General features: G+C 39.9%; 3 protein-coding genes across 4 annotated transcripts in view; 1 reads left to right on the plus strand and 2 right to left on the minus strand.

Moving 5' to 3' along the window:
• LOC122661184 (protein DETOXIFICATION 48-like) overlaps positions 1-877 on the minus strand; it is a 1,938-nt gene extending 1,061 nt beyond the window's left edge. The window contains exons 1-2 of the mRNA XM_043856522.1: positions 713-877; positions 1-624 (exon numbers count right to left, since the gene is read on the minus strand). The exon at positions 1-624 is cut by the window's left edge and continues 1,061 nt beyond it. Coding sequence (XP_043712457.1) covers positions 1-624; positions 713-877 — 789 coding nt within the window. The remainder of the gene's footprint in view (positions 625-712) is intronic.
• An 8,452-nt stretch (positions 878-9,329) lies between these two features.
• Positions 9,330-51,737, minus strand: LOC122662467 (sucrose transport protein SUC4-like). The gene is made up of 5 exons (XM_043858098.1): positions 51,226-51,737; positions 14,700-15,442; positions 12,708-12,771; positions 12,573-12,616; positions 9,330-9,511 (listed from the first exon to the last, which is right to left on the minus strand). Exons 1-5 carry the CDS (start codon positions 51,713-51,715, stop codon positions 9,353-9,355), a joined length of 1,500 nt encoding a protein of 499 aa, XP_043714033.1. The 5' UTR covers positions 51,716-51,737; the 3' UTR covers positions 9,330-9,352.
• Positions 51,738-67,576: 15,839 nt separating this feature from the next.
• Positions 67,577-72,089, plus strand: part of LOC122662754 (COMPASS-like H3K4 histone methylase component WDR5A) — a 17,740-nt gene continuing 13,227 nt past the window's right edge. For both annotated transcript variants that reach the window (XR_006333091.1, XM_043858475.1), the window contains exon 1: positions 67,577-68,298. Coding sequence is in view for 1 of the 2 variants with exons in the window: in XM_043858475.1 (XP_043714410.1) it covers positions 67,654-68,298 (645 nt within the window). In the remaining variant the exon portion in view is untranslated. The remainder of the gene's footprint in view (positions 68,299-72,089) is intronic.

The following is a 72,089-nucleotide window of genomic DNA, read 5'->3' on the forward strand; positions in this document are numbered from 1 at the left end:
GGAGAAGTAAACAAAAGCAGATAAGAAGAGAAACAGATTTAGATTAGTCCAAACCATGGCTATAGCTACACCTGCTACACCCATCTTGAGATGAACCACAAGTAAGAAATTTAAAGGAATATGGAGAAGAACAGAGATTGCTGAGCAGTAAGTGAGAGGTAAAGTGATGTTTTGAGTTCTAAGATAGATTCGAAGAGGGTGGAGGAGAGAGAGAAAGAAAAGGTCAGGTATAGAGAAGATGATGAAAAGGTGGGCCACAGATGAGATGGTTTCATCTTGGCCACACCATAAGAGGATTCTTTTAATGTTAAGCCACATGAATGATATAGGAATTGAAGTTGTTAAGAGGAGAAGAACTGTTCTTTGAAGTGTTAAACCAAGAAGTTTCCATTGTTTAGCACCATATGCTTGACCACAAATGGGTTCCATTCCCATGGCTAAACCGGAAATGACGGAGTAGCCGGTGATGTTTGCGAAACCGATGGAGAGTGATCCACCTGCTAGTTCTAGTTCTCCGAGGTAACCTAAGAAAAGCATGGATATTACAGCTCTGGAGTATAAGAGTAAACCCGTGAGAACTGTTGGACCTGATATCTTTCCTATAGCTTTGATTTCTTCCATTGCCTGTAAAATATAAATAAAACAAATTAAAGATAGATTTCAAAAGAAGAATGAGTTTGTTGAAATAGTTGTTGTTTGTGAGTAGTTTCACCTCAGAAGTAGTTGGCCATCTATGGAGGTTTTCTTCTTCTTCTTCTACTTCTTCTCCATCTGTGATGGGATCTATGGTTTTGTTAGGATTTAAGAAATGGGTTTTGTTAGGATCAGAAACAAATGAAGAGGGAGATGATGATGATGATGGCTTTTGGTTACACATAGTTGTTGCTACTACTACAGTAGTAATCTCTCTATCTTCTTCTTAGGATCAAAGACTTTTTAATGAGATTGGATGAACTAGCTAGTGTTTATGCTCTAGGAGTGTTCTTGTTTTTATCTCTTGGATACAAGGGGGTATATATACATAAGAGGTTAGAACCTGTGAACCATTAAAGTGACAGGTGTTGCTATATCAAGAAAGCTTCAGTATTCTCAAAAAGAAAAAAGGAAAATTCCTCTTCTTTTTTTTTTTTTTTTTTTTTTTTGTTTCCTTTTTAGTTTTAAGTAAAAACCCTGTCTGTGAGGAGTTGCTTAGAGATTCTTTAGTTAAAAAAGAAGTATAAGTAATGGAGTTTAGAGGGTGTAACTGTGTAAGGTTCTAGAATGGAGTTGGAACTTGGAAGCTACTCTCTCTCTTTTTCTATTTTAATAGTATTATTAACCTTTCTAGCTAGCTAAGCTGTTTCGTCCTAACAAGTTTGGTATTGATAAAAACCTGCAAGTCTTAAAAGGATATTATTGTTTTTCCATTTTGGGTTTTCTTTGTACTGTAAGTTCACTATTTATGACAACAATGTCATTATCAGTTTTATTCTAAATCTAATTAATTCTCTTTATAATAATAAGCTTAATTAACCTTTTAATTAATTATATATGGTGTGAGAAGCGAAGAAGAGTCCTTTTAATTTAACCCTGATATCCCTTTATGCTCAACTCAAAAAAAATAAATAAATAAATAAAAAATATATATATTATTTTTTATTTATTTATTTATTTATTTTTTTTTTTTTTTTTTTTTTTTTTGATGTATCAGTTGGTCTCCCTACACATGTGCATGAGAATGTTGGTTAATTTGCAACCATGCATGTCCAATTGGAGTGGATTGGATCAGTTTATGAAAAGTGAGCTGCCCATACACTGATCACTCCTTGCAGGCCCGTCCACTCCAATTCACAAGATGAGATAAAACCCAATATCTATCTATAAACCCTTTTCCTCCTTTTTCAAACCCTCATCTCTCTCTCTCTCTCTTGTGGTGTTGTTTGTTTCCTCTGAATTCTTGCATTCTTTAGTTGCAAGTGGGTACGGTTAAATTCTTCTAATTGACTCATTTTATTGGATTCCAATTTTTTAACTGGTGAAAACAGTTTTGTGCTCCATTGAGAGATTTGCTAGAGATTCTCAAGTACGTAACATAATAACAAATTTTTTTTTTTTTTAACAAATGAATGATTATTCTCTCTCCCTTTACCTGTTTTGTCCTAACTCCTAACTAGTTTGGTATTTGATTTAAAACTGATGAAGGATATTATTCTTTTTTCTATCTTAAGGCTTTCTACGATGTAGTTTCACGGTATATGTCAGTTTTAATCTAAATATTGTTATCTTTTGGCTTATAAGTGAAACCAAAATAGAAATAAAACGAAAAGTTTTGTAATCATTACTTAACATGAATGTGTAATCAATGCTGACACATTTTAAATCTGATTGTTAAATGTACTATTTTTTTGTGATCACATTCATTGGTTTTGAGAATGAAAAATAAAGATCTCATTTGAAAAGTATGATTATCATGTTTAGTGAGAATTTAAAGTAGTCATACGAAAAAAATCAAATCAAAACCAAAACGGAAAATTTTGCAATCATTACCTAACATGATTGTATAATTAACTCCAAAGTACTCAAAGTCTGATTATTGAATTTTGGTAAACCTGTTTGCAACCAATCTCATTAATACTTCTTTGTTAATCTGTTTGCAACCAATCTAGTTAAACGACACGGAACCCATCCCATGTCGTTTTTTGCGATTTTGTAGGGATATAGCCAAATTCATTTCAATCTCGCTGTTGCCGATCTTGGCTCTCACTTAGACCTAGTTTTTTTTACTCCCTAGGAATGCCCTATAAGACTCTAGAACCGCAAGGATTGAATCAAAACTCTCCTTTGGCTGATGGAGGTGATTTCCTACCTTATTTGGCCAAGATTGACCCCATCCCTTTGAAGAATGAAATCCCACATGAATAGAACCTAAGAACCCTTGCCTCGACAAAATTGAGGATCCAAGGCTATAAATACAAGACCCCTCTCGCATTTTTGGGGGGATTACACACTATTGAGACTCATTATTGTATATTGGGAGGATGCTTGGAGCTTGATTTGGTGTTTTACTGCATCGGTTCTGACTTGAACCTTTTGAAACCTGAGCTTGCACCACTCTAACCTATATTCCTTCTTCACAAGAGTTGTAGCTAGGTAAGTCTACTTTCTTTCGATCAGTTTTTACTTCATTTGATTTTTATAGCTTGTAGAGTGTTTATTCTCTTTCTATTGGGCACATGTTAGTACTGCCCTCAGTAGGGCAGCGGTGATGTGCATAGTGATATCAACTTTCGATTGGGTTACTTCCAAAACCCTTCACATCACATTTTAGGTCAATGTGTTAGCCTTTTTAACATGGTTTTTTTCAGGATTTTTGCCGCATGTTTAGAATTTTCTTTGATTTTTCTCTCTTGTTAGGACATATTTCAGTCTAGACTTTCTTTTATTTCGAATCTTCGCTTTCATCATTAAAATCTGATATAGAGACGGTTTCTGAAGAATTCTTGGATCGGTTGGACCAGCAGAAGTCCACCTTATCAAATCAAATATACTAATTTTCTAGCACAACTTCCGAGAGCCATAACTTTTGACTCAGGTGGAATTACGAGAGGCATAATACCTTTTCAGAAACGCCAGTCAGTTCTCTATGGAGTCTTCTCGACCATCCTCATCACGACTCTGAAGGACGAATGACTGTCAACATGGCAACCAAGGCATTGTTTCCCTACAGAGTCCTTTCAACCATTGTCGAGTACTGAAAAGCAGATTTCTAGCTATAGAAGATTAGCTGACGTTTCCAAAAAGGTATTATGACTCCTGTAGTTCCACCCAAGTTGAAATTTACAACTCTCAACAGTTCCGCCTACAAATTAGTATCTTTGACTTGATCGGGTGGACTTTTGCAGGTCCAACTAATACAGGAATTCTTTGAAAATTGTCTCTACATCAAAATCCTAGGCTTTGAGTCTTCTCATATTTTTTTCAAGAGTCTTTTGATGTATTTAGAGGTATTTTTGTCCTTATTTTGTTCATAAATTTCCTGTATATTATAATGACTTCTTGATGCCATGCCTATGTATATCATGTTATTTAGTCCTCCCATGCATGTATGTTTTGTTCCCCATGTTCTTCCATGCTTTGGATGCTATATATCATGTTCTCCCATGTTCTTTACATGTTTAGCTTAGGAGTTAGGATACTCATCAGTTCTATCATGTATACTAACCATGCAACGCGTCTGGATTGCAGTACTCCATCTCTTTCCTTTTGTTATTGAGTACATTAGTTTTATATGTAGTTGGCTCTTTCATAATCAACATACCTAGGGTTGAAGTCTGGTTTTCACTGGGTGGATCGAGGTGCCTAACACCTTCTTGGAATCGCAATCTGACATGGACCCTAACCTTTGGTTAGACCAATTCCAAATGGAGTCATTTTTTATTTTATTTTATCTCAGGTCATAAACCCAATCTTGGTGGCGACTCTTTGTCAACTTGAGACCTTAAACCTCTTTTCCTTTTGAGAGGGAGGGTCTAAAGCCCTTTATCCTCACCCCAGGCTAATGAGGCCCTGGCAGCAACATCTAATTATAATAGCAGGAGTAGGGTGATGCGAGAGGGAGGCGGTGGCATTGGGGAGAGGGAGAGAGAGAGAGAGAGAGAGGGTGAAAGTGCAGTGGGGGATGAAGGAAGAAGGGCGTCGAGAGGGGTTGGAGGAGAAACAGGGGACAACAAGGTACATAGAGCACGCGAGAAATGGGGGCTATGGAGGGTTGTATTTTTTCGAGTTTACTGAAGGTTTTTTTAGCAGCCAAAGACCTCGAAAGTCTTCAAGAACCAGAAAAGTATGCATTTCCAGAGACGGTAGTGGAGTGGTTCAAGCAGGAGTTGTTGCGTAGTCTGTGCCTGCCATAGGTCATTGACGACATTCAACCCGCGGAAGCAATTGAGAGAGAAGAGAGATACAGAAAATGAGACATGGGTGGATCACATGTGATGTAGTGGTGATTGTTCGAAAGGTTGAAATATACTTTTCATTTCATCCGATGGTTAATAATGTGTCGACGTTCTCTACGAAGGAGTGTGACTCTGCATGTATAGGGGCCAATGAGAACATACGCGTTGGCATCATGGGGGTGGGACGATCATTTCCCCTATGTATCTAATAGTAGGCGGTACAACCCCACCCCCACAGAACTATTCTCCTTTCTTTTAAAACTGATTTCACTTTTCTTTTTACTTGCAACCAGAGGGAGCCTTACCTCTACCTTTATGCTGTGAATGATCCTTTCAACCATTCCTTTTGTACTATAGATTTAAACAAATCTATCTAATAACAGTTGAGGCAGAAAAAAAATTGAAAACAACTACACGTGTGCATGAAAATGTTGGTGTTCAACCATGCATGTCCCTATACCTTGTGGTAGATATCCATGTAACTAATCAAATCCTTTCCCCCACGAATGTCGATTTGTGGATTAAATCGTCTGTCAAGTGAGCGGCCCATACACTGACTCCCCTGGCCTGTCCAATCCGATAGAGATGAGATCACATAAACCTTTTTTTTTTTTTTAAACCCTTCATTTATTCTCTCCCTCGTGCTGTTGTATGCTTCCTCTTCTTAGTCCATTCTTTAGTTACTATTGGGTACGGTTTGATTCATCTTATTAAGTCGTTCCAATGGATTCTAATTTTTTTTAAACCAGTAAAAACAGTTTTATGCTCCATTAAAGAGATTTGCTAGAATTCTTAACTTAGTAAAATAATCACATCAATCTATTCCTTCTTCATTAGTGGGTTCTCCAAGGAGGTAGGGGGAGAGCCTCTCGTTTGCAATTGGGCTTTCTTTTAAAGTCTCATATCAGCCATAAAAACTCATTAAAAAGATAATCTCTCAAATCAAAAATTGCTATTCTTTTTGGATATTTATTAGATCTTTTCTTCAATTTCTAATGGCTCCCTATGATGGAGTTATGCCTGGTTCAAGGAATCAAACACTAAATTTTATGGTGCTTTGGGTTTTGGACATCTTCAATAAACCATCAACCATATGATTTGGACATCAAAAACCTTGTCTCCTTGTCCTCCTTCATCTTCTCCTGGTGGGTCTGGGCTTAAACTACTGAGAGAGAGAACCAAAAAAGTTAGTGTTTTTTTTTTTTTTTTTTTTTAAAAAAAATAATTGGAGAATTGTGTTGTGTCAAATCCAGCATTTATTTGATGGGCTATCTATGCATTATTTATTGTTGCCATCGTCATGCTTAAAATTTTTATCTTTGTAGGTACTTGTGGGGTAGGTGGTTCTGGTTGCTTGCTTTACATCAAATCTATGGGGACCATAACGATTGTAATGAATGGAGTTGTAAGGAGAACCGGCAGATGGAAGATAGGAGACACTGCAAGACAACTACGTGTTCTAATTTTAGCCATTTAACCTGTATCTCTTTCCTCACAACAGTAGGACTTTGGCTGTAACTATGGAGTAGCAGATAACAGAAGCCCCACTACCCTCTTATCAAGAAGAGATCCCTTTCTTTCTTCTTTTCTTCTTTTTTCTTGTTTTTTAAAACTTTCTCAGAGTCTGATCAACTCATAGAAGGTAAGAATCGGTTACAATTTGTTTCCTTGTAGCAGAAATTATTTCTCTGAAATTTATGAATTCATGTCAGAGTCAGACTCCATGTGTCTCCAGCTCATGGGTTGCTATAACTGATACGTGTTCTATACTAGTATGCAACCAAACAAATTAAAGAATACTACTATAAATATGAAAATTACAATACTACTCCTTTTGTTCTGTAAGTCTAAGTGTTGATTCAAGCAGAGGAAATGGAGGTGATGACATATAATACCATTTTGATATCAAATGAACATATCTTGATTGATAGTGGGCTGACCATTAGAAAGCCAATGAACACTAATCTTCTTTATGTTGTCGATAATCCAGTCACTAATATATATTAATGCTAACAAGGATTCATAAGGATATAGAAGGCATCTCCTTTTGATACCAAAAGAAAAATAATTGAGTGGGGGCTCACTATCTTTGCCAATTGGATATTGTACCCTAACTGTAGTGATCTTAAGAACTTCATAACAATTGATGGTTTTTAGGATTAGGACCTCTTTATATTGTACTGTAACAGCAGCGATCTTAAGAACTAATAAGATGGATTCTTCCAATTTCATGAGTATCAATTCTATGATTGGATTGACCTAGCTCATGTTATATTTCAGGTACTAATTCAATCAAATATCCTCCCACATAATGGCATGCATCTTTGCATTTCTCAACCGTCTATGTTTACCCATACACCCACTTATAGTCCCTAGATTTTCAGAGCTTTATTTCATCACTTGACAAACTTTGTTCACACTGAAACTTCTCACCAAAGCCTAGCACAACCCCCCCCCCTTTTCTTTGTCCACCAGGCACCTAGCTTGTTCTTCCATTATGTGATCTGGATAATCTCGCTCCAGGGTGACACATGAATTCTTTAGATCTAAAGAATCCACACAGCAAGCGAAAAACGCCTTAACATATATAAAAAGGCGCTCCTACACTCCAATAAAGAAAATTACAAGCCAACTATAAGAGGTGGGGGATCTTGAAGTCTACTTGTCCACAAATTTTAGACCCCATCTGATCTACATCAGATAGGCCTCGGCTTGGATGTAAGCCAAATAAATCATTTTCCAGAAATTTTATATTAGAATGTGTTAATACTCCATTCTATCACCACACACCAAATAATATTAAGATGAAGTTAGAGTCCTTCTAGACGTCACCATGCCTAGTGAAATATAACGCTTCACTATTTGCCACTTGGCAATACATGGGTTAGTCGATGTGATAGGAACCCTCGTATACATCTCAATGGCCAAATTTAATCAGCAAGGAAAGTTGCTCAAACTCTGATTCAAAGTTTTAGTAAAATTACCAAAATATCAAATAGAGATGAATATAAAATACAAAATGACATCTTTTGAAATTTTAACTACTTCCTCTACTCATTTTAAGCTGAAATTGTACCAATGAAATGCTTGTCTGGTCTTCTATCGCATGGACGAACCCATGTGGCAAACAGTGACACATTATACTTCACTAGGCTTAGTGATGGAGGAAGGAAAAAACCCTAATTGAAATTGCATCCAACATGAACCATTTAATTCTCTGGTAGGCTCCTGTAGTAACCATTCCATGGCAGGTATTGAAGGCACATCAGATACTTTAAAAACATTTAGTGTGATGAACATAAGAATTTATTCCAGTGACCTCATGCAAGCCAGAAAGAAAAAGTAAAGGGGGCCTTTCTTTTAACAAAATAAAATCAGTCAACCTTTCAGAAAACCCAAGCATACAGACATGTCCCTATCAGGTTTTCAACGAGCATAATTTACATACCCAATAAGTGCGCTTGGTTAAAACCCAAGAACACAGACAGGTCCCTATCAGGGTTTCAATCAGCATAATTTACATACCATCTGTTCTCCACCAAGCGCATCCACCATGTTTATACACCCATTGTGTGCTTATAAGATTCCACACATTACTATCAAACCATTGAAACCACTGATTGCCAATCAAACACAATGAGGAATTGCTGAGGATAACATCTCTCCATCACAGTTTCCCCTTGCCTGTTGCCCAATTTGGATCAAGGCAGCCCATACAAAGGCTTGCGCTGATTCCAAATACAAGGGCAGTCAAGTGGGGCTACAGGGAGGATGGTGGATGGTGACAAATGACAATGGCATTTTGCCAGCACTAATGTGTGTGTGTGTGTGCACGCGCGTGTGCGTTTATTATACCTGGGTGCTTCAAGTTCTCCCCATTTTTTATTCTCATAAGGTGGTGTAAAACTGTCACTGCTAATGTAAGGTACAGACCATAAGACTGAACCACCCCATGGTTCTCCACTGCATCCTTTCTTTGTAAGCATTTCCAAAAAGTTCATTGGACGTAAAAATTCCTGAAAGTGGGCATCCAGAATCCAAGCTCAGCACCCACTTTCTTATTGGATGGGTATGCTGATTCAGAACCTGACAACTCAAGTTGCAACAGATCACCTTCCAATTGAGTGATCAATCACTAAATTATTAAACACCAATACAAAAAACCTTTGCCAGATCTTTTTGTATTTTGACTGTACCAAAAGTGCAAAACTGCTTTCTTTTTATCTTCGTTCTTTTTTCTTTTAAAAGGGGCGGGGGGGATCCAGATAATGAATTACTTTATTCATTAGTAGATGAAATAATAACTATATTACAATTTTTTTCAGTATATGTACTGTTCTGCTAATCAGGTTGATTAGAATAGCAATTTTAAGAAAAGAAGACAAAATAATACCTTACAGAAAAGAATACAAAACAATACCTTATATTATGGCCCTAGGCTTCTGAGCATAAGATTGAGGAAGAGCCAATATGGCTACAAGTCCACTGGCAAAAGCTGCAACCGCAGCCACAGCAAAGGATGGTGAGTTCCCACCACCAAATAGCTGATCCAATGGCCCACTTCCCACGGATACTACTACCTGATTTCCAACACCAGACTCGCATCAATTCAACAGCTAAAACGTAAAGCAACACACTAAGCAATACAATGAGAACAAACAAAGAAGCCTTCAACACAAATACAAAGAATGCCAAAAGAAAGTCCTCTACAAGTTTTCTCCCTCACATAAGAGTTACTATGTGCCCAGAAGGTGAGAAAAGCATCCATAAGCCACAAAGAATGAGAACCAGCAAATTGTATACATATATAAACAGAACCACGCATCTAGAGGAAGCAGTAGAAAATTTTGCAATCTGATACTTTCGGCAACAAAATCACTTCCCTGTTGGGTTTGAGCAAAGAACCATTCATTGTTAGGAAGACATCCTTCCCATCACCTAAAGTGTTGATATTAATCATAGTTCTCATGAAAGATTTTATCCATTATGAAAATAAAGAAAATCAAGCACCAGCAGAATGGCTCCCATGCACTAGATGTTGTTCCATATGGAACCTTTTGGGATATGTTCCAAACTAGGGGTGTAAATGAATAGCCGAAATCCGTTTCCGTATCCGTGTCCGTATCCGTTTAGCATTATCCGAATCCGTCCGAAAGCTAAATGGATGCGGATGCGGATACGGATACGGATAGGCTATAGCTATCTGAAAAGCTATATTTACATGAAAACGGATAAAATATCCGATCCGTATCTGTTTAGCACTATCCGAATCCGTCCGATAGCTAATCCATGCCAGTATCAAAAAAGAATAGAAGGGCTTGGGATACGGACACTACAATAAGATGAGTATCAATAGTGGCACATACAAACTCAATCTTAAAAAGTCATTTTGCATCACAAGCAGCACTGCAGCCATTAGATCACACACTTCAATTATGTAAAACTTCATCACTTCTTATTTTGGGGGAAAATGTAAAGCACACTTGGATTAAGTAAATAACCATGGGGGAAGTGGTGAGGAAAGACATGCTTAGCTTAAGTCTCGTATCATGTACGACTTCGAATAGAGCTGATTGGAGAGCAAGGATCCATGCGGCCGACCCATGGATAAGGCTATGTTGTTGTCGTTGTTGTTGTTGTTAAGCACACTTGGATTAAGTAAATTTTAGCATATATGTATCTATGGACTAGTGTAGGTCAGTTGCCCAAGGCCAGGACTGAATATCCAGGGTAGGTTTGGGTTGAGCTTAACCAAGTAGTCCATGGGTTACATAATCTTATCAACCTGAGCTATCTAGTCAGTAACAACTTCTCAGGAGACCTCTAGTTCAAAAATAAACTGTCTTTTTTAACCTTCTAATAACTAAACCCATTTCTCTAGGTTGATGATGTTGCTTAGTAGCTGCCCGAAATTATCCTTCTGTACCTATTTCTGGCAGGTAAAATTAGGTGAGTGCTTTTATATTTTTTCCTCAGGGTAAGTATGATGAATACTCTATATTAGAAACATTGATTGCACTACATTTACACACCTTTGGATGGTAGGGACATTAATAGATTGAAAGTAAAAAATAATTTCCTTATATACGAAAAAAATGATTGTTTTTAACTGCACAAATGAGATAAAGAAAGAATGCTGAAGTCTGGAAAGTACAGGATGAACCACTCCAAGCTTATGCAGACATGAACCCCAAATCACGGTTTTGGGGCCCACCATCCTAGCAGTCTCTACATCAAAGGTTCAGTTCATGGAAATGAAACTGCCCTATCTGACTGTTAAAATGGTTAAGAAATTGCAAGTTCATAAACATTTATTAGATCTCTTCAGTGGAACAAATATCACAGCTCACACCAATCTTCCTGTATGTATGACAAAGGTGTGGAATGACAGTGAGTGTAGCTCCTTCCTGTCATTGAATTCGGATTTGGCCATGTTAAAGATTAGTACCCTCAGGGGGAGTATCCGTGCTGAGTAGTAATCGTTGGGTTATGTCGAGTGGTAGTTGAGTTGTAGTTGTAGTTTCCTTTTACTTGTTTACTTGCTTTTAGTTATTTACTTTCATTGTAATTAGACTTAGACTCTTAGTAGGTTTCCTACTAAGAGTCAATTACTTGAATATGGTACAAGTGATGGGACTAGACAACAATTGTAGGATTCTGAATTATGTAGTGGCCTAGGATTCTTTACCCTTCTCTCCATCGTGTTCTCTGGCCTTCTTCTTCTTCACAGGTCCTGGTTGTTAGGATCAAGTTGTGTCACATGGCATCAGAGAGATGAAGAAGAAAAAGAGGAAAAATATCTCCCGTGGATGCTATGTTTTTGAGTTAGGTTCCTGTAACCTGCAACTCCTCATTTTTTTCTTGATCCTGCTCTGTTTAGCCTTTAACTCTACCCATCATCTATGTACATCTGTCTCTCATAAACCCTCGTTTAACACTTTAACAGTTGCAGGTACTGGTTTGACAAACCAGCAAGCTCTGCTCTGTTCTGGACGACCAACAGTCTCCTCTTTTAAGATCTCATCTCTCTCATTCCTTCTCAATTTCCTTAATAACTTGAGTATGAGATCCCCTACCCTATACGACCCTAACCCTAGGCCCCTAGTCGCTGAAGCCTTCCCTACTGAGAGAATCAAACTCCAAACCATTGCTGAAACTGAAACTTTTGCCCTACCTATATGCTGCAGTCTTCCTCAGCTTGTCAAGAGCCAAGTTTATATAAATTAAAAGAAAATCAAAAGCCACTAAAAGAAAAACAATGGTAATTTATCAAGTTTCAGTAGCAGCTACTGAGAGAATCAAACTCCAAACCATTGCTGAAACTGAAACTTTTGCCCTACCTCTATGCTGCAGTCTTCCTCAACGTGTCAAAAGCCAAGTTTATATAAATTAAAAGAAAAACAATGGTAATTTATCAAGTTTCAGTAGCAGCTAGTCAATGTTACAACATAGAGAAGCATTAATGAGTTCTCACTAAAAGATTCCTACTAGAATGCTTGCAACCATATGAATACGCCAGATTATTTTAAGTAGGAAACTAAGTTGATGTCATGTTGTTTAGCCAAAAACTTCCCTGGATCAGTACGAACAAAGGCAAAATGCTTTGTGAACAAAAAGAAAATGTAACAGACCACAACTAACCTGTGGGATCACAATGGCTAAATTCAGAACACCCATTGATAAGCCTGCAATATACCAACTCCCAATAATGACAAAAACAGTCTTGCAACCTCATCTCATAAGAAATTAAAATTAAATGAGTGCAAGAATAAAGACCTTGGCCAAGTCCCAAAGACTCTATTCGTGTGGCAATCATAGCATAAGGAACACTGTATGTAACCTGCAATAACTCAATTAAAAGACCAAAAAAGAAGCAATAAAAGAAAGATATTAGACATGGCAAGTGAACAGAAGGATATTAAGCTCAATATGTCTGCATCCAACATCCACCTCATCTATCTCTTTTGCACATAGGGAAAAATCAGATCCCATCGTTTGGTATGGAAAGATGATTTTAAAAGACGTCTTAGAGAAGTATCAGAGACACTAAAAGGCATTTGCTACGCTTAAGATACACATTCATACATGCAAAGCTACTATTTTTAAGCATAATAGTATAATACACCATAAAATAAGCAAGAAACATTGATATATAATCACTAAAACAAGTTGCTACCAGTCAAGAGGATTCAAATTTCTTTCAGAATGGCATCACAAGCTTACTTGGCGCATGAACGATAAAACATGTTTATTTTTTTTCAATTTTAGATTATTTGATGATAAAACAAAACTCAAACAAAATCCATATTCATATGTATGTAAATTATTTATAGTGACTGTGTTAAGTGCATGGTCGTGCATAAAACCTTTTGCCTTTCATGAATTAGAAGGAAAAACAAATCAAATTCAAGAATTGTCATATATTTTTGGAATTCACCCAAGTCATAGATCCATGCAAGACTGACACATATAAAAATTTTAACCAATTATCTTATATCTAACCTATAAAAATCTAATATTGTTATTATTTTCTTTTATTTTTTTTCCAGAATTTAGAAACACAAGAGCCGTGGCAATCCTGTAATTACGTTGAAGTTCAGGATCCATAAGAAAGGTATGAACAGAATCTAGAATGATTAATTCTTGAGAGGAGGGGCTTTCTAAAATTAAACTTCAAAATTAGGGATGATTTATAAAAAAAATTTGAGTAGATGGGTTTTTAAACAAATAAATATATATGTTCTCTTTAATTGCAAATAAATACAATATTACATCCAAAACAATCAGTTGTAGACTTTAACACGAAATCCAATCCAACCTCCTTCGATTCAATCCAGCACACTCAATGCTGAACCAATCCCATGTTTGAAAAATAAGAAGAGAAATGAAATGGTTATCGAAATACAAGTCAATATTCCATCCTCGGCGTTCGCCAAAATATTTCAGTTTTGGCATGAACAAAATGGCCTTAAAAACCGATATTTCGAACCTTGAACCAATGAACTTCAAAATTTGGGATTAGCTTCTCTACTCTTAGTCCTCTTAGGATGAATAGATTGAAACCCAAAACAGAGACCAATAATTTTAATCATAAAATCACAACTTAAATGTAATAGCAACTACGGTCTGTAAATTAATCCAGTCTCCTCACTAAGTTAATTTTCCAGTTCAAATTATACACACTGGGTCTCACTACAGTAGAGATCCAACCCATAAAGTCTCAGGCCAATCCAAGGAGAATCGGCTGAACGCTGAGAAATCTTCTTAGCCCAAAACTTATGCTAGAAACAGAGCACGACAATATTTAAAGTGTGTCTCAATACAGTGGTTGTGTATCGACCCACTCCCATGTTTCAGTGGTGTGTTGTACCGAGAGGACAAAATTCGATGTGTACCATACCAATAAGGTCGATACGTATCAATACTTTATACCTTGCAAAAGCACATGATGGAATTTACATGTCCATAAAATGGATGGACTTATTTGAGACCACTGATATGTTTTCCTTGAGCATCCAATAAAATGCTATATACCAAGATCTGAGAGCATCAGAGCATCAGACCATCAGGTGGACTAAGTTTTTGGCCAAGAACATATCAAAGACCAAAATAAAACATTAAGTAATTAGGTAAGCTCCTCTGCATGCAGAAGTACACCAATAAGTGCAGCATAAATATGCCACAGTGGAGGTTAGATATGCAGATTTAATGGAAAATGAAGGCATAATTTTTTTCCTCAATGGAAAATGAGAATATGGGGTAACTTACTGCTAAGGGAGCACCAAGAACTGTAAAAACAAGAAGTGCGGCAATTATAATTCCATCAGGTGGATAATTATCTCTGGTGAACTCCATATTGGCCGCCAAACGAGAAATAATGAGCATTGTTACAAAGCACATGGACATGAGAATGTTTGAAATCCCCCAGACAAGGCCAGCACCCCACTTCTTGCAGAGTTTCTCCATGACAACAGAAGTCAATCCTAGAACAACAGAATTCAACATAAGGCCAAACGAACCCATTCTTACTCCAATATGATAATTATTCTCTTCATCTGGCTTCCCTCTGTAAATCTCTCTGCCCATCCAATCAGTATCAAAGAGAAGAAATGGAAACCATCCAATCCACGTGAGAGCAGTGACGATCAGGATTATCCGAATTGGCCCTGTAAGGTACCTAAAAGGACCAAACATTTCCCAAAGAAAAGCTTCTTGGTCGCGGTGGGACTCATTTGGCCTTTCATCAGCAGAGTGTGCAGAGTTGCTAGAACTTAGAGGCAGTTCCAGGGCTGCTGAGATGCTCACATATGTAGTGAAGGCAATAAAAGCAATGGCAATAAAAAAAGCAGATTTAAGATTGGCACAGTTAACACTGCAAGAAGAGGTGACTGTGAAGGGAAAAATGGTGAACCAGCCACTGTAGGACCCAGTTGCAAAGCCAAGGACGTTACCAACAGCCATGAACAGAGAGAAATATGCATTTGCTATGCGAGTCCTCCTCTGATCCATCCCTAAAATAACAAATTTACAGAAAAATAAAGGTAAAGTTTTGTTCAAGTTGATAATATTCATTTTTTGCTGTGTGGAACAAATGATGGTCCAGGTGTTGGGATATGACCTAAAAGATGTTTTTTTAAACAGAGAAATGGAAAGCATAAACAGATACTTGATTTGACTTTGTGCTTCCTAGAAATATTGTAAACATGTTGCTTTTACTCCACAACACAAAACCTTTTTTTTTTTTTCCCCGAAGCAACAAGTAATGCTGCTTCCATTTAATAGTTTATTTTTTTTTATTTATTTATTTTTTATAACAATTTAGCCACTTGGGTGTGATAGATGATACTTAGAATCTCAAAACAGGAACAGCATGACATAGGGCCATACAGGGATCAGCAATCACCATTTGAAGAGTCTGCAATAATCCCCCGGTTCAGAAACACCCCTTAGAGGATGATTCTAACTATATACAATTCATTAGCTTCTTTCAAAAAATAAAAGGAAAAAATATGTCTTAGGATGTTGGAATCATTTTACCAGGTTGTTTATTGACCTGGGAGATTTCCTAGATGAACCCCAACCACCATGTGCCCCGATATTCTGCTTACACATGTAACTACACTGATTCTTCTGAGACCGCATATGAAATTGTTTGGCTTTAGAATATAAAATATAGCTAATACATTTCTCCCTAAGCATGCTGAGGGATTCATACAGAATTGACCAGTAACAACAGAATGGACTCAATGGAGTAAAGACTTGTATAACTTATATTCGCAATTGTTAACAAAACAGGAATTTCGTGAATGGCTTGAATGATCAATGAGATCAGTCAAGCTCTCTATTTATAATAATAATAATAAAAGAGATTACAAAGGGGAACACTGTTCATGCAAACAGTGTCACAGCCCAAATTACAATTCTACCCTTGTTCAAAAGTACATAAATAAAGCATAAATAAAATACCAAAAATACCCTTATAATATCGGGTAACACATCTCAACACTCCCCCCTCAAATTGGGGCATAGATATCACACATGCCTAACTTGACTAGACTAGGATAAAACAACTTCCCACTCAACCCTTTGGTGAAGACATCAGCCAGTTGATCTCCAGACTTCACAAAAGGGATACAAATCTGCCCTCTCTAACTTCTCCTTGATGAAGTGTCTGTCAATCTCCACATGTTTGGTACGGTCATGCTGCACTGGATTGTGGGCAATGCTAATTGCTGCTTTGTTGTCATAGTACAACATCATTGGAAGATGAACAGAACCACAGATATCAAGGAGTAAACTCTGAAGCCACAATAACTCACATATGCCCTGGGCCATAGCATGGAATTCAGCTTTAGCACTAGATCTTGCCACAACATTTTTCTTTTTACTCCACCATGTGACCAGATTTCCTCCAACAAAAGTACAATAGCCGGAGGTAGATTTCCTGTCAGGTTACCGCCCCAGTCAGCATCTGTGTAAGCCTCAATGCGAAGATGGTCATGAAGAGAAAAGGATCCCCTTTCCTGGAGCTGCCTTCAAGTAATGGAGAATACGAAGAACAGCAGCCATATGAGTAGAATACGGATCATGCATGAACTGGCTCACAAGACTCACAGCAACGGCAATATCTGGTTTGGTGTGGGAGAGATAAATCAGCTTGCCCACCAATCGTTGATATCTGCCCTTATCAATAGGTTCGCCATCCTTCTCTTGCAGACGGGTAGTAGCTTCCAAGGGAGTGTCACAAGGATGACAACCAAGCAAACCAGTCTCTGATAGTAAATCTAGAACATACTTTCTCTGGGAGAGAAAGATGCCTTTTAGAGAACGGGCAACTTCAATCCCAAGAAAATATCTCAGTTGTCCTAGATCTTTTATGTCAAATTCCCGTCCCAAGAAAGCCTTCAGGTGAGAAACTTCATCTGTATCATTACCAGTCACAACTATGTCATCAACATAAACTATGAGAAGAGTGACCTTTTCTCCCTTTCGCTTGATGAACAGAGTGTGATCAGCATTACTCTGTTTGTATCCACAAGAGATCATGGCTTTATGAAACCTACCAAACCATGCCCGTGGAGATTGCTTCAACCCATAGAGTGCCCTTTTGAGCCTACAAACCTTCCCATGGGTCTTGTCAGAGGAAAAACCCGGAGGAACATCCATATAAACCTCCTCTTCCAACTCCCCATGAAGAAATGCATTTTTTTACATCCAACTGCTGTAGGTCCCAGCCAAAGTTGACAGCACAAGACAGTAAGACCCGGACAGTGTTCAACTTCGCAATAGGGGCAAATCTCCTGGTAGTCGATCCCATAAGTCTGAGTGAAGCCTCTGGCCACAAGCCTAGCTTTATATCTATCCACTATTCCATCTAGCTTCTGCTTGACAACAAATACCCATTTGCACCCGACTGGTTTCTTACCCGAAGGAAGAACAACTAGCTCCCATGTCTCATTTTTAAGTAAGGCCGTCATTTCTTCCATCATGGCTACTTTCCACTTTGGATCTGCAATCGCCTCCTGCCATTTCTGAGGAATAGAAACAGAGGAAAGAGAAGAAATAAATGCACGATAGGAAGGAGATAAAGCATCATAGGAAACAACATTGGAGATGGGGTGTTGGGTGCATGACCTAACGCCTTTACGAACAACGATAGGTAAGTCAAGGGAAGGATCCTTACCAGATGATGTAGTAGGGTCAGGATCTGGATCAAGTACGGACGATTGTGGAGGTGGTATGGTGGTGGTGGTAGTCTCAACTTGTCCTGTGCGCTCCCGGGTATATACCTTATCAACAGGGATTTGACTGACTGGTCTACGCTCCCCCTGAATAGGAGCCACTGTAGGAGCTGAAGTTACAGAGGACTCCCCCTAAAAAGAAGCCAGAAGAATAGCAAACACATCTTCAAAACCCTGATCCTGCTCCCCTTGAAGAGGTGTCTGGGAATAATATGACAAGGACTCATGGAAGACAATATCCATGGAGATAAACGTACGACGAGAAGGTGGATGGTAACACTTGTATCCTTTCTGGGTCACAGAATAGCCCAGAAAAATACACCGAATGCTCCGTGTATCAAATTTCCCATGAGGATGATGATTGCAGACATAGCAAACACAACCAAAAACTTTGGGGGGAACCACAAAGGAGGAGGAACCCTGGAGGAGATCAACGGGGGAACGACCATCAAGGACACGGGTAGGCACACAGTTGATGAGATAAGCAACGGTAAGAATGGCATCACCCCAGTAGTGAGAAGGAACCTGCCGTGCAAACATAATGGCCCGGTCTACCTCAAGGAGATGTCTATTTTTTCTTTCAGCAACCCCATTCTGAGCAGGTGTGTCAACACAATTGGTCTGATGGACAATATCATGTACAGCCAAATAAAGTTGGAACTGACCCTCCATGTACTCTCTGCCATTATCACTGCGTAAAATGCGCAAGGTGGCATTGAATTGGGTCTGAACCATACGATGAAATAACTGAAAACAGCGGAAGACCTCACTTTTATGGCTCATCATGTACACCCAAGTGGCACGAGTATAACAATCAATAAACGAGACAAACCATCGATGACCAAAAAGGGAAGTACAACGGGCAAGGCCCCACACATCAGAATGAACCAAAGCAAAAGGAGACTCACTTCTTTTATTTAATGAAGAATAACTGGAACGAGTCTGTTTGGCCAAAACACAAGCCTCGCATAAAAACTCATTCCTATTACAACGCTTAATCAAGCACGGAAACAAACAAAGCACTAAGGGATGGATGACCAAGTCAACAGTGCCAGAGATGAAGATCAGGGATGAGGTGGAATGTAAATGATGAGCTGTAGAGGAAGCCGAATGCAAAGTAGAAGGCTGACCCAGGTCAAGTAAGTAGAGCCCACCCTGCATCTTACCACCCCCAATCGTGCGCCCCGTCTCCAGATCCTGTATGACACAATGAGAAGGGAAAAAAGTCAGTTTATAGTTCAGATCTCTAGTTAGACTACTGATAGAGAGAAGGTTGGTAGAAAATGACAGAACATGCAAAACAGATTTTAATGAAAGGGTAGGTGAGCAGCGTATGGAACCCTCCCCATTAATAGGAGAAAGGGAACCATTAGCTACTCGAACACTGTCTTTGCCAGAAGATGGAGAATAAAGATGAAATACATGGGAGGAGCCAGTCATGTGGTCAACGGCACCGGAATCTATAATCCAAGGACTAGATACAGCCGATGCACACAGACTACTGAATGGAGTACCTGAGGCAAAATTAGTACCAGGAGGAGCAGCAGGTGCAGATGCCGTAGTGGAGGCAGCGGAAGAGGCCTGTAGCATGCGACGGAAAGCTAGGAGCTCATCCTAAGTAAGCCCAATGTCAGATGAAGGGGCAGCAGCAACAGTAGGAGAATCAGCCATATGAGCCTTGGGCTTAAACTTCCCACGGGCTTTCTTTTCCTCAAAATCAGCAGGCTTCCCATGGAGCTTCTAGCATTGAGCCTGTTGCAGTGTTCACACTTGACAGGACCTTTAGGGACAGCAGTACCACCATCAGTAGTGGTAAGAGAAGAAGTATTGGAAGCAACTTGCAAGGCGGATCGATCAACAGTAGAGGAATGCAGCATAGCAGCCTGACGAGATTCCTCATTATGAACCAAGGCAAAGGCCTGCTCTAGAGATGGAAAAAGGGACTGCCCAAGTACTTGCACCCGAATAGGATCGAACTCCATATTTAGTCCAGCCAAAAAATCATAGACACGTATTTTGTCAACATGTTTGCGATAGGCAGCCGGATCAGTAGCAGTAGAGGGCTGATAGTCAGAGTAATGATCCAATTGTTGCCACATGTTCTTGAGGGCAGCTTAGTATTTGGAGACAGAGAGCTCCTGTTGGGTAGTGACATTAGCCTTCTTTCTAATCTCATAGACCTGTGCATCATTCCCCGTGCGACCATAAGTCTCTTTGGCACCATTCCAGATAGTATGGGCTGTGTCCAGTAGAAGAAAATTGTCTGAGATATCCCCTTGCATAGAATGGATCAAGTAGGACATCACCATCGCATCATTAGATAACCACTTGTTGAGCTGAGAACCCTCTTCCACTGGTTTAGTTGTTGTCCCAAGAAGATGGCCAGTGAGGCCACAGCCAGCTACTGTCAAATAGGTAGACCGAGACCACTTCAGGTAGTTAGAGCCATTAAGTTTGATTGGGGCAGCAAGGGGAAGAAAATCAGTCCGGGGCTGGCCATCAATGCCAGAAGAGGCCGAAGAAGAATCTGAACCAATCATTGTAGCAGGTAACCAATCTTCAATGAAGCAGTAAACAGCCAAAAAATATCCAAAAAAAATTCTGAAATCGACCCCCAATAGAAGAGGGCTGTATTGGAGCAAAAAATCTCAAATATGTAGGCTGGGAATGATGTCAAATGAAGGCAGCAAGGGTGCCAATCAGATGCAGCAGAAACCAGCAACCCAACCCCAAGATCGATTAATGTCAGGGTTTTTAAAAAAAACCTGAGAAGAGAGATTGATAAGGGGCTAGGGTCTTCAACCAATCTGATGAAGTGAATAGGGACGGAGAACAATATCAAATAAAGATCCCACAATAGAAGATGCAGCCGAAACAGATGTAGAGGCCTGATCTCCAAAAAAAATAGGAATCTTCAAATCGCAGACAGTTCTTCAGCTCTACTCGATCCAAAAAAGAAGCATAAAAAAAGAGGTATGTTGGGGCAGCAGCTAGATCATTACGATCACCTCAGTAGTGCTACCCTGATGGGAGAAGAAGAACCAAAAGAAAGGAAAGAAGAAGGGAAGAAGCTCGATGGAGGGAAGGAGAAAAAAAATCGAAGGGAGGGAGGTGGGTTTTGAAAACCTAGATCAGAGTGTATTTGGCTCTGATGCCATGTTAACAAAACAGGAATTTCGTGAATGGCTTGAATGATCAATGAGATCAGTCAAGCTCTCTATTTATAATAATAATAATAAAAGAGATTACAAAGGGAAACACTGTTCACGACACTGTTCACGTGAACAGTGTCACGACCCAAATTACAATTCTACCCTTGTTCAAAAGTGCATAAATAAAGCATAAATAAAATACCAAAAATACCCTTATACTATCGGGTAACACATCTCAACAGCAATATTCTTCATTTATATTTCCACGCTATATTTCATTTTATTTAAAATACTAATTTCCTATTACATTAGAATTTTTTAACAAGAATCTATTGAAAGAGATCCTAATTGTTATAGCTCTTCTTTTTTTTTTGGGGGGGGGGGGTACTCTAAAGATATATTCTATTTAAACCTTATGGATCCATAAAAATTTGGACTAGGTAGTTAGATGATAATTGTTTGGACCATCAACCATTAAGTTGAAACAATAGATATCAATTGAAGGCTAGAGAACATCTTTTAAAACTATTAATTGGTCACCAATCCTCTACTTCAAACAATTTGGAATTTTTGAGCCAGATGGTTGGACCATTGGGCCATGGGGAGATTTTTCATGTCATTTTATTAGTTGTATTTATTTAGTTAGATATATACCTGTGAAGAGATTAAACTCAAGGCCTCGAAACTTGAATATCAAGGCCTTAACTAATCACAAGCCCAACACTCTCTTCCTTGTATTGAAAATGTGGAATTCTGTAAATACTGGCTTGATCAATGTGATCACAGCCCAGCCTTTATTTATAATATTGAAATCATAAGACAAAAATATAACTAAGCAATGTGGGACTAAAACCCACATACAAGAATACCCCTATAGACAGATTTACCCTTGGACCCATATTACAATACTCCCCCTCCAGTTGGTGCATACATATCAAACATGCCCAACTTACTAACAATAGGAAAAAACAATTTTGTACTGATTCCTTTGGTAAGGATATCAGCCAACTGTTAACTAGACTGAATAAATGGAATACAAATAATTCCTTGTTCCAGCTTCTCTTTGATGAAGTGCCGGTCAATCTCAACATGTTTGGTCCGATCATGTTGGACCGGGTTGTGAGCAATGCTGATTGCTGACTTGCTGTCACAGTAGAGTCGCATAGGAAGATCAGCACTCATCCCAAAGTCTTGAAGAAGCCCCTGGAGCCAAAGGAGCTCACAAATACCCTGTGCCATAACTCGGAATTCAGCTTCAGCACTAGATCGAGCCACAACAGCTTGTTTTTTGCTTCTCCAAGTGGTTAGATTACCTCCAACAAATGTGCAATACCCAGATGCGGACTTCCTATCATCAGGATTGCCAGCCCAATCTGCATCAGTGTACGCCTCTATCCAGAGATGGCCGTGTAGAGAGAACAATACTACTTTCCCCGGAGCTGACTAGAGGTAATGAAGAATTTTGTATGTTGCTTCCAAGTGAGAAGAGTGAGGATCATGCATGTATTGGCTGACAAGGCTTACAACAAATGTGATGTCTGGCCGGGTATGTGAGAGGTAAATCAATCGACCCACTAACCTCTGATAGCTTCCTTTGTCCACTGGCTCACCTTCCTTACTCTTCACATGCGTATTGGGCTCAAGAGGGGTATCTGTTGGTTTACACCCAAGCATCCCTGTTTCTTTCAATAAATCCAAGGTATATTTCCTTTGAGAGAGAGGTATGCCCTTAGCTGAATAGGCAACCTCAATCCCTAGGAAGTACCTCAATTTGCCCAAGTCCTTGACTTCAAACTCCGTGCCCAAATAAGCTTTCAGCTTCTGAATCTCATGTGCATCACTGCCTGTAATTACTATGTCATCAACATAGACAATCAAAAGGGTAACTTGCTGTCCCACTCTCTTAACAAACAATGTGTGGTCTGCATTACTTTGCTTATACCCATATGCGATCATAGCCTTGTGGAATCGGCCAAACCAAGCCCTTGGGGACTGCTTTAGACCATACAGGGCCTTCTTTAACTTGCACACTTTCCCTTGAGTCTCTAAAGAGGTAAAACCCGGGGGTACCTCCATGTAGACATCTTCTTCCAAGTCTCCATGTAGGAAGGCATTCTTCACATCGAGTTGTTGAAGTTCCCATCCTTGATTAACAACACAAGAAATGATGACCCGTACAGTATTCATCTTTGCTACAGGAGCAAAAATCTCTTGATAATCGATTCCTTGTGTTTGAGTGAACCCTTTGGCGACTAATCTCGCCTTGTATCTCTCCACAAAACCATCAGCCTTGTGCTTCAAAACAAAGACCCATTTATAACCAACAGGCCTCTTCCCATGTGGAGAACTTACCAAATCCCAGGTCTGATTTTTCACAAGAGTAAGCATTTCTTCATTCATTGCCTCCTTCCATTTCGGTTCGGCTATTGCTTCCTGCCAAGTGTTAAGTATAGAGACAAAGGACAAAGAGGATATGAACGCATGAAAGGCAAGAGTTAGAGAATTGTAGGACACAAAGTTTGAGATAGGATGTTGAGTGCAACTTCTTTTTTGTTTGCGAACAGCAATGGGTAAATCAAGACTAGGATCAAGAAGGGGCTTATCCGAAGTATGACTAGGAGCAAGATTTGGAGTAGGAACAGATGCCGATTGCGTAGGTGGTGCAGCAGTGGTGGTTTCTATCTCTTTGTACCGAGGACCATCTGTAGGAAAATCAGTTCCCCGAGTGTATTTCTGTTTCACAAGTCTCTCCCCCTGCACCTGTTGCTCAATCCATCCCACTTCTTGTTCTTGACTTGTAACTCCATCCTCAAGTTCAATAGAAACATCTTCAATGGTTGGTATCTCAACATCTAAAGGAGTAATCAGCGGGACCTCTTCATTACTTTGAGGCTCCCCCTGCAGAGGTACTGGCGGTGGAAAGTAAGCCTCCGACTCCCGAAAGACAACATCCATAGTAACCAACACCTTTCTGGTAGGAGGATGGTAGCATTTATAGCCCTTCTGAGTCGGTGAGAAACCAAGAAAAATGCACCGTAATCCTCTGGGATCAAGCTTACCATGGACGTGGTGATTTCGTGCAAACACAACACACCCAAACACCTTTGGGGGCACCACAAAGGTGGATTTGCCAACCAACATATCCAAGGGACAGCGGCCACCCAAGACATGAGATGGAAGGAGATTGATGAGGTAAGTAGCTGTAAGCACGGCATCACCTCAAAAACGAGGAGGGATAGACATTGTGAACATAAGGGAACGAGCTACCTCCAGTAGATGTCTATTCTTGCGTTCAGCCACTCCATTTTGAGCGGGAGTGTCAACACAAGAAGTCTGGTGTATGATCCCATGGCCGTCCAAATAGGAACGGAAAGCACCATCCATATATTCCTTGCCTTTATCTGAGCAAAGAATCTTCACCTTGGCATCAAACTGCGTCTGGACCATTTTGTGGAATAACATAAAACAATTGAACACATCACTCTTGCTATGCATTAAATATACCCAAGTCGTCCGGCTAAAACAATCGATAAATGTGACAAACCATCGAAACCCAGCGGTAGAAACACAACGGGCAGGGCCCCAAACATCAGAATGAATTAAACCAAAAGGAGTCAAAACTTCTGTTGTCTGAAATAGGAAAAATACTCCGAGTTTGCTTTGCCAAAGAGCAAGCATCACAAGAAAAGTTATGTTTATTACATTGTTTTACCAGACTAGGATATAAAGCATATAAAACCCCAATCGGGGGATGGCCCAAACAACGATGCCAATTATTTAACTCAAGCAATGCAGAATCAAAAGTAGAAGATGCCGGCTGTGATGTCAATGCTGTCCGGGAACTTTCAAGCACGTACAGACCACCAACCACCTTACCACATGCAATCGTACTGTCTGTTTCCAAATCCTGAAATAAACAATGAGTTGGAAAAAATATTACTTTGCAGCTTAAATCCTTAGTCAGGCTACTAATGGACAGCAAGTTAGTAGTAAACTTAGGAACATGTAAAACAGAGGAAAGAATGAGAGAGAAGGAGCACTGAACGGATCCCTTCCCAGAAATAGAAGAAAGAGACCCATCAGCAACCCGAACCTTTGACTGGCCTGAAAGAGGAGTATATGTGGTAAAAACAGAGGAAGAACCTGTCATATGGTCGGTTGCTCTTGAGTCAATAATCCAAGAGTCAGGCATGACCGAGGTGCAATTCCCACCAAAAGAAATACCTGTGGAAGAAGGTGCATTGGAAGGAGCAGGTATAGACAAAGCCGAAGCCGCCATGGAAGGAGATACAGATGCCGAAGAAGATGTATCCAAGCGATTCATCATATCCCGCAGATTGTGCAACTCAGCCATCACAGAGGAAAGAGACTATTCAGATGGATCTTCAGTAGCAGCCTGATTAGCACGAGAGGAACTGGGCCGATAGGAACCCCCTCGTCCACGCCCACGAGTATCTGCAGGACGACCATGAAGCTTCCAACATCGGTCCTTAGTGTGCCAGTCCTTCCCACAATGATCGCATTTAATAGGCGGGCGATCACTAGATGGCCGATCAGTAGGAGGAGGACGAGAAGAATTCCCACGGGAAGACTGAGAACCAGAAACAAGGGCTGACCGGTCCTGAGTGACAGGATGAACCATGGCAGTGCGCCTCATGTCCTCAGCCGAAAGTATGGCATAGGCCTGCTCCAAAGAGGGAAGAGGATCCCGATTCAAAATACTGGACCTGATATTATCAAATTCAATGTTGAGGCCAGCCAAAAAATCAAACAGCCGTAGACCATCCTCCCACTTCCTGAAGGCCGCCGCGTCAACATCTGTCGTAGCCTTAAATGTGCCCAAAAAATCCAATTCCTGCCACAGTGTGCACATGGTATTGTAATATTAGGACAGAGACAACTCCAGCTACTTGGTAGTATGGAGCTTCTGACGGAGTTCATAGCATTGGGCTGCATTCCCAACCTGAGAGTATGTGTCATGAGCCGTCTTCCAAATTTTTGCAGCGGTGTCAAGGAGCAGATAACGACCAGCAATGGTCTGGTCCATAGAATTAACCAAATAGGACATCACCAAAAAATTGAAATTCATCCATCGATCCTGAGCCGATCCAGCCTTTATAGGCCTGACCTTAGTGCCCGTGATATAACCAGAGAGCCCACGGGAACCAATAGCAAATAAATAGGAACGAGACTACAGAAGATAATTGCTGCCATTCAACTTTATGGGATTCACCAGAAAGGGAACAAAGTCCCGCTGGTTGGAATTGTCAGAACCAGTCGAAGTAGTCGTGAACTCGGACTTGTCAGGCATGGTGGCTGGAGAAAAATATGTAAAGACAAATCCCAAAAAAAAATCAGATCATGTATAGAATAAAAAACGAACCCCTTGTGGGAGTCAACTCACCACCAAGGGATGGAAAAAAAATCGAACAAGGTGGTAGCCCTCCCGAGGTGTGTAGAGGTGGCGGAAAAGGAGGGAGGGACCTGTGGAGGTGGCGGGAGAAAGGGAGAGGGCCGGCGGTGGCTGGCGGAGGCAGTGGCTGGCGGTGGGTGTTGGTGGCTGGCAGAAGTGGTGGAGGGGCTGGCGGTGGGTGGTTTTAGGGCAGAATGGCGGAAAAGAAAAAGAAGAAGAGAGGAAAAAATGAAAAAAATTTACTCCCATATCCCCGGAATATTTTTGGCTTTGATACCATGTAGAATTCCGTGAATACTGGCTTGATCAATGTGATCACAGGCCAGCCTTTATTTATAATATTGAAATCATATGACAAAAATATAACTAAGCAATGTGGGACTAAAACCCACATACAAGAATACCCCCATGGACAGATTTACCCTTGGACCCATATTACAACAGAAAACTAATCCTGGGTACATACATTATGTCAGCTTAATGAATTTTAGGGACTAGTAGATCGGCTCCCCCCCCCCCCCCCACCTTTTTGTACAAACATTAGATTGTCGATTGCCAAGGAATGGTCCATCATTTAGTCCAGTTTTTAAAGCATTACCTTCCTTATGCCAAAGATAACAGTGTCAGAATTAGTAGCAAGGGTGAAGCCAAGAGCTCTTATAGACTTTATCCTAAGGTTGGTGGAGCTTTGTCCCTCTTGAAAAGATACCCTGCCTCTGCCACTTTCTGGTAGCATCAGGACCCAAAGAACCATGCTCTCTGTGTAGGTGTTGTGGCTTTACATTTATAGTTTTATGGTTCCAAGAGATCAAATTTCTCAACAAGAGCAAAATGCCAGTAGAATAAATGAACTTCCACCCAGAAGCAAATAGCTACCATCCTATTTATTTTCTAGTAAAGAGACTCAAAAGAATGCTAATATAGGCAATTCCCAGTCACAATATGTTTCACATGCCAATGAACAAACCCCTTGCCCAAAAAATCCAGCCAATGAGACAACAAAATATGTAAAAAGGTGTTGACACCTTTGTTCCAAGGAATATAACCTTGGGCAGCATGAATGAGCACTTCTTGAGATTAATAAACAACTTCTCCTGCCTGAGCACTCTCAATACTTGTTTCAAGTGGTCAATGTGTTCATCTGGATGCTTATTGTACACCAAAATATCACCAAAATAAACAACCAGAAATTTACCAATGAAAGGATGGAGTACCTGTGTCATTACATCTCATGAAAGTGTTTGGTGCGTTAGCCAAACCAAATGGCATAACCTTCCATTCAAACAAGCCATCCTTGGTCTTGAATGCAGTCTTCCATTCGTCTCCAGGCTGGATGAAAATCTAAAGGTACCCACTCTGTAGATCGAAAAGATCTTAGAACCGGACAGCATGTCTAGCATATCATCAAGTCTTGGAATTGGGAACCTGTACTTGATGGTAATTTTGTTGATTGCTTTGCTGTCTACACACATACGCCAAGAACCATCTTTCTTGGGCGTCAATAAGGCTGGAACAGCGCACGGGCTAAGGCTCTCTTGAATGAACCCTTTCTTCAGTAACTCTTCTACCTCTACCTCTCTTTAGTTCTTCATGTTCTGTAGGGCTAAATCGATAGGCAGGCAGATGAGGCAGTACTGAACCATGGACCAGATCTATAGCATGCTGGATATCACATAGGGGAGGTAGTTCATCAGGCAGCTCTTCCGGAATTATATCTGAGAAGTCGGACAGCAGTTCCTTGATGATTGGGGAAAGTTGTACTGCTGGCTGTGGAGTTACTTCTTTGGTAACCAGTGCCAAAACCAGACCTGTATCCTTGCTGGTTTTCTCAAATTCTTATTGTGGAACAGCAAGTAGCTTCTTCCCATGATCAGCAACCTTTTGATTGGTGCACAAGGACTGCAGTTTGTGCAATTCAGCAGGCAAGTTCAAGGGGTGGAACACTGTTTGCTGCCCTTTGTGTTGGAATATACACTGGTTTTTCCTTCCACCGATGGTAACATCATTATCATATAACCAGGATCTTCCCAATAGCACATTTGTCATCTTCATGGGAATCACATCGATCTTCTGAATAGCGATGAAGATGCAAAGGTAGAGAACAGCGCTGGTTTACCTCCATCTTATTGCCATTCAGAAGAGATACTTTATAGGGCTGTGGATGCTTTTCAAACTTCAATCCAGCCTTGTTCACAAAATATTCAAAAACCACATTAACACAACTACCACTATCAACAATTACCTAGGCATTGTGATCTCCTGAACGCATGCGAGTATAAAAAATGCAAGCGTGTCGCCAATCTTCTCCTTTGGTTTCAGCCACCAAAACTCTTGTAACCACATGAATTTCATAGGTATCCTCCTCATCAAGCACATCATCAAAATAACCAGCTTCATAATCTCCTTCATCTATGGGGTAAGGATGCAAACCATCATCTTCCTCCGCTGTATCTTCTTTTTCAGCAACAGCAATAGGCTTTCTCTGATGAGGGCAGTCCTTGGCAGCCTTGGCATAATGTCCAATGTCTTGGCAGTGGAAACACCGGACTTTGTCTATACTAACCATAGGTGGCCTTTGTGTTCAACCCATGGGGGAGGTGAAGGACTTGAAAGTTCAGCAATAGAGCCAATAGTAAAAGGTTTGGATGCTGGAAATTTTTTCTTGCTGTCAACAGGAGTACCAAACCGTTTACCAAGTGATGCCAAAAGCTCCTCAGCCTTAAGAGCTTTCTCAAAATAGTCCCTAACATTGAACACATCTGCCACACCAATGGCCTTGTTGATATCATCCCTCAATCCCAAACGGAAACGTGACAATACCTGAATCTCGTTCTCCCTAATGCCAATACGAAAAGAGAGTGAGTCAAACTTTTGCATGCATTCAACCACACAGTCATGTTTCCTTGGCGTAGGGTGTTTAGTTGATCCTGCAATTGTGTCCTACAATGTCTGGGCAGATATTTCTTTCTTAACTCATGCTTCATCTCAGCCCATGTAGTGGGTGCATTACCATCATACTCCATATCACCCTCAATAGTTCTCCACCACTCACGGGCAGAACCCACTAGCTCAGTATGTGCCAGTTTTATCTTTCTATCCTCAGGTAAATCAAACCAATCAAAATAGTCATCCAATGCAGCTAACCAATCATAAAATACTTGGGGCTCATGGCTGCCATCGAACTCCTTTATTTCCAGCTTGACCTTCTGCACATCATTATATCGTCAACGAGGAGCACCATTATCAGCATTGAAGTATGACCTCATATGGTCTTCAAAACTCATTCGGTTCTCTGGAGTCCTCTAGCGTCTTTATACTTGTCTTCTCTATGCCTTCTTTGTCTTCTTTGTATTCCATGTGTCTATCCCTGTCTTCCCTATATCTTCGATGAGGTCGGTGGACTTGGGATTGCTCCTGATATCAGTCCTCTTCCATGGCAGATTGTTGTCTCTAACAGGAGTAACCTGTTGTTGCTCAATTAGTTGCAATCTTTCATTGATAGTCCTTTGTTCAGTACACATAGCTCTCTGTTCAGCTCTTATTTCTTCAGATATAGCCTTCTGTTCTCCAGTAAACTTCCAAAACATCTCAAACATAGCAGCCATAGGATCGGTTGATGCTGGTAATGATCTACCATGTTCATCCATGTCTCTGATACCACTTAATGTAGTCCTAAGTTGGTAGAAGATCAATAAGGAACCAGTACTATAGGATCTGCTATGAACAGGCAGCCCGATTGGGGCAGAATATGATTTTAGGTCAAAATTAGGGTTAGGGTTTAGTTAGGGTTAGGGTTTGTGGTGTTGGTTATGCAAGGCAGGTGTAGGGGAGTCTATCAGTGAAGGTCCTAAGGTGGTTTGATGAGCAAAAATTGTGTAAACTAGAATGGCAGCACATTAGGGTTTCGAGTTTTTGAAAAGTGGAAAATGAAGGATTTTAGGGTTTAATGGTGGAATTTGGAAGGAAGATTTGGATCAAGTTTTCCAAGGGAGGAGAGGAGCACTGGGCCAAGGTTTGAATGGGTTTTGATGGTTGGAAATATCTGGACAGGAAGTTAGGTTTTGGGTTTTAATGGGGAATGAGGGAATCTAGGGTTTAGATGAATGAAAGGGGGCAGAGATGTGGATCGAGTGTAAGGACTAGGCTGGGGGTGCTGTGGTTTAAATTTGGTGAATTTTTATGGAGGAATAGGTCTGGACAGAACTTAGAGTGAAGAAAAAAGTAAAAACTAAAAGGGGGAATGCTAAGGTTAGGTTGTGGAGGGTTAGAAGAAGAAGTATGGGGATGGGGATGCTGTCACACCTATTTGCAGTAGCAGAGAACAATCGGCAGCAGCAGTAACTTGAAATAATAACTGAAACTTGAACAGAAAACTTGAAAGAGAGCTTGAACGAACCACCCGGGCTTCACACCGCAAGGTGTCGATTGGATCACACACCAATCCCACCAGCTTTGATCAAACACAAAGCACACCTTCACAATGGAAGAGAAGCAGCAGTTTGCAAGAGCAGTTTTAATTTTCAAAAAGTGAGAATGAGGAGCTCCACGGTTCTATTGCTTTAAATAAAGGCCTTAGTGCCTTACACCTATTCAGCCTAGGAGTTTAAATTACCCCTAGCCGACTTAACTAGTCCACATCCCTCTCTAAATCGTGGGAGTGTGGAGTGGACCCCCCAAAAAAAATTACATAAAATAAAAAGGGGTGACTTAAGTCACTTAAATTGAACCACTGGTTCAACCAGGTTGGGCCGGTTCAATTTAAACACATAAAAACTCTTTAAAAAAAACTAAGTATAGAACTACTACTACTTCTACTTGGGCAGCAGCTTCTTGTTCTTCTTCTTCTTGCGGATGTAGTGCTTCAGCTCTGCATCATTCATTGATCTGTATTAAAGGGTCCTTCGACCTTACTTTCAGGTCAATCTGACCAAGTGTCTACAGTACTGTTTTCTGATTTCTGGATCTAGTAGTTGCTGCATCCTACTTCTTGACTGTATTGCTGATCAAGCCCTCTAATATTACCTGTAAAAATGATGGCTGATCCTAAGAATCCTTTGGATAATGTGCATATTCAGATTACTAACATTGAACTCAATGGAGTTCCTAACTACATGTTTTGGGCTCAAGCTGTCCAAGCTTATATTCATGCCAAGGGTAAAATGAACTACCTTACTGATGATCCCCCATCTGGTGGCTCTACAGAACATGCTGCCATCACTGCATATAAGGAGTGGATGCGAGAGAATTCCATACTCAAAATATGGTTGTGGAATAGTGTCGTTCCAGCCATTGCAGCCAACATCTTGTTCCATACTACTGCAAAAGGAGTCTCAGAGGATTTGCACTCAAGAGAAGAATATATCCCCAATTTATGGGTCATATGAGATGGTGTTCAACTTCAACAGAGGGACAAGACAATAAATGAGTACTTCAATGGCTATAAGAGCATCATTGAAGAACTCCAGATTCATCAACCTCTTACTACTAATCTAGAGCAGTTGAAGATTTAACAGGCTGAATTCTTTGTTGCTAAGTTTATGGCCGGTCTCCATCCAGACTTTTAATCTGTTAAAAGCCAACTTCTTGCTTGGGAAAAGGTGTCTCCCCTCAATGAGACATTTTCTTGCCTTCAGCATATGGGGGGCAAGAGTGATCCATCTCCTTCTCCTACGGAAGGTTCTGCCTTTGTTGCTGCCCAAGGATGAGGCTCTACCTTCTCTGGAAGAGGTTGTGGTCAATGGAGAGGTCGTGCCGTGGACCAGGTGGTCGTGGTACTGGGGGACAGCAATCTGACAGATTTCTCAACAGTGTACCTTCTGCGGCAAGCCCAATCACATTGTTGACACTGTTAGAGTTTATGTAATATGGGGTACTCATTTGGATTTCAGGCAGATCATGATTCCCTTGCTAGAGAAGATATTGCAACATTCCGCAGGATGCCCCAACTGGGCAGCTCTTCTACTATTCCTACAGTGTTAGACTCTTTGGCTTCAGCCTTTCAGGTCTCTACATCTGCACCTTCCATTGCTCCTTGGGTCATTGACTCTAGTGCCACCGATCACATGACTGGTATTTATCAGTGTTATGATTCCTACTCTATTTGATCTGGTAGGGATAAGGTTAGGGTTGTTGATGGTTCTCTTTCTTCTACTTCTGGTAAGGATAGTGTTTGCCATTAATCTATTATCTATGAGTCATCTAACCAAATCCTTGAATTGTTGCGTCACCTTCTTCCCTTCTTATTGTCTTTTTCAAGATTTGATGACGAAGAGGATTATTGGCAGTGGACGTGAGGAGAAAGGACTCCACCTTCCTAAGGGGCACACCTGTTTTGCCTACTGCTCAGTGATGCAGACCCTAGCCTCCTCGAATTGAAGAAGCCACCATAAGCCTAGGGTTTTAATAGTTTAGTTTATTTCAGCTCTATACTTAGTTTTTATTTTGTGTTTTTAATTGAACCGGTCTAAATTGGTTGCACCCAATTGGTTCAATTGGTCTAATTTAAGTGAAGTGATCCTATTGGCTAAGAGATTCTTATATCCTATTGGCTAGTAGGGAATCTTCTTTTATTTCAAGTAGTTTAAGTTGTTTTAAGTCATTAGGGTCAATTGAGTCTTTTTATGCTTTTTGAATTGTTTTAAATCACTTAATTGTACCTCTCCACGATTTTGGATGGGGATTAAGTTGTAATAGATTTAGGATTTGGGCCTTTGGCCCCCTATTTAATGACAGATCGTGGCAGAGGCTCCCCCACCTAATTATGTTTTAAAAAATCGTGCTTTTGCTGTTGGCCTTTGCTGCTGCTGCTTCTCTTTCTGAGAATTGCCTTGTGGCCCTTGTGAGTAATATCAAAGCGAGGGCTGGTGATTCCAGCGACTCCTTGCATCTTGTAGATCGGGAGGTCCTTTTTTCTGCTATCAAGCTACATCAAGCTGCTGTTGCCTTTGAAGGAGATCAAACCAGTGAATTATTTTTAATTCCCTGCAAGTTATCCTTCTCTTCTTCTTTCCCCCATCTAACCTAATCGATCCCCCAAAAACCCTAGCTTTTCTAGATACATTCCAGCATTCATCCTTCACCCATATTCATAAAAAATCAGACCATAACCTCTCGATACCAGTACCTCCACTCGATTTAACCTGCAGCCTCAATTGTCCATAAAAAACCCTAAATCCCTCCATCACCATTAAAACCCAAAACCCTAAAACTTACCTAGACCTATCCAACCATCCAAACCCTTCAATATTACAACCGAACCACCCCTACACTGCCCTTAACACTCGACCTTAAGCTCCAGCCCAAATTCCAGCCCTAAACCCTAAATCTCATCTCCCCCTTCATTCCCAAAACCCTAAACCCTAAACCTAGAATTTCTGAAATTTAAAAACTTATTCGAATCTAACCAAACCTAGTTCATTAAGACCTTTAAAACCTGCCTAGTTTAATCCTATAAACTATTTTCCCATTACCTTACCCTAACCTTAGAATTTGGACCTAAAACTACACTGCTGTCTTATTGTAACTGCTGAACCAGCAGCCCCCTTAGTTCCTTTTTTGCTATTGATCCTATTACCCCGGTTCCTAGTGGGATTACTCCTACTTAGGACTACATCACTCAGTCCTATGTGTGTGGCCGAAGTGACAGCAGTATTATGGATTCTGTGATGCTTTGGCATCAATGTTTAGGCCACCCTTCTTTTGTTCACATTTATTTACTTCTTTTTCTTCTTCCCATGTTTTTCAGTGTGAACCATGTATTTTTGCTAAACATTGTCGTTCTTCTTATCCCTATCATTGTAATAGATCCATTGTTCCTTCCAATATTGTGCATTCTGATGTTTGGGAACCTGTCCCCACTACTTCTTTGTCTGGTTATCATTATTTTGTTACCTTTGTTGATGACTATTCCCGGTCCACTTGGAAATTTTTTTATGAAACAAAAGAGTGATGTCTATGATGCCTTCAAGAATTTTTATCAGCTGATTTACACTCAATTTGGTACTCGCATTCAAATTGTTCGTTTTGATAAAGAGGGAGTATATGTATGGGGCTCTCCAACAGTTTTTTACTGACAATGGCATTATCCATCAGGTTCCTGCTATCTCTCTTAATCTTAAGGTGTTTGGGTGTGTCTGCTATGTCCATGTTAATAAACCAGCTCAGACTAAGCTTGACCCCAAAGCACTCAAATGCATTTTCCTTGAATATTCCTCCTCTACCAAGGGGTATAAGTGCTACCATCCTTCCTCCCAAAGGCGACTTCTCTCCAAAGATGTCACCTTCTTTGAATCTAGACCTTTCTTTACTCCTCATCAGCATCCTCTTCAGGGGGAGACTAATGGGATTGAAATGGTTGTTGATGTCATCCGACTCATCCCTTTTCTTCCACCTTTGTCGTCTCTCCATTCCCGCTTGATATTGGGAAACACAAAGAAGTGGATGTTGTTGACATTGGTAATCATTCCGATTGGATTTCAGATTTTGGTTACTCATTTCATGTGTTCAGTCATGGGTCAGTTTACTGCATATCATACATGTGTGAGTGGTACTGTCAAAATGAAAAATAATGCGGAAAGCAAGGTTGTCGGGATTGGGACTGTACGGATTCGAATGTTTGATGGGATTGTGTGAACTTCTCAGGGTTTCAAGAGGGGCCATGGTTGTGATGCAGGGACAAATGATTGGGAATTTGTACAAGCTCGCAGGAAGTGTTGAAATAGGTGGAGCTACTGTTGGAACTCAGGCAAGAGGTACAGGTGGAGGACAGAGACTACAGGTGGTTCAGGCGATGAACAAGTGCAAGTCTAGAGAGAAGCGGGTGTCTTTTGCTTCAGATTTGGTGAGAGTCGTAGTGATCTCTTGGTGGTAAGTTGTACGGGACACCCTGGGTGGGGGTGAAGGTATGGGCCATGACGATTTGGGTATGGCAGTTAGGCAAGAATATCCCAGGCAGGGATGTGGGCCATTCCGATTCGGGTATGGCGGATAGGCAGTGGTATAAATAAGTTACTTAGGGGGCTTATTTTATTGAAAATAAGCGTTGGGTTGGGTTATATATGTGTTGGGATTTAGATCCCATGGGTTTATTTTGTATTGGCCAATTTAATGGGCCTAAAATATGGATAGAAAATAGGAAAACGGGATTTACTTCCTTAGTTTAGTTAGAGTCCTATTTTGACTTTGTTTTCTTTATTATTTCACTTTCTTAATCAATTTACGTTACCTTATTAGTTAAGGATAGGGTTAGGCCTTTCCTTTTTAGTGTCTAAGTCTATTTTTGAGTCTTCTCCATAAGTTTGTAAAGGAGGCCAGCATTGTACACGAATTTGATTAATGAAATATTGGCTCTAGCCTTTGTTAAAATCCTGAGATAGGTTGGGTGAGATGCCCATTCCCTTCCCCATCCCCTTTCATCGGTTATTGAATCCTGTTAAATAAGGTGCACCAGAATACCGTGGGGGTATTCTGGTCTTTTTACAGCTTTATTTTTATTTCTTCATGCATTCCTAGCTATGTCGGTTATGTTAGGGCTATTTTTGTCTTTTGGTTGTACTTCCTCATATTATAAATATAAGGCTTGACTGATCTCATCGATCATTCAAGTATTCTCTCAAATTCTGTCTTTTATCATGGTATCAGAGCTACATTCTCTGATCTAGCCTGTTTCTTAGCCCCCCCCCCCCTTCCATTGTTCTCCCCTTTCTTCTCCTTCCACTCGATCCTCTTCCCCCCCCCCCCCCTTCCTACTCGATCTTCTCCACTTTTTTTCCTTGTTTCTCTTCCCAAATTAGGGCAGATCTAATGAGGTGATCTGTGATATAGATGCTGCCTTAATCAATCACCTCTTCAATTGATGGTTTAATAAGTTTTTTGGTTCGATAGCTGCTGCCCATGTTTCTGCGATTTTTTTTTGGAGTTCTCCCCTCTTGAAGATCAGTCTCTCCTTGCAAATTGAAGCTGGTTTTCTTATTTGGGATCCATCACTGTAGTTTTTTGGACAACTGCTATCACAGGTTCTCTTCCCAAGCATTGAAGCACCTCCCCATATCGATCTCCTTTCAGGGTTTTTTGAAAAACCCTGACACTTGTCGATTTGGGTATTTTTTTGTTCTCTGCGTGGGCTGTTTTTAGAGAGCATCTTCATCTACATTCAAGACAATATCGACAGTTTTTTCTCAGCTTTTGAAGACCCCTAATCCCAATCGATTTTCTCTTCCAGGGTTTTTCTCAAAACCCTGCTTATCGATTTTTTGGGATTTAGGGCTGCTTGTTGCTGCCATTATATTACCAGTTTTTGTGCTGCCCAAGGGATCAATCGACCTTCCATATCAGGCCTTTATTTTCTGTTTTGCTGCCAAGGTTTTATCTACACCATGGGAGACTCAGAAGTTACCACGGCCAACTCTGGAGGTGATTCTCAGCCCCGGACAGAATTCCTCCCTTATGCTCTCCATTAAACTCGATGGCACCAATTACCTCATGTGGGCCAGGTCTCTCTCCTTGACTATGGCTGGTAGAGGACTCCGTGGACATCTTAATGGCACCTCTAAACAGCCTACTGAAGATGGCCCCGCCAAGACTCGATGGGCTGCAAATGATGCTATGGTTATGTCTTTTGTCTTAAACTCCATGCCACAGGAACTTTCCAGCCAGTACCTTCTTCTTGACACAGCCGCACAGATATGGGCTGCTACTAAGGGCACTTATGGACAATTGGGGAATGATGCACAGGTGTATGACATCCGGAAGACACTCCATTCTACTACCCAAAAGGAGCTGTCAGTTACTAAGTACTATGTTGTCCTCAAAAGTCTGTGGCAACAATTAGATCACTATGCTCCCTTTCAGCCCACCACAGCTGCTGATGTTACTGCTTATTCAGCCTATGTGGATAAGTTTCATGTTTATGATTTCCTGGCTGGTCTTAATGCTGATTATGATCCCATCCGTGTGCAAGTCCTTGGTAGGGAGCCTTTCCCTACATTGGAGCAGGCCTTCTCTTATGTTCTTACTGAGGAAACACGTCGGGCTGCAATGATGTTGGGTCCTCCAGTTGAAAGATCAGCCCTACAGGCTGCTGGTTCTAAAGCTCCTCCATCTGACACTGGTGCTACTGCTGCTGCCCCTACCAGGGAGCTTGTCAAGTGTGAACATTGCAATAAACTCTACCACACTAAGGCCCAGTGCTGGAAATTACATGGGAAGCCTGCTGATTTTGAGGCTAAACGTGGTCGTGCTAAACCTAAAAACAAAGCCAATCACACTGAAAGTATAGCTCCAACACCCACTGCTGACAATAGTTTCTCCCAGGAGGAGTTCCATGCTCTCCGGTGTATGTTACAGTCTTCCACTGCATCTACTACATCTGTTCCTGCCGGTTATTCCACTCCATCAGGTTCCCACTTTGTCTGCTCAGGTATTTCCTTTGCTGGTCATTGTGCATCGGTTGTCTCCACTCCTTGGATTATAGACTCCGGTGCCACTGATCACATGACAGGTTCTTCTATCCTTTTTTATACATATTCCCCTTCTTCTGGCAAAGATAAAGTTCGGGTGGCTGATGGTTCCCTCTCTTCTGTTTCCGGAAAGGGGTCCATCAGTTGCTCCCCTTCACTTACCCTGTCCTCTGTTTTGCACATTCCAAAATTTACTACTAATCTTCTCTCTATTAGTAGTATTACCAAAAACTTGAATTGCAAAGTGACTTTTTTCCCTACTCATTGTGTCTTTCAGGAACTGGACTCGGGGAAGACAATTGGATCGGGTAGGCTGCATAGTGGATTGTATCTTCTTAATGATGGAGCGCAACAAGCTTTGCCTTCTCAGTTATGTCAACCATCTTCTTTTTCTTCTGAATTGCACCAGTGGCATGCTAGATTAGGACACCCCCCTTTGGGCACATTATCACTTTTATTTCCAGCTTTGTTTAAACATTGTAATAAGGAAGAATTTTTTTGTGAGCCTTCTGTCTTGGCCAAACAGACACGATCAAATTATCCTACATCTAATAAAAGAAGTTCTTCCCTATTTCACTTAATTCATACTGATGTGTGGGGACCTAGTCGTAAAGCCTCTCTTCATGGCCAACGATGGTTTGTTACATTCATTGACTGTCATTCCCATTTCACTTGGGTATACCTCATGCATAACAAGAGTGAAATTTTCTCTTGTTTTCAACATTTTCATAAGATGGTCCAGACCCAGTTTAATGCCACTCTCAAGATTTTAAGGAGTGACAATGGGATAGAGTATATGGAAGGTCAGTTCCAACAATACCTTGCTGCCCATGGCATTTTACATCAAACCAGTTGTGTTGATACTTCAACCCAAAATGGTGTGGCTGAGAGAAAAAATCGCCATCTCTTGGGGGTGGCTCGGGCCCTAATGTTTGCTCGTCATGTTCCCTCCTTTTATTGGGGGGACGCTGTCCTTACTGTGGCCTATTTGATTAATAGGCTGCCCACTCGGGTTCTTACTTCCAAGTCCCCTATTGAGCTTTTACATGGCTCTTCTTTTTATATTGTTCCCCCTAAGGTTTTTGGGTGGGTGTGTTATGCTAGGACTACTAGATCTCTTGGCAAACTTGAGCCCAGTGGTCTCCGCTGCATTTTCTTTGGTTACTCTGCCACTCAGAAAGGGTACAAATGTTATTATTCTCCTGCCCGCCGTACCATGGTCAATATGGATGTTATCTTCCACGAAGCTCTCTCCTATTATTCGTCCTCACCTCTTCAGGGGGAGAGTTCTAGTGAAGATGTGTTGACCATAGACCCCCCCTCTTAGGCATGTATATGACGAGTCTACCCCTGCTGTCCCTAATGTTCAGCCGGCTGTCCATGCTGTTCCGAGTGTGCCTGATGTTCAGCCTGCTGTCCCTGCTGTTCCGAGTGTGCCTACCCCTACCCTTCCCTCTACGTCAGGGGGAGGTTCCCTATTCTCCTTTAGGGGGAGATGTTCCTGCACAGGGGGAGGTTCCTACAATTCCTGCTCAAGGGGAGGTCACCCCAGTCCAGAGAACCATTGGTGAATTTCAGCGAAGGATTGAAGCGACAAATTTGAAGGTTTTTGCAAGGAGCAGGACCAGACCTAGGGAGCTTTAATCCACTATGACACAAGTTCCCATCCAATTGCCAACTCCGGATCCAGAACCTACTTCTCCACCTGGTAATACTTCTCTTTGGATCTCCCCATTGCTGTTCGCAAAGGTGTGAGGACTTGCACTCAACACCCTTTATCTCATGTTGTTTCTTATGATTCTCTTTCTCCATCTTTTCGTGCATTTGTTTCTTCTCTTTCTTCTATTCGTATTCCTCAAAATTGGCAGGAAGCTCTTATAGATGGAAAGTGGAAGGCAGCAATGATGGAAGAAATGGACGCCTTGAAAAAAAATAACACATGGGAGCTTATGACTCTTCCACCAGGGAAACGGATTGTTGGATGCAAGTGGGTGTTTGTAGCGAAACAGAAGGTGGATGGCACTGTGGATAGGTATAAGGCACACCTAGTGGCCAAATGATTTACTCAGACATATGGGATCGATTACCAGGAGACTTCTGCCCCTGTCGCTAAGCTAAATACTGTCCGAGTATTATTATCTTGTGCAGTCAATCTTGGATGGGACTTACAACAGCTTGATGTGAAGAATGCCTTTCTTAATGGGGAACTCAATGAGGAAGTGTACATGGACATTCCACCAGGGTTCTCTTGTGACTCCAATCGAGGCAAAGTGAGTAGATTGAAACATTCTCTTTATGGGCTGAAACAGTCCCCTCGAGCACGGTTTGGCTGTTTTCACAAAGCAATGGTTTCTGTAGGCTACAAGCAGAGTAATGCAGATCATACTCTCTTTGTAAAGAGGGTTGGTGAAAAACTTACTATCTTGATAGTCTACGTTGATGATATTGTTGTTACTGGCAATGATTGTGTTGAGATCAGCAGGTTGAAGACATGTCTTGGCCAAGAGTTCGAGATTAAGGATCTAGGGAAACTAAGGTATTTTCTTGGGATTGAAGTTACCAGATCTTCGAAAGGCATCTTCCTTTCCCAACGAAAGTATGTCCTAGACTTACTGACTGAGACGGGTTTGTTAGGGTGTCATCCTTTAGATACTCCTATGGATGCCAATGTTCGTCTCAAGGAAAAGGAGGGTGAACCGGTTGATAAAGGGAGATATCAAAGACTAGTAGGGAAGTTGATTTACCTCTCTCATACTTATCTTGACATCGCCATTGTTGTAAGTCTTGTCAGTCAATTTATGCATGATCCCTACACTGCACATATGGAGGTTGTTCTTCGGATTCTTCACTACTTGAAGTCAGCTCCTGGGAAAGGAATTCTCTTGTCTCCTCATGGTCACCTGCGGATAGAGGCATACACTGATGCTGATTGGGCAGGTTCCCCAGACCATAAGTCTATTTCTGGTTACTGCTCTTTTGTGGGTAGCAATCTTGTCACCTGGCGTAGCAAGAAGCAGAATGTGGTGGCTCGTTCAAGTGCTGAGGCAGAATTTCGTGCTATGGCATAAGGTATTTATGAGCTACTCTGGTTGAAAGGTTTGCTACAAGATATTGGAGTTCCTATTCGCCTTCCCATGATGTTGTATTGCGACAACAAGGCTACCATTACCATTGCACATAATCCAGTACAGCATGATCGAACCAAGCATGTTGAGGTTGATAGGCATTTCATCAAGGAAAAATTAGAAGAAGGCCTTATTTGTGTTCCTTACGTGAAGTCTGTTGATCAGCTTGCTGATATGTTCACCAAGGGACTGCCTGAAAAGGTCTTTCATCCTAGTTTAGTCAAGTTGGGCATGAGTGACATTTTTGCTCCAACTTGAGGGGGAGTGTTAAATAAGGTGCACCAGAATACCGGGGGGATATTCTGGTCTTTTTACAGCCTTATTTTTATTTCTTCATGTATTCCTAGCTATGTCGGTTATGCTAGTGCTATTTTTGTCTTTTGGTTGTACTTCCTCATATTATAAATATAAGGCTTGACTGATCTCATCGATCATTCAAGTATTCTCTCAAATTCTGTCTTTTATCAAATCCAAACCCTAATTTTGTTCAAATCGAGTTCAAGAGTGCTACAAGCTGCTAGGATTTCTTTCAGCTGATTGTCACATTGATTTCTTGAAGATTATTACATCAAGATCATTGTTGCTTCAACAAGTTACAAATTTGAGGTTTTTTTATTTGTTACTTCAGCCAAGGAAATTGTTCCCACATTTGAGTTTCCATTGTTCTCTTGTTTCCCTTATTCTTACTTCCCATTGTTCTCTTGTTTCCCTTATTTTTACTTCCCATTGTTCTCTTAGTTCCCTCATATGATTTTCGTTTCTATTGCTTTCTTTCTTGTTCTTTGGAGATTTTCTTTTTTATCCTGCCTGAGATTAGACCTACTCAGGTTCTAGTCTTACATTATTTGGTATCAGAGCCTATCATCTCCTAGGGTTGATGTTAACACAAGGATGATTGGAGCCAAAAATTCCTTACGTTGCCGGACAAAAGGCTCCATTCCTATTCCTTTATTGGTCGGATCTCTAGAGGAGTATTTTGATTGGTACAACCCAATAGAAGCGGAGAAACTTAGGTTTGTTTACTTCCGATTGACTGGTTATGCTAAACAATGGTGGAAATCCCATGAAGAGAGACTCAGAGCTAGAAGATGTGAACCTAGGACTTAGGAAGAGATGAAGCACTTGAAGAACAAGTACCTACCGAAATATATGTGAAGAAAGCTCTCCCTTCGACAAGATCACCACCAAAAGACATTTACATGTGAAGAGAACTTGAACCATTTATTGTAAAAGCTTGAAGCCACGTTTGGTCCACTCTACCCTCCACCTCCAACGGATACTACCGTGGAAGTCGTTAAAGTTTTGAAGATGGAAGAACAACAAGAGAAGGTAGACTCAGTGATTAGAGCCATTGAATCCATTCCGGAGAAGTTGGTGTGTGAACCACAGCTTAATGATGATTGGGGTGTTAACACTACTTGAAGGAGAGAAGAGTGTGAAGACACCTTGCATGATAACATTGACATCTATGAGATTAATGTTGAAGTTCCAACAATTTCTGTCGTCATGGAAGAGCCAGTCTTGAATGTTTCAAATGTCGAGGCATACATTAAAGAGTTTGAAGCAGAGAAGGTTGAAGATACAACTATAGAAGACTCCATAGACATGACCATGGATTTCGAAGTTGAGCACATAGAGTTCGTCATGCCACCAGAGTTTTTTGAAGAAAAAGTTCTATGCCTCGAAGATTACATTCCTAACATCCACAAGTTGCATAAGTACTATTATGGGTTGAAGACAAATGTTTATCATAAAAAGTTGATTCCTCCATTTTGCAAAATTCGAGGACGAATTTTTTTCAAGCAGGGGAGAATTGATGTAAATAAGTCACTTAGAGGGTTTATTTTATTGAAAATAAACTTTAGGTTGGGTTATATTTGTGTTGGGCTTTTGATCCCATGGGTTTAGTTTGTAATTGGCCAATTTAATGGGCCTAAAATATGGGTAGAAAATAGGAAAACGGGATTTACTTCCTTAGCTTAGTTAGAGTCCTATTTTGACTTTGTTTTCTTTATTATCACTTTCTTAGTCAATTTAGGTTACATTATTAGTTAAGGATAGTGTTGGAATTTTTCAAAATATTGATGTGGACTTTTAGTCCCACATCGGCTATGAAAGGAAAGCTCATTGGGTTTATATGTGTTAGTAGTAAGTAGTTATTATTATCACATGTAATGCTAGAAGAGATTGTACAGTGCACTTGCGAGCGAGGATGGTACCCGTCCGAGCTCGTATGCGTGCGCGTGCGCGTGCGTGAGGCGCAATGTGGCGCTTTGATGGCGCACTTTGCACTTCGCACGTGCGCATCATCGCAGTATGTCGCCTTAATCTTTTCGGGATCGACGGTGTCTGATCAAAGGGTGCTTAGGATCGATCCGACCGTTGGATCGGTGACTGATCAAAGAGGGAGTGCAACCCTTGGTTTAACATTGACCCCAAGAGTTGCAGCCCACACGAACAGCCAAGGGAGCCCAGCCCAATAGTCATGACCTGTCAGGTCAAGCCATATGAGCCAATGGGTGTGACCCATCCGAACAGGCCTTGTGGGCCTATAAATGGGCCACGAATTCTCTCCCGATGATCAAAAAATCTCTCGATAGCTTCACAGTGTTATCTGTCCCGCAACCAAGAATATCCGCCCGATTTATCTTGGGAGGCAGGTTTGCCGCAACCCTTTGCGGGATTAGGAGGGTGCAAATCGTCTTAAGGACAGAACGATTTCGTTCGACTCAGGCCTTCTTTCTGTCCTCTCCTTTTTGTTCAGATTTCTAACAATCTTAAGACAGTATTTTGTTCAATGGAGGAGACTGCAATCATGAAGATACCTGGGAACGAGATAAGCAAACTTGAGAAGTTTGATGGGTCATTTTTCAAACGTTGGAAAGGGAAGATGTATTTCTTCCTCACGCTTTGAAACTTGCTCATGTCCCGAACGAAGAGAAGCCAAGCAAGACCGACACGATAGACACCACCTGCAGAAGCTTAGTGGAGAGACAGTGCAGCTAGCAGCGTGAGTGGGAGCAAGACGACTTCATGTGCAAGGGCTACATCCTCAATGGGTTATCAAACACACTTTATGATGTGTATGAGCCCAAATTTGCGGGCAAAGACGTCGAGAGAACTATGGGAGGATCTCGACAAAAAGTACAAAATTGAGGATGCTGGCAACAAGAAGTTTCTTATAAGTAAGTTGTTTGCTTACAGGATGGTAGGAGATAAGTCTATTATTTCACAAACCTATGAGTTGCAAGATCTCATGAATCAAATCATCTCTGAGGGCCATTCTCTTGACGAATCTTTCCAAATGTCATCTATTATTTCAAAGTTACCTTTTGCTTGGAAAGATTGTCGGAAAGAGTTGAAACAGAAGAAGGATGCAATGACTATGCAAGAGTTGATTAAGTATATCCAAGTTGAAGAGAATTCTCGCAAACTGGATAAACTTGAATTGGAGGAAAAATCTCCAAAGGCTCATGTCATAGAAAATGCATCTTCTAAGGGCAAGAAGAGAAAGTATGATGGGAAAGGCACTGTTTCTGAGAAGAAAAAGGGTTCATTTATTAACCCCAAAGCGGCTTGCTAGAAATGCGGAAAAGCCGGTCATTTCAAGAAACAGTGCAGAGTTTATATCAAGGAGAAGCAACAAAAGGACCAAGCCAACATGGTTGACAATGATGACTGGGCTGCTATGATATCTGAGGTATATGCAGTGGGTGATGATGAGGAATGGTGGATCGATTCCGGTGCAACCAAACATGTTGCCAAGAACAAAAATTTGTTCAAAGTTTATGAACCTATAGCAGATGGACAAGATCTCTTTATGGGAAATTCTTCAACTGCTAAGGTCATAGGTAAAAGCACAGTGGTTCTGAACCTCACATCCGGGAAAAAGCTTACTTTGAATGATGTACTTCATGTTCCTGATATTAGGAAGAACTTAATGTCTGTAAGCTTGCTTGACAAACATGGATTTAAAATCCTGTGTGAGTCAGGGAACATCATAGTGTCCAAAGGGGGAGTTTATGTTGGGAAAGGATATGCATCGAACGGGATGTATAAATTTAATATGATTAATGAAAACTCATCTTCTGCTTACATTGTTTCTACTTTTGATACATGGCATTCTAGACTTGGGCATGTTAATTATAAGTGCATGAGAAATATGGTTAAATTAGGTTTATTACCAGAATGCACATCTTCTAGACATGACAAATGTTCTGTATGCATCAAGTCTAAAATTGCTAGGAAATCTTTTAAGAAAGTAGAAAGGAATACACAACTCTTAGAATTAGTACATTCTGATTTGTGTGAGTTAGAAGGTATTCTAACTAGAGGTGGTAAAAGATATTTCATCACATTTATAGATGACTGTTCAAAATACACATATATATATCTGTTAAGGACTAAAGATGAGGCTTTGGAGAAATTCAAAATCTACAAAGCCGAAGTGAAAAACCAATTGGATCATAAGATTAAAATCTTACGAACTGATAGGGGAAGAGAATACTTCTCCACTGATGATTTTTGTGAAGTTTATGGAATTATCCATCAAACAACGGCACCCTATAGTCCTCAACAGAATGGAGTAGCAGAAAGGAAAAATAGGACTCTAACAGAAATGGTGAATACACTTTTACTTACTTCTGACTTACCAAAGAATTTATGGGGGGAAGCATTAATGACTGCTTGTCATATAGTTAACCGTATACCCCATAAAAAGACTAATATCACTCCCTATGAATATTGGATGAAGAGAAAACCTTCTCTTGGATATTTCAAAGTATGGGGATGTAGAGCATTGGTAAGATTAATTGATCCTAAAAGACCTAAATTAGGTGAAAAGGCAATTGAATGTATTTTCATTGGCTATGCCCAACATAGCAAGGCCTATAGATTTCTAACGATGGAATCTACAGAGACCGTTAGCCAAAATATAATTTTGGAATCTAGAGATGCTGAGTTCTTTGAGGATTCATTCTCTAGGAAACGGAAGAATGAAAATACAAACAAGGAGGATCAAGATATTGTTCAATCAAATTCTGAGAATAATGAGAGTGTTGAACTTAGAAGAAGTAAAAGAGTTAGAATGGAAAAATCCTTTGGTCCAGATTTCTATCAATTCTTGGTAGAAGGAAACAGAAATGAAGTTACATATTCTTGTGTGTATAATGTTGAACATGATCCATTGACTTTTCGAGAAGCCATGAATTCTCAAGATTCTGCTTTTTAGCAAGAAGCTATAAATGATGAAATGGATTCTCTCATGGGTAATAAAACATGGGTTTTAACAGATTTACCTCCTGGATTTAAATCTATTGGTTGTAAGTGGATTTTTAAGCGAAAGCTTAAAGCTGATGGAACCATTGATAAGTTTAAAGCTAGGCTTGTAGCAAAGGGCTTTAAGCAAAAAGAAGGCATTGATTATTTCGATACATATGCTCCTGTTGCTAGAATTAGTACAGTTAGATTGTTAATTGCTTTAGCATTGATTAATAAACTTGTTATACACCAAATGGATGTTAAAACTGCTTTTCTAAATGGAGATTTAGAAGAAGAAGTTTACATGGAACAACCTGAAGGGTTTGTTTTGAAAGGCCAGGAAAGTAAGGTTTGTAAACTAGTCAAATCTTTATATGGTCTAAAACAAGCTCCTAAGCAATGGCATGATAAATTTGACCAAAAGGTTGTAGCAAATGGATTTAGAATAAATGAATCTGATAAATGTGTTTATTCTAAATTCAAGAATGGACATGGTGTTATAATATGTTTATATGTTGATGATATGTTAATCTTTGGTACTAATACAAGCACTGTTTTGGAGACAAAGGCTTTCCTATCTTCGTGTTTTGATATGAAAAATATGGGTGAAGCAAATATAATTTTGGGAATCAAAATTGTTAGATCCTCTGATTGTATTTCTTTAACACAGTCTCATTACATAAAGAAAATATTAAAGAAATTCAATTCAATCATGAAACCAGTTGCTACCCCATATGATCATTCTATTAGATTAATTTCTAATGAAGGAAATTGTATATCTCAATTGGAATACGCTAGTATCATTGGCAGCTTAATGTATGCCATGCAGTGCACTCGTCCTGATATAGCTTTTGCAGTTGGTGTTTTGAGTAGGTTTACTCATAACCCTGGACAAATTCATTGGAATGCAGTTTCTAGAGTACTTAAGTACTTAAAGGGCACAATGAATTATGCATTAAGTTATAAAGATTTTCCCACAGTACTAGAAGGATACACAGATGCTAATTGGATCACAGGATCCGATGAATCAAAGTCCACAAGTGGTTGGATATTTACCTTGGGTGGAGGATCAATTTCTTGGGGATCCAAGAAACAGACTGTAGTTTCACACTCCACTATGGAGTCTGAATTTATCGCTTTAGCAATGGCAGTAAAGGAAGCAGAATGGCTTAGGGACCTCTTAACAGAGATTCCTCTGTGGCCTAAGCCAATACCTACTATATCAATATCTTGTGATAATGAAGCAACATTATCAAGAACTTATAATAAAGTCTACAATGGAAAGTCAAGGCATATCAGTTTAAGACATAGCTATGTAAGAGAACAACTCATCAAAGGAGTTGTGACTATTAGTTATGTAAAGTCAAAGGAAAATTTGGCTGATCCCTTTACAAAAGGCCTGGGTAGGGATGTGGTATGGAAGACTTCCAGGGAGATGGGTTTAAAGCTTTTAAATGAGAGGTAACCTGCAAGTGGAAACCAACTAGACACTAGACTAACATCTAGTCAACTAGTTCAATGGAAAACACTTGTAGTAATAACCGGTTATGCACTCAACTAGTAGAGATAAGATCTCTTGACATCTCAAGGTAGTGCATGTTTGTATGGAGAAACCGACAGAGGGTAGGATCAGTCCTTCAATGAGTCTATGCCTTATAGGAAATGCAAGTCATACAATTGCATTTTATTAGATTCACCTACATAAGTGCAAGAAATGGGGCCGCTTCTGCGAGATTCAAAGCTTGTCTCTAAGGCACTTATGAAAACCTAAGATGAAAGCACAAGGCCATAAATGTGCGGGTGTTATTGAAACTATGTTCAAGTAAGTCATACGTCTAGTATATTAGATTTGTCGCTATAAAATTCTAAGTTCAAGGCTACGGCTACTTCGTTTTTTATAAGTACTAATGTATTTTGACAACATAAAGGTTCAAGTCGAAAGACACCTTTATGTAAGTATGATTTAGAAGTACAGAGAGTTTATTGACTGAGGCTCAATTATTTTAAAAATTGGGGGAAATTGTTGGAATTTTTCAAAATATTGATGTGGACTTTTAGTCCCACATCGGCTATGAAAGGAAAGCTCATTGGGTTTATATGTGTTAGTAGTAAGTAGTTATTATTATCACATGTAATGCTAGAAGAGATTGTACGGTGCACTTGCGAGCGAGGATGGTACCCGTCCGAGCTCGTAAACGTGCGCGTGCGTGAGGCGCAATGTGGCGCTTTGATGGCGCACTTTGCACTTCGCACGTGCGCATCGTCGCAGTATGTCGCCTTAATCTTTTCGGGATCGACGGTGTCTGATCAAAGGGTACTTAGGATCGATCCGACCGTTGGATCGGTGGCTGATCAAAGAGGGAGTGCAACCCTTGGTTTAACATTGACCCCAAGAGTTGTAGCCCACACGAACAGCCAAGGGAGCCCAGCCCAATAGTCATGACCTGTCAGGTCAAGCCATATGAGCCAATGGGTGTGACCCATCCGAACAGGCCTTGTGGGCCTATAAATGGGCCACGAATTCTCTCAGTCCAGATGATCAAAAAAATCTCTCGATAGCTTCACAGTATTCTGTCCCCGCAACCAAGAATAGATCCGCTGATTTATCTTGGGAGGCAGGTTTGCTGCAACCCTTTGCAGGATTAGGAGGGTGCAAATACTATCTTAAGGACAGAACGATTTCGTTCGACTCAGGCCTTCTTTCTGTCCTCTCCTTTTTGTTCAGATTTCTAACAGATAGGATTAGGCCTTTCCTTTTTAGTGTCTAAGTTTATTTTTGAGTCTTCTATATAAGTTTGTAAAAGAGGCCAGCATTGTACACGAATTTGATTAATGAGATATTGGCTTTAGCCTTTGTTAAAATCTTGAGATAGGTTGGGTGAGATGCCTATTCCCTTCCCCATCCCCTTCGATCGGTTATTGAATCCAAACCCTAATTTTGTTCAAATCGAGTTCAAGGGTGCTACAAGCTGCTGGGATTTCTTTCAACTGATTGTCACATTGATTTCTTGAAGATTACTACATCAAGACCATTGCTGCTTCAACAGGTTACAAATTTGTGGTTTTTTTATTTGTTACTTCAACCAAGGAAATTGTTCTCTCATTTGAGTTTCCATTGTTCTCTTGTTTCCTTTATTCTTACTTCCCATTGTTCTCTTGTTTCTCTTATTTTCACTTCCCATTGTTCTCTTGGTTCCCTCATATGATTTTCGTTTCCATTGCTCTCTTTCTTGTTCTTTTGAGATTTTCTTTTTGATCCTGTCTAGGATTAGACCTATTCAGGTTCTAGTCTTAAATTAGGCAGAGACAATGGCGAAGTTTGCGGAATCGACATCAACACCGGTTTTCTTCAGTGTAGCTTGCAGAATCCAAGCCAAGGTGGAAATTGTTGGGGTTGGGTTTATATTGTATTCTGTAAGTCCACATAATTATAATTTGGTCTGTATTTGTAATAGGGACGGGTTTTGGGTCCATTACATGTACCGGGGTAGAATTGTAATTGTATAGGGATTAGGGTTTTAAGTTTCCCTATATATTGTCTTTTTGCGGAAAACCCTAGCACAAGCAAAGGGGGATCACTTTGTGAGGTGCAGAGTGGGGTAGAGAATTTTTTCAGAAAATAGTAGAAAATCTCTAGTTCTCTCAGGTAGATGTAGGCAATCTGCTGAACCGCGGTAAATTCCTTGCGCTGTGTGATTGTTTGCTTGGGTTCTTTCCTCGTGGTTACGCACCAACAATCGGCCACATGGATCCTTGCTCTCCAATTAACTATATTCGAAGACATAAATGATACAAGGCTTAAGCTAAGCATGTCTTTCCTCACTTCTCCTATGGTTATTTCAGGCCTACTTTCCCTCAATCTTAATCAAGTCATTACTCCATGTTGGGGCATCCACAGGCCTCCATTGAACATGGACATGCCACCTTAAACAACTCTCTCTAAGTTTACCATGGCTCATAGCTACTCCCAACCCAGCTCTAAATATAGTCCAAGGATAATTGAAGCAGAAATTTCATCCTTACGCAGGTCCAGTGATCAATCAGGTGAGGACCCCTGTGTCAAAGACCCTATGATCCACCACGGTACTAATAAAATCCCTTAGGCCTGCCGTTCTTAAAGAAAACAAAAAGGACCACGCATCAAGTAAACGGGATTAGCCAGCCACGAAATTTCGTAAAACTCCTTAATAAACCCCACTAACAGTCTAACACCACTGTCCCACATAGTCAGGGGCTGCATGGTGGTATTGAAGAAGAGCGGAATTTGTTTATATCTGCAGGGGTATTATCGTCCAAATAAACAAAATGAAACTAAAATAAAGGTTGTTTCCGTAATATCCTACACGAAACATGGAAACGCACAAAGGAGCATCGTCTTTAACGAAGCACATACGAAAAGACTAATAAGAAACGTAAATGGCACCTTGATTCAGGAAATTCTCACACGATACAACAGATAAGCAAATCCAAGCAGCGAGGGTTCATTCTAGGGTTTACTAATTTTTCTAATTTCATACGCAAGGCTATTTGGTTTTGTGCAATCAAGGCATAGAAATGTAGACGAAGAAGGATTCAGTAGACAATAGAAGATTAAGAACAATACAAACAACAAAGACGAAAAATTGAATAAATTGAAGTGGAAACTAACCAGTGAGATCGGCAAGAAGAGCTCTGCAAGGTCCCTGAGTCATATTGTTAGCGACGTCGAGCAGCCAAAACCCCAAAACAAAAGCCACGATAGCCCTCGGCCTGGACTCCGCCGTATCGCCGACTATTCGACCGATGTCAGCGGCATGCCCTATTATCAGGACAGCGACGACAATCGAGGCGGCTCCGACGATGATGAAAGGCCGCCGTCTTCCGAACCGGCTTGTGCAGCGATCGCTCATGTGGCCGACCAGTGGCTGGACCAGTAACCCAGACAACGGCCCACATAGCCAAACTAGACTAGCCCATGCGTGAGGGATACCAAGCTCCTGCACGTATGGAGTAAGGAGAGAGAGTTGCAGTGCCCAGCCGAACTGAATCCCGCAAGCCACCGAGGCCACTCGGAATAACCGCTTTAACGGCACCTTGCTTCGAGTTGGGGTTCGAACCCTGGTTCGCTGGGCCTGGACCTCGATTTCAGGCCTCGTCATCTCTCTACCGCTCTACCCTCTCTCTCTCTCTGTATGTAATGTGCAAGGGAAGAAGGGAAAGGTGGCTGGTTCGGTTGGCCGCGTTGTCGATTGGTTTTAGTCCTTCTGGCCTTGTGATTTGTAAGTAAAAAGGCTTTGGAGATTTGGAGTGACAGAAGGATGGAGCCAGATGATAGGTTTGGATTTACAGAAATAGTAGCAGTAGCGAAGGGGGAAGAGAAAAGTAGCATCGGGAAAGGGAATGGAACGACGTTTGGATATTATGAGTTGAGAGTAAAGGCAAAATTGCTGTGTCATCTCATTCTCGTCAGTGAAGATTGTGGGCGAAGCTTTGCCGCCGTTATCCATTTGACAGTTGGGTTCTTCCAGTTCGGCAGTACCATATTAAGCAAATACTACTCCTGCGTCCCTGATCGGAGTCCAACCTTTGGGTTCCATTTCTTCTACAATAATCAAAGGTGAACGCATAAAGACAAAGTTACTGATCCTGTGCTTATCTCACGCATACTTTATTGGATTTAAGTTTTCTTTCAGGTTGTGTTTGGATGGAAAGCAAAGAAAATCTGTACGGTTTTTTTTTTTTCCTTTGTGATTTGTATTCTTCAGCCATGAGTTTTTATGGTACCAAATAAAGTGCTATTACATTATCGAATAAAATAAAATGCTATTACCAACGACAATTCCAAAATTTGAAATTTGCTTCAAAACATACATAGTTTTATCTCTTCGATAAGGCTATGGTTGGATGTCAAGAAAAGAAAAAATTCAAAAAAAATTTGAATTTGATGAGAGAAGACACATAAATCAATCATTGTATATTATGATTTTTTTTCTCATTATGGTTTTTCTTTTCCTTTCTTTTCTTGGCATCCAAAAACATAGCCTCAAAAATCAAAATAGAAATTTTGTTGTGAATGTGAGAAAACTCCCTGTTTGGGCGAAAAAAAATTTGTATTGTCTCCAATCCTTGCAACATCACTTCACTCTTGCTATGTTGTCATTGACTACACTACCCATTCGGCTTCATTTCCCGATAGCTCTCTGGTGCTCCTCAACCAACAGTCCAATTGCCTTTGTACGTGAGCTACAGCCAACTGCACCACAGCTTCTTCAGTCGTAACCATGAGTCATGGCACCTACTATTGGATTTAAAATATTTAAAACGTCTTTTATTTTTTAAGTTTTAAAAAGATTTTGATTGCTTTGTTATGATGTGGAACCCATATGATCAAGGAAGTAATGGTTGAATTCCAAAGGGTTGTAACATCCTATGGTACCCTAAAGTCCATTCATGGTCACTATTATAAGTAGTAAGTTAGGTCAAGAATATTGATTAAGATTAATTTTATTTATGAAATTAATTCTCAATTCATGGTCATAGGTTATGTTATTCCCTTTATAGGATTTTAAGGTCTTTCATGGTCTTTAGTGGGGAATGATCATTTATGGGATTTTAAAGCATTTCATGATCTTTAGTGGGGAATGACCATGAATTAAGAATCAATTATCAATTCATGTCCATAAGTTTTTTTTCAATTCAATTGGCCATTACTTGGTGGTTATTCTTGGAAATTCCAAGAGTGTGCAAGGGTTGGTTTTGGGTCTATATAAATCCAACCAAATACGTTGCAAAATACACATTTTGATATACTTTCATGTCCACATTTTGCAATCACATGAGATTTATTTTTCCTTTCCCTTTTTTCTTCTAAGTCTGTGTAAGGTTAGAGGGTTGCTGTGCTAAAGCTCTTAACTCTTTCAAGGGACTAGAAGAACTGTTTTATCTTCTAGTTAGAGGTTGTTTTATCTTGGGATAGTGGTGCAGAACAATCCTTGGCAGTAGGAAGCATCAATTACCTTAAAAGCAGCATCACAAGTGTGACTCAACCTCAATTCTGTTTAAAGCTTGTTCAAGTTGTTGCGGGTGTGACTCAACATCAAATTTAAGATTTGGTCTTCTCATTTCAGCCAAAGGTCAAAATAACAACAGTCTAGTTTTTACTGCTTAAGCTATTGTATTACAATTTGTGTTGTTTCAATTGTTTGTAAGAAGTTGTAATACAATTACCCAACAAATTTAAGGTAATTGATTGTTATAAGATCTCATGGCTGATCTTGGAGATGTAAGCTACAAAGGTGATGCATCAAACAACAATGTCATTGATGGAGCTGCCAATGAAGGAAATCCTTCAAACAACAATATTGAAGGAGCAATCAACAACCAAGCAGGTGGAGTTCCTGTTAGCTGCAATGGTAAGGAGATTTTTTTTTTTTCTACCGTTGACTCAATTCCCACCAACATTATCCTGTCGGTGACGAAATTTATCTCAGATTTGGGAAAGATGAGAATTGTCTCTGAATTTGACAAAATCGAACAGTTTGGAGGTCAAAACTTCAAACAATGGAGGCAAATGACATTATTTGCATTAGCCCAAGTTGGGGTGGTGTTTGCCTTGACTGAATTCATGCCAGAAAAAAGCAATGATTTTGAAAAGGAGGGCAAAAGGGTGACTTAGATTCAAGCGGATTACCAGTGCAAGAATCGGATCTTGAACGCATTATCAAATGATTTATACCATGTGTATAGTTCATTGAAATATGCGTGTTTGATTTGGAATGCCTTAGTAAAAAAGTACTCTCTTGAGAATGCTGGTTCAAGGAAGTACTTGGTGGCTAACTTTCTAAATTTTATTGTCAAAGATAGTGACACCATCTCCAACCAAATTGATCAATTTTAAATTTTGGTTGGAAAGCTAGCAAAGGAAAAGATGGTTCTATCAGAATAATTTGTGACCGAAGCCTTGATTGAAAAGCTTCCATCTTCTTGAGATGCCTTCAAGGCGTCTATAAAACACAAGAAGATGGAATTTACTTTAGACCAGTTGATTATAAGGATCAAAATTGAGGAAAAGAACTGGCACAAGGACAAGGGTGAAAAAGACCTTGGGGAAAGACGTCTAAAAGTGAACTTGGTAGAAATCAACAAACAAAGCAAGAAAATGAAGAATCGTCAAGACAATGATGAGCCTTCTTTCAAGAAGAAGAAACTCATTTGTTTTGTGTGTGGTAAGCTATGGCATTTTAAGAAAGATTGTCGGTTCAGGAAGAAAATTTCTGAAAATGTGAACCTAGTTGAAGGTAATGTCTTTATAGCTATGGTCACGGAAGCAAATTTGGTTGAAAACCCAAAGGATTGGGTATTGAATATCGGTGCTACAAGATATATTTGTGGTGATCCGATGATGTTCTCTTCCTATTCCAGGAGTATAGAGGATGAAAAGGTATTTATGGAAAATTTCCAAAGTGCCCTTGTTATGGGAAAATGAAAAGTAACTTTGAAGCTCACTTCGGGGAAGACTTTAGTTCTCACCAATGTTCTCCATGTGCCGAACATTAAGCGTAATTTAATTTCAGTTTATTTGCTTAATAAAGTAGAAATGAAATTAGTTTTCGAAAGTGAAAGGCGGTTATCACTAGAAACAATGTTTTTGTGGGGAAGGGATACCTTAGTGAGGGGTTGTTTGTACTAAGCGTTGAAAATATTGTAATTGAGAAAACTAGTGCTTCTTCCGCTTACATGGTTGTCTCTTCTAACTTTTTTGATCTGTGGCATAGTAGGTTGGGTCATGGTAGTGTGAAGAATATCACCAAACTATACAAGTTAGGCATGATTATCGATAAGGTGGAACCCCCCGTGAACAAGTGTATAACTTGTGTAGAAACAAAATTAACCAAAAAGCCTCATAAAACTATGGATAGGAAGAGTGGTCTCTTATAATTAATTCATAGTGACTTATGTGACTATAAGTCTTATGAGTCTAAGGGAGGAAACAACTATGTTATAACTTTCATAGAAGACCACTCTAGATATACCATGGTGTATTTACTCTAATCAAAAGATGAGGCTGGAAAGGTGTTTATTTTTTACAAAATGGAAGTTGAAAATCAACTTGGCAAGAAGGATAAAAGACTTAGAACCGATAGAGGGACTGAGTACTTTACCCTTGATAAGTTTTGTGAGAAAAATAAAATTATCCATGAAACAACCGCTCCATACCAACCGGAATCAAATGGGGTTGCCGAAAGAAAAAATAGGTCTCTTAAAGAGATGATGAACTCTATGTTATTGAGTTCAGATATACCACTTGATATGTGGAGGGAAGCCATGCTATCGGCATGTTATCTATCAAATAGAATCCCACATAACAAGACTAGTATGGTTCCATTTGAGAAATGATTTGGTAAGAAACCAAGTCTAAAACATCTACGGATTTGGGGTTGTTTGGCTAAGGTGTTGTTATCGGATATCAAGAAAAGAAAATTAGGGCAAAAAATATATAATTGTGTGTTTTTAGGATATGCTACAAATAGTACAGCATACCGGTTCATAGTGATTAAAGCCATGGATGATTTTAATGAAACAAATAACATCATAGAATCAAGGGACGTTGAGTTCTTTAAATACTTATTTCCTTTTAAGTCCAACTTACCTACAAGTAAGGATAGTCAATTGACTAATTGAGAAATGGAGTCATATAAAAGGGTTATCAATCAAGAATTGAGTAATGATGACAGGAATCGGCCTAGAATGAGCAAGCGCCTCAAAATACCCAAATATACTAATGATGAGTGGCTTCTCTATTTAGTAGACAAGGACCCTCTTACATATAAATATGCTATTACATCACTGGATATTGTCTTTTGGAAGGAGATAATAAAGAGTGAACTAGATTCAATCTTGGCAAATAATACTTGAGAATTGGTGGATTTACCATTCGGGTCCAAAACTTTGGAAACTAAGTGGATATTTCGAAAGAAACTAAAAGGTGATAGGTCGCTTGATCGTTTCAAGGCCCGACTTATAGTTAAGGGGTTTAGACAAAAGCCTAATATTGATTACTTTGACACATTTGCCTCCGTGTCTAGAATTGTCACGATAAGGGTTATGTTGGTAATGACATCAATACATAACCTGGTCATCCATAAAATGAATGTGAAAACAGCATTTCTTAATGGGGACTTAGAGGAAAAAATTTACATAAAACAACCAGAAGGTTGTGTTGTAACTGGACAAAAGCAAAAGGTTTACAAACTTCGAAAATCCTTATATGGATTGAAGCAGATACCAAAGTAATGGCAAGAAAAATTGGACAAGATTCTAATTTCAAATGGTTTCGTTGTAAACGATGCTGAAATATGCTTATATAGCAGGTTCTATAGTGGTATGGGCGTATTCATACTACTATATGTAGATGATATATTTATAATGGAAACAAACTTTGAAATAGTGAATCAAACTAAGAAAATTTTAATGTCTAGTTTTAACACAAAAGACTTAGGAGAGGCTGATGTGATCCATGGGATCAAAATCATCAAGCAAGGAAATCATATTTCACTATCCCAAGCCCATTATGCAGAAAACATAATTAAAATATATGGGTACCATGAAGTTTAAGCAGTTAAAACACCTTTTGATATGGGGTGTCATTTGAAAATAAACCTAGGTGAACCAGTGAATCAAAAAAGGTATGCTCAAATTATTGGCTCGGTCACATATCTAATAAATTGTACGTATCCAGATATTGCCCTTGCGATAGAAAAGTTGAGTCAACATACTCACAATCCAAGTAAGAAATATTGGAACGTGGTTGATAGGTTGCTAAGGTACCTAAAAGGTACTATAAATTATTTAAACTATAGTGGTAAGTCAACGGTTTTGGAAGGGTATTGTGATGCAAATTGGATCTCGGATATAAGCAAGTCCCTAGCTACTAATGGGTATGTATTTACACTAGCAGGCGGTCCAATCTCATGGAAGTCCACAAAGCAATCTTGTGGGACGGGCTCTACCATGGAAGCTGAGTTCATAACCTTGAAAAATGCAGGAACGAAAATCGAATGGCTTAGGAACTTAATGACGGATATTTCTTTGTGGCAAAAACTAGCGTCATCGGTATCACTACATTATGATAACCAAACGGTTATACATCTAGTCAAGAACCGGATATATAATAGTAAAAGGAGGCACATACGCCTAAGACACAATCTTGTGAGACAGTACATAGATGAAAAAATGATAGATATAAATTATGTGAAGTCAGAAAGTAACCAAGCTGACATGTTCACAAAGCCTATGTCTGTCAAGAACTTGTGTAGTGCATCTACAGGAATGGGGTTAATGCCTAATCCTTAGGTCATGTGATGGACACGCTACCTATGTGAAGAGGCTAAATGCTTGAATTAGGTTCAAAGGGTACAAGCTAAGTCACCGGTTGACCGGTTCTGTACTACTACTTGTATAACTATTAATTCCAAGCTGTAGATGGTGAAAATAGTACAACCACAAAGAAAGAGGTTGAGCGATAAAGCTCGTAATTAGTCTTATCTCAGGAAATGTGGGGGTGTGTCAGTTGTGGTGCACACCATGGACTAACCTAAGTGAATGTAGGGGGTGTGGCCACCGCCGATGAGAACTTATAGGCAAGATCTCTAAAACATTCATGAGTTCAAGATAAGGGACATGGCCGGTTCAAAAGTCCAAAGTGGTTATATGATGGGTAGCTCAAAAATTGACCTTTGGGATATGGTTAATGGGACGGTCAGTTATACCAATGAGGAAAGGTTCAAGGAGTTTGACTCTACCTCTACTCTGTAGTGTGGTCTATTAGACCTAGTGTAGGTTCAAATCCGGAAGACACCTACAACGATGTGTTCTATAGTATCTAATTCAGTCACAGCATGTGTCTTTCGTGTTGTTTTAAAACTTGTGGGGGATTGTTAGATTTAAAATATTTAAAATATCTTTTATTTTTTAAATATCAAAAAAATTTTGATTGTTTTTTTATGGTGTGGGACCCATATAATCAAGGAAGTAATGGTTGAATTTCAAAGGGTTATAACATCATATGGGTACCCTAAAGTCCATTCATGGTCACTATTATGAGTGGTAAGTTGGGTCAAGAATATTGATTGAGATTAATTTTATTTATGAAAATAATTCTCAATTCATGGCCATAGGTTATGGTATTCCCTTTATGGGGTTTTAAGGCCTTTCATGGTCTTTAGTAAAAAATGACCATGAATTAGGAATCAATTATCAATTCATGTCCATAAGTTTTTCTCCAATTCAATTGACCATTACTTGGTGGTTACTCTTGGGAATTTCAAAGGTGTGCAAGAGTTAGTTTTGGGTCTATATAAACTCAACCAAATACATTGCAAAATACACATTTTGATATACTTCCATGCCCACACTTTACAATCATATGAGATTTATTTTTTCTTTTCCTATTTTCTTCTAAATTTGTGTAAGGTTAGAGGGTTGCTGTGCTGAAGCTCTTGGCTCCTTCAAGGGACTAGAAGAACTGCTTTATCTTCTAGTTGGAGGTTGTTTTATCTTGGGGTAGTGGTGCAGAACAATCTTTAGCAGTAGGAGGTATCAATTACCTTAAAGGCAACACCACAAGTGTTCAACCTCAATTCTATTTAAAGTTTGTTCAAGTTGTTACAGGTGTGACTCAATATCAAATTCAAGATTTGGTCTTCTCATTTCAGCTAAATGTCAAAATAACAACAGCCTAGTTTCTACTGCTTAAGCTATTGTATTATAATTTGTGTTATTTCAATTGTTTGTAAGAAGGTAGGCTACATCCATGGTCGACTATATAATATGGTTTCGTTGCTTCTCTGAAGAATTTTACAAACCCTCAAATCTCACACTAACACTCTCAACAAGATAAGAACCCTTTATAAAAAAACCTTAATCCAATGCCCCTAGAAGCCCAAAAGACCCAACCGATCTCCAATCTGGTTTGGCCCAGAAATGAACATATGTCGAAATACATATCATTTCGAAGGTCTCTACGAGCTCTACAAGAGTTACGTTTATGACGTTGTTATATGCACTTTTAGGCATTTCTGGCATGTTTTGAAGTCGAAATGACCCTTCGAAGATCCCCCACTGCACTTTCTGGACTGAGATCAGGCTTTACCAATAACAAGGGATAGAAGAGAAAGATAACATCATACCCGCCGAAGGTTGTAGATGTAGAGGTTCCAAGCATAGTCACCTTGCCCAAGTAACTTCCTTCAATGGTCATCTTAAATGAAGAGATAGATTTGAGTTATCTTTTATTTTGGGTTGAAAGGGTATAAGGGTCATTTCATGTCTAAAGTATACTCCACATGATCATTTAACATCGAGTTCCTAATGGACTGTTATTTTTGTCTTTTTAAAAAAATCAAGGAGTGTACAAGTTTAGTTTCCAATGACTGTGATATGAAGAGATTTTAGGTGGGGGAACAGACTCCCATTGGTTGCGGAAAAAAAAGTGAACAAGATTTTTAATAAAAAATAATGAAAACGCAACAATCACAATGCATCCCTTCCATTTAAGAATCCGTAGAGTCAAATTGTAAATATTGTGGATCCTCTGACAAGGAAAACCATCAAATAAGCAACAATTTCATAACTTATGCTCTGTGCTTTCCTTATCGACATGCATGTTCCCATAGAGGAACTAATATCATCTTTCATTAATGGATATGAAGTCAGATAAGTTTTTTTTTTTTGGTACGAAATCCAAACAAAGAATTTCTTTCAAAAGGAGCCATGGTTGAATGTCAAATGAGAAAATATATATAGGAAACTCTATACCCACAGAATCTAGACATGACCCACAGTAAATTTTTCTATGTCATAAGTCTCTCCTTATTTATAGAACTCTTATTAGGTATTTTCTAAACGCGACGTGTGGGCTTAATTAATTATCTGGTCGATTATTGATGGGGATCAAGAAATACAAGGGGTCAAGGGATGACGTGGTTTGCTACTATTTTATTGAGATGGATCAAACCAGCTTGGTCCATTGTGGAAGTGGGTTAGGATTTGGGGAGTATTATAAATACTAATGATGAGGGGTCCCTGCAGTCACTACTCTTTTTTCTCCATAAGAAAGGGAGTTGTGGGAGAATCTAGGAGACTGTAGAAGATCCCCATTGCGGTTATCTAAGATTGTTCGAGGATTTGTAACTATTATTTGACGGATCGCTTTTGTTCTTCACCAGCATACGTGGGTGCTAGGTACGCCTTATTTCCTTGTTCCTTTTATTCAATTGTATTCTAGATCTTTGTATGTGGATGGATTCGGGTTTGACAAAATCCAATGTTTTTCTAACAAGTGGTATTAGAGCCATCTATACAGACCTAGAATCAATTGATTGCTTGTTTAAGAACATGAATCGAGTTTTCAACGGGGAAGAACAAATTTTTGATCGGATTTTCGGCGAAACCGTACGTTTTTTGCCACTGTCAGATTTTTCCACCTGAGAAAAATTAAATTAAAATTTTTATATGGGTGCATAGAGCTTATTGAGGCTATCACGACGATATGCGGATCGTCATCGTCGGCGGCCGGGCGCGCCCTCGCCGGTGATGTTTAAAAAAAAAATGGTAGCGATAATGACATCATCATAACATTATAGGGTTGATGTCACGACAACGTCAGGGGACTTTCTTGCGGGTCACGTTTGACCTGGTCAGAGCTAGACCAGACCCGGGTCAAAGATGACCCTGACCCGATCAACTAGACCCAGACAAAGATTCCCTGACCCGGTTAACATTGACCCGACCCGAGACCCAAAGTTGGATCCATTTTTTTGACCCATCGACCCGGTTGGGTTGATCGGCGGTCCGGTTTGGTTCACTCGCTGTGGGTCGGCTCGTCCTTAACCGGTTCAGTTATGCCTTTAAAAAAAAACATGGGAAAATGACCAGAAAATTTCAAATGGCTCGTGTGGGTTCGTTTGGATGAATTTTGAGGTGCAGTTTTTTCTGGTGTGTCTGCTTTTTTGTGCTCTTCGTTTTGATATACAATTCAGCATATCTTGGGTAAACATAGACCATGGTTTTAGTAGTTTTTGTGTTTTCTAATAATCTTGAATGCATGGTATAATGGGCGTGGAGCATCGGTTTGGGCTCCGGTTGGTCTTGTCTTGTTTGTATTTTCAAAACCAACCTGTTGGTACTTGGTTTTGAGACATTTAATACTTCTAAGACCTGTTTTGGACGATTATGCTACTCTGAGCGTATTTGAACTATTTTGGGTTAACCACTGCCACTTGGGCGATGAATGTGCATGTCACAACACATTATGGACATTTAATGTGTTTACTTCCACTTATATTGATGTATATCAGGTTGAAGAATTATGAGAGGGTAAAATGGTGATCCACCAAAGTGGCCTATTGAATCCTTTTATAATTCTGTCAAGGCAGCGAAATAGGTAACATTAACCCAAAGGTGGTGTTGCCAAAGACTGACGAGGTGATGCGCACATAGATTGGAAGGGATAGTAGTCTAAGGGTTCCAGATGCCCAAAGGTGCTGAGATTTTTTAAAACTACTGATCTTTTCACGGAAAGGCAGTGTGTCCATCCAAATATAGTATACTCAAAGAATTTAGGATGCGTGACCCAGGGGTTTTCTTATCGCCCAAAGACGGAGGAGAATTTTTGAAAGTCATCGACATCTCGCGATATTTGCAGTACGATAAATTATCATGAAATTGTGGTACATAACCTAGGGGTTTTTCTATCACCTAAAGGTAGAGGGAAATTTTCAAAAGTTGTTGCTATCTCGCAGTACTTGCGGTGCGATAAAGACTTGTGCATTTGACCCGAGAGAACAAAAATAAAATGTGATGATGATCATTGTTTGTGTTTGCTAATAGTTTGTATGAATTGTTTGTATTTGCTAGCTGATTTAATATAATCATGTTGTGCTTGCAATATATATATATCCTTTGTTTATTTGCATGAATGAATTTTCTTCCACAGGATGTTTCTCCTAAATAATCTTTTGGCCTTTATTCCTGTTCTTTCTGGGAACAATTACAAAAGGTGGGTAAAGGACCTAGAAATCAATCTGGGACTGCTTGATCTTGATATGGCTCTTCGAGAATCAAAACCTACTGATCTGATGGATGCGAGTACAAATGCTGAGAAAATTAAGATGGAAAGGTGGGTGACAGCTAATTGGAAGTGCATACTAGTAATGAAGAAGTCTATCCCAGAGTCGTTGCGTGACAATGTTGAAATGAAAAGCACTACCACAGAGTTTCTGAAGGAGATAAAGGCTATTTTTTAGGTGTCTCAGAAGGCTGAGAAAGGGGATTCGATGAATTAGATTACGTCGGCTGTATTCAATGGTACTGAGAGTGTCAGAGAACATTTACTGAAGATGGCTTCCACTGCAAACAAGTTGAAGGATCTTGGGATGCCATAGCAGAAGAACTTTTGGTGCACCTTGAACTTAAATCTCTCCTAGATGTGTATGCAAATATAAAGTCTGCAAATGCTGCTCAGAAGGACAAATGGACCATGAAAGAACTGATATCTATCTGTGCACAAGAAGAAAGGAACACGAAGAAGAAGAATATTGAGAGTGCGAACCTGACTGAGAACAAAGGAGCGTCTGGAAGTGGAACAAAGAAAGGGAATCCAAAATTTTTCAAGAGAGGTAAGTATCATCCATACAATAAAGAAAGAAGGAGCTTTGATGAAATTTCATGCTACTAGTGTGATCAGAAGGGACACATGAAAAGAGACTGTAATGCACGAAAAGCCTGGCTAGAAAAGAAGATCGATGCAGAAGATAGCAAAAAAGGGGAATAAATTTTAGTTGGAGTAAAATATTTTATGCAAGCACTTTTAATTTAAATATTTGTTTTCAAACTTTTGTTGATTTGTTTGTTCTGCTTGATTAGTGGGAGTTTCACATTATTTTATTTGATATGCTTGTTGAGTGGGAGAGCTTGAAAGGATATATGTTTTGATTTGATTATAATGTTTCTGCTTGATGTGATGAATAACACTTGCATGCATGCATATGTTGTTTGATGTGTTGAAGCCCATTTTGGTCTAAGGATGTTCGATTGGCGACAAGCCAAGTCGTTCGGCTAATTCTAGCTATGGATGTTCGATTGGTGATAAGCCAAGTCGTTCGATTACCAACGAATATGACGATATTCAAAGGTAATCTACAAGTTGTACGATGCTCGTGATATGTTCGAGGACCCACAAGGAATGATGATAATATTTATGTGATCAAGGCGGTTCATGTTAGTAAGTAAATCTTTGTTTGTAGTTGACAGAAAGTGATATGCCGTATGATGATGTGTATTTTCTGTTGTTGCTCGACATCGATGTATTTGCTAACTGGATCAAGGTTTAGTAGCATTATAGTTGTATTGAGATTCCATGGCCACATTTGATAATGATGACCTTATAATTAATCTAGCTCAAGTGGGAGATTGTTAGGTATTTTTCAAATGCGACATATGGGCTTAATTAATTATCGGATCGATCATTGATGGGAATCAAGAAATACAAGGACTGACATGGCTTGCTACTATTTTATTGAGATGGACCGGCCCGACCTGGCCCATTGTGGAAGTGGGTTAGGGTTTGGGGAGTATTATAAATACTAATGATGAGGGGTCCCTGCAGTCACTATTCTCTTTTCTCTTTTCTCCACAAGAAAGGGAGCTGTGGGAGAGTCTAGGAGACTGTGGAAGATCTCCATCGCGGTTATCCAAGATTGTTCGAGGATTTGCAACCATTATTTGATGGATTGCTATTGTTCTTAGGCGTGTTCTTATTTATTCTTCACCAACATACGTGGGTGCCAGGTACGCCTTATTTCCCTGTCCCTTTTATTCAATCGTGTTCTAGATCTTTGTATGGGGATGGATTCGGGTCTGACAAAACCCAATGTTTTTCTAACAGCTCCAACATAGAGATTGGAAAAAACCTATTACACCTTTCATACTTACTCAACAAGAATCATGGCTAGAGTTTCTTTCACATTGGCTTCCTTTGTTGTTCTCTTGACAATTTCATGTGATTACTCTCTCTCTCTCTCTCTTCATTGTTGCTTAATTACTAATCTTTTTATGTAATCTCAGTTGTTCTTTCTTTGTAGGTCTACTATCCTTGTACTGGTTCTAGCTGATGATGAAGCACATCCAAAGGTGAAACATTGCACCACTGACAAGAAGTGTGTGATAGGCTCTGACCATGAGTGCATGGCACGGTGCATAAAAAATAAGTGTGTGCAATAAAAATGAGTCCTCCTCAATCCGTGAAGAAGAAGAAGCACCAGCAGAGAAAGAGAAAGAGTGTTTGTACACCAATATTGATGATGAAGCACATCCAAAGGTGAAACATTGCACCACTGACAAGCAGTGTGTGATAGGCTCTGACCATGAGTGCATGGCACGGTGCATCAAAAAAAAGTGTCTGTGCAATTAAAATGAGTCCCCCTCAATGGGACTGTTATTTTTGTTTTTTTTTAATCCAATATTGACCCAATATCTTTCCTTTTCTAACATGCTTCCCATGTCTTGAGGATAATGATTTTTAGAGAGCAGTTGAAGAGTGTGTCACTATATATGGTTCTAATACTATATTATTGGCAAGAACAAGTGCAAGACATTTTAAGACATAATGGATAGACGGTGGCATAACCATCTCCATTCACCTTTACCTGAAGAAACAATATTTCTTAATCGTCAATCCTGAAGTTAAATTTCTAGGCACGATAAAGGAAGAGTTCCTTGCTATTTTGAAGAAATTTTACCGAAACCTGAATGGAGGGATGATGGACATATTTTTGCATTTTAAAATGCACAGGGGTTGTTCGGTTGTAGCTGAGTAATAGAGGCAGTTTCAGCGGTGACTTAAATTGAGTCCGACAATTGCAGCGGCAAGACACAGGAGGTTTTCGATGTCAAGTATGATAGTTACGGCGACAACTTAATCAGAGTCTGACAATGGTAGTACGTAACAACTTTTTTCTTCTCAAACTTTCGATTCGCAGAGACACTGAGGAGGGAAAGGGGATATGAATAGAAGAGAGTGAGAAGTGGAGTGACACAGATGGGTGAGGCGGCTGGTACGTTAAGAGATGGGATAGGGTTGTTAAAGATAAACGAAGGGGAGGGGAGAGGGTTGTTAAAAAACAACGCCCAGAAATGGGATTTGCAGAAGAAAATGAAAAAGAACAGAAGAACAAACACATAACACAAGGATTTTACGTGGTTCCTCCCCAAGAAGGTAGGCTACATCCATGGTCAGCAATATAATATGGTTTCACTACTTCTCTGAAGAATTTTACAAACTCTCAAATCTCACACTAACACTCTCAAAGAGAAAAGAACCCTTTATAAAGAAACCCTAATCCAATGCCCCTAGAAGCCCAAAAGACCCACTTGGTCTCCGGTCTGGTTTGGATCAGAATTGAACATACGTCAAAATACATATCATTCTGAAGGTCTCGACAATCTCTATAGGAGTCAACGTCTATGACATTGTTATATGCACTTTTAAGCCTTTCTAGCATGTAGGTAGTAGAGAAAGATGACATCATACTCATCGGAGGTTGTAGGTGTAGAGTAAGGGTGTCAACCGGTGTTTCGGTATTACGATACTGTACCAAAAACAGATACCCAATACCGATACCATACCGTACCGTTTAAAAATCATATTTTCAATACTGATATCGTACCATTTTGGTATGGTATAAAAACGGTAATGAAACAGTTTAGAAAATCACATTTGACATTTCATGCATAATATATGAGGCTCTCACCACGTCACCATGATCCCATCCCATGCATGACTTGACATGCCATTTGGGACAACTTTCTAGTTAATAGGAAAGTGTCATATGTCACGGTTTCGAAAAAATCTCACCTCAATTTGCCTGCCCGTCAATTTCCTCAATTCCCTCTAATAGATGGAGGTGGGCCTCACTCCGGGCAGTGTGTTTGGGCAGGGGGTAGGATGGTCATTTCCGCCCCATATTAGATGGAATTGAAAAAATTGAGGGGTTGGCAAATTGAGGGGATAAAGATTCCACAGTTTCCGATATGGAAAAGTCAAAAGTTGTATTGTTTTACTCGTTGTTTAAAGTGTCACACACTCATCCCTAGTAATTTTCTCCTATTTCTTTTATTTATTTATCAGAAATGCCACATTTGTCATGGTTTCCGATATGGAAAAGTTAAAAGAAGTAAAAAGTTGTCTTGTTTTACTCGTTATTTACAACGTCAGACGCTCACACCTCTTAATTTTCTCTTATTTGTTCTACTTATTTACCAGAAATGCCATTGAAGTGAAGAAGCTTTTTATTACTTGAGAACCTGTTCTTACGCTTTCCAACACGGTATGATTTCGGTACAGTTTTGATATAACGGTACGATTTCGGTACATACCGTCGGTATTGTACCCAATATCGATACCATACTGTACCGTACCGTGGTCAATACCCTTTTTTGGTACCGTATTGTACTATTTTTTGCAACGGTATGGTTTGGTACGGTTTTATATGATCGATTTCAGTATCGGTATACTGTTTCGGTTCCAAATTGACACCCTTAGTGTAGAGGTTCCAAGCGTTTTCACCTTGCCCAAGTAACTTCCTTCAACGATCATATTAAAAGAAGAGATAGATTTGAGTTATCTATTATTTTGGGTTGAAAGGGTATAAAGGTCATTTCATGACTAAAATATACTTCCTGTCATCATTTAACATTGAGTTCCTAATGGACTGTTATTTTTGTCTTTTTAAAAACATTGAGGAGTGTACAAGGTGGTTATTGGAAACATGGGCAGTGGTGTCTTTTAATCCTTCAAGTATTGGGTAGACGGTTGGATTTTTAAATGTAGTGGGCTAGGCAACGCACTGCACTTGAGAGCATAAATTTCCGTTTTAGGCAAAGTACAAAGAGTGTACAGGTAATTTTTCCAAACAAAGTAACACCAGTCATCAGAGTCCAGAATAGGGACTTGTCCCCGAATCAAATTTCCCTCGCAGTTCCTTTCAAGAAATCAAACCTCGGTTCCAACTTCCAAATTCTACCGCATAAATTACCATCGATGGCGTCAGATCCAACTGTAGCCATACAACCCTACAAGCTCAATCAAACCCTAACAGGCCACAAGCGATCCATCTCCAGCGTCAAATTCTCCAACGACGGCAACCTCTTGGGCAGCTCATCAGCCGACAAAACCATACGCCTCTGCTCGCCGACCGATGGTTCTCTCCTTCAAGAGTTCGAAGGCCACGAACAGGGCATCTCTGACTTTGCATTCTCTTCTGATTCCCGTTATATCTGCTCTGGCTCAGATGACAAGACGGTACGGATATGGGACGTCCAGACCGGTTCAATCGTCAAGACACTTCGTGGACACACAAATTATGTCTTATGTGTTAACTACAATCCTCAGTCGAATATGATCGTGTCCGGTTCGTACGATGAGACGGTTAGGGTTTGGGATGTGAAGACCGGGAAATGCTTGAAGGTCCTTCCAGCCCACTCGGATCCAGTGACAGCGGTGAACTTTAACCGAGATGGGTCGTTAATCGTTTCGAGCAGCTATGATGGGTTGTGCAGGATTTGGGATGCGTCGACGGGCCACTGCATGAAGACTCTCATTGACGATGAAAATCCGCCGGTTTCTTTTGTCAAGTTTTCGCCTAATGGAAAGTTTATTCTCGCCGGCACATTGGACAATACATTGGTATGTTTGCTATTCTTTATCTTTTATTCCATTTTAAGGAAAAAAAAAACCTTCCTCAAGTTGTTGAGGTAAGCTATTTTTACTTTTGTCCACTATTTAAGATTGTATCTCTATAAGTTGTTGGTTCCTTGTAGCTATTTTCATATAATGTGAGGATTCTGAATTAACAGCTTCATTGCATCTACTGTCCTTTGCCTTTGGCAAGCTGTTGGTATGAAGACTATATTTGATTCTGCAAATCCACCTGTGCTATCTGGCTTTGAAGCTTTAAGTTGGGTCATCCCACAAACTATTCCTTCTGATATATCTATGCATAGATTGATTGCACCTTACGGATAAACTCCCATGTTAGTATTAGATTTTGCATTCCAAGTTGTGTCTATTAACTTTTATTTGTTTAAATTTTTACCGGTGAAAAGGAAGATGTGGTGACGTCCAATGGTTGAATATTTTCATGGACAGTCAGATGACTCAGATCATCTCTGACCTCTAGGTATTGACATAAGTTGATTATGTCTAGGTCATTGGATGTTGGAAACTGGAATTTTTGGCTGAGTATAGAGGAAGCCCTATTGAATTCCAATGAATCGCTGATTGAAGACCTCGTCAAAATAGCCTGTATGGTTCAGTTTCATATGGTGTTTTGCTGAAAATCTCTATTGTTAGACGGTACATCGATTCTATTGTAGGGTTGGTTCTTAGCTGAACCAGCTCCATCATTATTTTGGTATTGATTGGAAAAATAAAAGAAAATTAGAAGAAGATAGAATAAGGTAAGGGTAGAATTGGATTGAGCCTCTTACTCTTTCTTGGGCCTCTCACCCACTCATAGGCATCTCACGTCATAACTTGGTTTCGAAACTGAAGTCAACTTTTCTCAAATCATAGGCTGTTGTATGCAGTGTTATGTGCATGGTATGCAATGCACAAGTAGAATAAAGGACAGTGTATTTAGTTATTGTAATTGGTTATAATTAGTCCTTGTATTCAGTTCTTTGTAAGGACTTGGGTCAGTTGTTGTGGATGGATAGGAGTAGTGGAGAGTGGTAGGAGGAATTATCCTAACTAAGGAGGAGTTGTAACGGTTGCCATTACTTGGCAGCCATATTAAATACATATGAATGAATGTTAGACATATCTAAATATTACCTAAAAAGTCTTTATTGAGAGAAGAGGATCGGCTTCCTCCAAATTAAGCCAATTAAACTCCTAAAATCCCTCTCTTGTTTATCGTCTCTTGTCTTCTTCAAGACAGGTAAATGCGGAGAAACCTTGCATGTATTGGTCTGGTATCAGAGCAGGAGCATGGATCAAAGGGTGGAGAAGCTTGAAGGAGAAGTGGAATCTCTCTCTGAAGGATAGAACTTGATCATGAGCAAGTTGAACTAGGTGCTTGAGAGACTTGGCTCACGTTCGAATCAACCAGAACAAGAGGGAGAAAATTTCATGATTCCGCCACCGACCCATGAAGACTTGGGTAATCATTTGGTAGTCGACCACAAGGCTCTCAACAATCCTTCACTCCCTAACTTGTCAAGCTCGATTTTCCACGTTTCAATGGTGAAGAGGACATTACCAGTTGGGTTTGCCGTGTCGAGCAGTTTTTCCACTTCCACCAAACATCTAAAGAAGAGCGGGTGGCACTCACTTCATTTCATCTGGAGGGGGAGGCTCAGCTTTGGTACCAATTATTCCGGCAAGAAGAAGGTGAATTAACTTTGTGGCAATTCTGTGATGGGTTGCATATGCAATATGGACCATCCCAGTTTCAAGACTTTTTTGTCGATTTGACAAAATTGCAACAACTGGGTCCCATTCGAAGTTACCAAACACAATTCGAAAAGTTGTTGTCTAAGGTTGGGTCACTACCCTCCCACCGCCAAGTTAGCTGTTTCCTCAGTGGACTCAAGGATAACATACGGGCAGATGTCATGGCCGGCTGTCCCACATCTTTGTCAGCGGCGATTGGCCTAGCTCGGTTGTACGAGGTCCACAACAACTTACTTTAGAGGAAGAGAATTCCACCTGACATTGAACCAATTGATCAAGGTTCAACTCTTCCCGTTTGTAGATTCACTTCAACGGAGATGCAAGAAAGGCGTACGAAAGGATTGTGCAATGAACAATTTGTACCAGGGCACCGATGAAAGAAATTATTTTTGTTGAAGGGATAATGCAAAAGTCGACCTCGAACCAAGGAAGAACCAGCAGGAGATCGATTGCAGCCAGGATAAACATGGTAAGGAACAAATTAAATAATTAGAAGTCTAAAACTCTCTTTTTTTATTGTTGTTTTCTATTACATATGACTGGAGAACATAAAGGATAAGAAGAAAGGAGGAGAAGATAAAGAAAGAAGATAGAAGAGAAGAGGGGTAGGGGAATGGCTCTCTTTGCCTGGATCTCTCACCCACAACTATCCCAGCTGTTGAAATATGGAATTTCTCCCATAACCGATGGCAAGCTTTGCTACAAATTCTATTCTCCAATTCAGATCCTTCCTTACATTAGGGGTCCTATTAATAGCTTAGGCAAGCATACAAATAAAATAGGAACTTTCTAAAATAGAAACTAACTGAAAATAGAAAGTAGGGAAATAGAAACTACTAAAACCTAACTAAGATAGAAGCTAACTAAAATTAGAAACTACTAAAACCTAACTAAGATAGAAGCTAACTAAAATTAGAAACTACTAGGCTGTATAGTTTAGCCACATGCAAGAATAACTAAAATAGAAACTAATAGATTTAGCAACTAAGTACTACGAAGAGAATAGTAACAAAATAAAATCAGATCTTCAAGTCTTCTAGCAGCCGATCCTCTTTCTTGTCAAAGCTTGGATTCTCATGTGGTCCCCACCAAGGATCTTCTAATAATATTCTCATGAAGGCAAAATAAGGGGCTGTGACACTGTTCACGTGAACAGTGTTTTGACCTCTTTTTCTTCATGTTTTGTCCTACATCAAGGGAATTATGAAGATAAAGAGGATGTCAGTATGTCACAGCTATGGTGCATCAATTTCCAAATTTTGGCCTTGAGGACAAGGCCGTTTCTTAGGAGGGAGGAATTTGTTATGTGCATGTTATGCAATGCCTGAGTAGAATACAGGTCATTGCATTTAGTTATAATTAGTCCTTGTATTTAGCTATTGTAAGGAGTTGGGTCAGTTGTTGTGGGCGGATGGGAGTCGTGGAGAGTGGTAGGAGTTATCCTAACTAAGGAGGATATGATAATGGCAACCATATTAAATACGTACAAATGAATGAAAGGCATATCTGAACATTACTGAAAAAGTCTCTATTGAGAGAAGAGGATCAGCTTCCTCCAAATTAAGCCAACTAAACTCCTAAAATCCTTCTCTTGTTTATTGTCTCTTGTCTTCTTCAAGATAGGTACATGAAGCCTCTATCTTTTATTTATAAAAAAGCCAATTACATCCTAAGATCTTCTTGAAACATTCCAAATTAAAAGTAAATTCAATCTCTAATTGGTTAGCAAAATAAAGAGTCCTAATTACACTAGCAAATCTACTTAAATACAGAAACTATCCTAAGCTAACAAAAACCCTAGGCAAGTAACAACTGAATCCTAAATTTTTTCCTAAACCAGATCAGCTTGAAAGCTCGATTTGCCTTGAAAAAGAAGTCTCCAGACCACAACAATGTTGGTCTTCAGCTTGATCTTCACCAGCTGGCCATGGGGCCCATCAAATCTGGAGCAATATCCTTCCTTAAGCTGCTGCCTGCTGGTCAATATCTCCTTTATAGCACAGAAATCAATATGGGCTGAA

This window comes from Telopea speciosissima, chromosome 5 (genome assembly GCF_018873765.1).
Source record: "Telopea speciosissima isolate NSW1024214 ecotype Mountain lineage chromosome 5, Tspe_v1, whole genome shotgun sequence".
NCBI classification, from domain to species: Eukaryota; Viridiplantae; Streptophyta; class Magnoliopsida; order Proteales; family Proteaceae; genus Telopea; species Telopea speciosissima.

What these genes read in the sequence shown, in the direction of transcription:
- LOC122662467 (XM_043858098.1), bottom strand. Translation starts at nt 51,715, where the DNA reads ATGACGAGGCCTGAAATCGAGGTCCAGGCCCAGCGAACCAGGGTTCGA. An exon ending in TCTTCTTGCCGATCTCACTG is followed by an intron (nt 15,443 to 51,225) that starts GTTAGTTTCCAC and finishes TTGTTATTTTAG; the next exon opens with GGATGGATCAGAGGAGGACT. An exon ending in TAGCCATTGTGATCCCACAG is followed by an intron (nt 9,512 to 12,572) that starts GTTAGTTGTGGT and finishes GTTGGAAATCAG; the next exon opens with GTAGTAGTATCCGTGGGAAG.